This window comes from Marmota flaviventris, chromosome 5 (genome assembly GCF_047511675.1).
Source record: "Marmota flaviventris isolate mMarFla1 chromosome 5, mMarFla1.hap1, whole genome shotgun sequence".
NCBI classification, from domain to species: Eukaryota; Metazoa; Chordata; class Mammalia; order Rodentia; family Sciuridae; genus Marmota; species Marmota flaviventris.
In genome coordinates, this window is record NC_092502.1 from 9,955,469 (window position 1) to 10,025,028 (window position 69,560).

Consider the following 69,560-nt stretch of genomic DNA (forward strand, 5'->3'; position numbering starts at 1 on the left):
ACTTATTTCCTTGCAGCACAAGTGATTTACTTGGCAAAGGGGTTAAAGGCTGCACAGTTTAAGGCTGGTGGTGATCTGGGTCCCCCCCGCAACACCACATGTGAGCACAGTTTTTAGAATTGAGTTCTGAAGACCCTTCTTTTTTTCTTAAGCCAAAGTTGTATTTGTTTTTCAAACAAGAAAATTATGTTAATATAAAACATAAAAACACACAAAAATCAGAACACACAACACACAAAAACACAAAGACCAGTGCAAACCCTTCCCAACCCACTCCCCCAAGTTTTAAAACTTTATTTCAGTTCCCCAAAGTGTAGACCATATGGAGAGGTCACAGTATTGAATCAGAAAGAGACAGAGACACTTATAAAGGTCTGTACACAGGTTGGGGAGTGGGCGGGTGGAGGCGCTCTCCCTCCGATATCAAAGACTACGTAAACGGGTCTCGGTGACCAAACCCAGGTTTCTGGACCCTGTCATGTCTGCTGGGCCCCCGTCCACTGTTAAATGTTGCTTTACAAAAGGATCAAAAGTGCACAGACGCTTTCATAAGGCACAGACAGATTGTTGCACGAGTCATGTTGTCAGGGACTTGGAGGAGACAGGGAGACAACTTCCAAGAAGTGCCGAGAGGTCGCGTGTTCCTGAGCCGGAAACCCCAGGCCAGAGCTGGAACAGGGCTGGGCAGTGCCGCTCCCTCACCACAGCCTCGCACAACCCCATTCTCGTCTGGAATGACCTACTCAGGGTTCTCCAGGGCCCTGGGACACTTTCTGGGGCCAGAAAGCAGCAGTGAGCAGCTCCCAGGTCTCCCTGGCAGGACCTCAAGGTGGCCATTGGTGGGTGGGGCCTTTGGGGCTCTGCCTAAGGCCCTTTTGGCAGCAGCTCAATGAACACAGGTGCCCCATATTTCTAAAGAGGCAGCTCTGGTCCAAGGGGATTGCTGGGGGTTCCCTTAAGTGGACCTGAGGCAGCAGGACGGCCAAGAAAGCCCAGGGGTTCCCTGATGCCTCATCGCCCTGGGCTCTACTCTGGTGTCAGGTGGGCATCTCCCCTGCCTGGTTCCCCCAGCACCCCGCATCCCACATCTGTGAGCACTCGGCAGACGTTTGCTGAGTGACTGTGTGAGCACAAGCTGAGGAACCGTCATCACCAGGCTTCTGCCCGTTCTGCACCCTTCGGTGAGCACCTAGTACGGCCAGCAGAGGACCCAACACCAGAGCCACTGAACACAAGCTGGGCTCTGGCCTGTCCTCCTCCAGAGCTCCTTACAGGCTCTCTCTGGTCCCGTTCTCAGCCCCACGTCCACAACAGCCTGTGCTGGGGAGCAGGGTGGAATGCTGGGAGCTGGGCAGTGGCTGGCACAGGGAGCAGACACCCCTAGTGGCTGAGGCCCAGAAACCCCCTCCAGGATGCACTGGAGAATGGGGGGCTGCTTTGCTCAGGAGCAGCCCCACTGTGCAGGGGCTCCAAGCAGGCAGGGGCAAGGTCACAACAAACAGGCATCTGCTGGCCTCCCCCGCTGCCCCCAGAACCCTGGATGCTACAGTCTGGAAGGGTACACAGGGGGCGGTGAGCCTGGAGAACAGGAGGCTGGGGCGGGGTCACACAGCCCAGGAAGCTGATGGGACAAGGCCCCGCCCTGGGCCTCTCCCAGAGTTGCCCCCTGGGGCACCCAGGTAACCCAAGACCTAGGACTGGAGCCACCACCCGGGTAGCTCAGTCCCCCTGGGAGGGGGGCAGGCGGTGAGCACAGGAGCCTGAGGAGAGGACATGGGTCCCTTCTGAGCATGGGCACAGAGGGGCTGTGGGTGTCCAGCCTCTGCAGACGGTGTCCAGGACACTCCTGGGCCAGAAGCCCAGCCCTGCCCCCTCTGTCATGTGGGCCCCTTTCCCCAGGATGCCAGTTCTCGCCTGCCAGGCAGGGACGCAGGACCATGGCCCCCCGCAGGCTTCCCCCGGCCTGCTGGACGGGCAGGAGCGGTCTGTGCGCTCACAGCACCTCGCGTGAAGATTGGCAGTGTTTTCTTAGTGGCGCGCCCACCAGGGGCTCAGATGTGACACCACAGGGCTCATGTTTCCCAGGGTGACCACGTGCAGGTGCCTCTCTGGCCCAGTGCCAAGGCACATAGTGGGTGTGGATAAAGAAAAGTGGTTCTTCTTCCTCCTGCCCCCTTCCCAAGACACCCCGGCGGGGCCACGTGTGTCCCTTGGAAGCACCAGAGCCAGCCCTCTAGCGCACAGCCAGAAGCGTCTGCCTCCCAGAGCATGAACACTCTCTGCTGCCCTTGGAAACCGAGGCTATTTATAGTGGCTGCAGAGCAGGTTTAGCAGGCCACTCTCACTTCCTCCCAGGTAACAGGTCACCAGGAGCACACCTGGCCCATCCTGGGGCCCAGGCTCCCTGTCACTGGGTTCCTGGTGGCAGGTGTATGTGACCCCTGCTGGGACACCAGGGGGCAGCGGGGAAGGGCAAGGGCTGGTCCCCCAGCTTCTCAGACCACTGGGGTATGTGACTGAGTCTCAAATCTGGTCAGGGGGACGATGCCTGCAGAGCACCGTCCCTGGTGGCGAGACCACAGGGCCTGCACAAGGCTCGGCCCACTCCCAGCACAGGGGAAGCGCAAGGTGCCTGCCACGCCATGGGCCGGGCCCCGGGGCTGCCTGGATCCTCAAACTCTTACCGGGGCTCCCCTGGGCTTCCAGAGCTGTCAAAGATGCTGCTGCAGAATCCAGATGTGGGTGCTTCCCAGACTCACCAGGCAGAGCCAGCGCCCGGCGCCTGGCCGGGGAGGGGGGCGGGATCAGGTCAGAAACCCACGGCCACGCCCACCCGGAGGCAGCAGCTGACCCAGACCTCCAGCACCCAGGCCATGGACTGGTCTTGGGGAACCTGACCTCCAGCGCTGGCCGGCCCGGCTCCCGGGAACCGCGGCTTCGTGAGCTCGCAAGCTCCCTGCACGTTCTCTCTTCCCCTCTCTTGGCAGGTCCAGAACAGATCAGGAGTTGAGAGGAAGACACACACTGCTCCTTGCAAGGGTCTCAGCTTTCTAGAACCTGTGCCAGCTTCCCTAGAGTGTCCGGCGCTGCACTTCCAGTTAGGGACACAGAAACAGGGGCCGAGCGGAGTGGCCCAGGGACAAGAAGACAGGGGTGGCCTGGGCCAGCCCTGAGCCCCAGTGAGGTCTGGGTGTCTGCAGAGCTGGGCCTGGGCGAGGGGTGGGCAGGGCCAGGGCCCCAGGAACCGCCAGTAGGCTGGCCTGAGGGTGGAGGGTCCCAGAGCCTGGGATTCCAGCTGATGTCTCTGTTATTAGTGGACACGGCCCCCGACACCTGGCAACCAGCAGGGGAAGATCAGCTGGGAATCGGGATAAGCACCGGCCACGAAGCCCCGGTTCCTCCTGCTCCTGCCCCCTGGGAATGCCCACGGCCCCGTAAATGTCAGCCCAGGGAATATGGAGGGTGACATTTCCAAGGCCAAGTGAGTGGCCCGCCTCAGAGGCCCTCCTCTCCCCTCCCCTCCCACACAGAGCCGCCCTGTCTCCCTGGAGAAGGGAGGGCCCTCGAAAGGCCGAAACATCTTGCCAGGGAGTCAGGTGCCAGCGTGAGAGGATGCCACAGCCCGAGCACCCTGCCGCAACCCCCCAGATGTGCCTCCAAGAGGAGCCCCGGGAACGCCACCCACCAGCGGAGGAGCTGCTTCGGCTTCTGCTGTAAACAATGAGTTATTTTTGCCTCCCAGGCAAACGGCTCTCTCCTCAGCCCCTCCTTGCAGTTCTCTGTTCAAGCCTCTTACATTCAAAGGTGGCTGCGTCACATCCCCAGAGAGCGGAAGGTGTCAGCCTTGCTAAAATCTGAGCTCCAGATTGCACATCCCTTAGCGTTAAATAAGCTCCCCAGCCGGCCCTGCCCGGGACACCGCCTGCTCCCATCCCCACTGCCGTCTCCCTCCCTCCCTCCCCCTCGCACAGCCGTCCATCCACCCCCAGAAAGAAGCACTGCACAGTCAGAGGGCGCGTGTCCCAGCTGAAAGGTCCAGGGGACTGGGAACCTGCCAGGCAGTTCCTGAGCTTGCTCTTGGACGGCCTTTGGGGGCAAAGACCTTCTGAGCTAGAAGCTGGGCTCGGACCCCAGGACTCCGCATCCTGCCCACCACTGGAGAGTGCAGGTGAGGGAGGGCTGCTGCCCTCAGACTCCCCGGTGGCCCAGGTGGCTGCCCAGCCCAGTGGGGCTGCAGGATGGTGACTGCTCTGGCCAGGGCTCGCTGGCCACTACGGCCTGTAGATCTTGATGACGTCTTTGATGGGCCTCCGGCAGATGGGGCAACAGGCCCGGGGCTGCCTCTTGAGCCGCAGGCCACAGCCATGGCACAGGCACATGTGTCCGCACGTGTAGATGACTGTGTCCACCTCGCCATCGAAGCACACGGTGCACTCGCCGTTCCTGCTGCCTGCCAGCTCGGGCGGGGAGAGCCCTGGGGACACCGGGGGACTCAGTGGGGAGCTGGGGGCGGTCACTGCCAAGGGGAGAAGAGGACTCGTCAGCCATGTGGCTCTCAGGCCGGCTCTGCCAGGCAAGCCGCAGAGCCGCGGGAGCCCCTGGAAACCCACCTTGGTGGGCAGGGGGGTTGGGCACCTTTCCTCCCCTTCCACCCCCCAAGCCTCAAGAGGAGGTGCAGCCGGCAGCACCCGCGGGTGCTGCATCTGTGCAGCCTGACCCTCCCCGGGAAGCGCAGCCAGGGTGAGAGTGGGTGGGGGAGGCCCAGGGAGCCAGGCGGACCCCCGCCCAGCCCTGCTGGGGTCTGCACATCCTTACCCAGGGAGGACTCTGATGAGGATGACTGGTTGACACTGAAGGTCACGTCTGAATCGCTGTCATCCTGGGAGCCGCTGAAGGACCCTGAGGGCGTCGTGGTGGCAGGGCTGGACTGCAGGGTACCTGAGACCCAAAGAGACTGCATGAGGGGCCCCAGGACACACCCGACACTTCTCCTCTGCCCCGTCTCACAGGATGAGGACTACTCCCAGGGCCCTGCTGAGGTCCAGGGGCCACAGGTGTGGGGGAACCTGGCTCCCTGCCTTCTGTTTCAGAAACAGCCCTGGGTGTCCTCTGGGCACTGACACCCTGGCACACATCCAGGTCAGGGCAAAAGGAGCTTCTGCCCTTGATCCGAGTGGTGCTTCAGGGAAGGACTTGGAAATCAAGGCAGGCTCTGGGGCCCACCTGATAGGAAAGAAGAGCTCGTTCCATGGAGAGGTAAGTGGCAAGGACCGGACACTAGGAGGGGATTCTGCTGACATCGCTTCAACACCTAGATCCAGCTGTTCCTGAATCTACTTAACATACTCCCTGACTTCTGAGCTATGTGTGCCCACAAATTTCCCTTTTTGCTTAGGATACTTGTAATGGGGTTTGTCACTTGCAGTTACAAGATCCCTGACTGCTAGTGTGGTCAACATGGAAGAGTTTTCCCCCTATACCTGCTGCTGATTTAGATAATAGGCCATTTCTTAGGATGCAGAGAGCTGCCCCTTCCCTCTCTTGAAGAGGGGAGTTTAGATAATGCAGTGCTAGAGTTGCACTAAGGTAGGGATCAGGGACAAGTCCCTGGCTGCTAGGAGTCCCTTCCCTTCTATTCTCTCTGCCTGACCCTCAGGGCTCCTGCTGATTGCTTGGGAGGTCCTGGAGTGGGTGAAGGTTCAAGGCTCAGCTTTTGCAAGTCTAAGCAGGAACTTGGGCAACACATCTCAGCCTGGGACGATGTCTGATGCTCCTCAAACAATAAACAAAAGACCTAATAATCACCCCAACAAACAGCCTACCCCCACCCTCATCCCGATGCCAGCGTTACTACTGCAAGAGCTAAGGGTCTGTGTGGACCCCTGCTGGCACTGCCTCCCACCGCATGGCAACCCTGCCACAGGCACAGCTCCCCACACAGAAGGAAAGGAGGCTCAGGAGAGTTGGAAATTGGCCCACCATCTTCATGGCTGACCAGCTCTGGGCCTGTCATTTAATTTCCCTGGGCTCCAACTCTCTTGTCTGTAGATGGGGACCGTGATACCAATTTCACAGGGTCACTGGGAGAATCGGGAGCTGTCCACTGCTTCTGCCAAGCTTGGACCTGAGAGTGGAGCTCTGCTCTCTGGGCAGCCTTCCCTGACCACCACCTCACTCTGCCAAGCTGGCAGGTGCCCCCTGCTGCAGCACACTAATGTGGGTGGCTGTCTCCGTGTCTGGGAGCCCCTCCCGGGTGTAGTGTGCCTCCTGTGTTCTGTGGGTGGTGTTCTGCAGCCAGGGGCCTGCCCCGGCGTGATGGTTCTTCGTGTCTATGCACTGCATGAGCAATGCAAGACCCACCTGGAAACAAGGTCGGTCAAGCCTCCACCCACTCTCTGTGGACAGTGTCGTTCTTGTTCCCTTTTCCATGTCATTGAAATGACTTTTCCCCCTACACTTCATATGCTGCATGTAAGTCAGGCACGGAGGCACATTCCTGTCATCCCAGCAACTCAGGAAGCTGAGGCAGGAGGATCTCGAGTTCAAAGCCAGCCTCAGCAAAAGTGAGGTGCTAAGCAACTCAGTGAGACCCTGTCTCTAAATAAAATACAAAATAGGGTTGGGGATGTGGGTCAGTGGTCGAGTTCTCCTGAGTTCAATCCCTGGTTCCAAAAAACCAAAAACAAACAAACAAAAAAAAGAATCCTTCATGTTCTTAAAAAATCCCCCAATAGTAAATCGACAGCCTCAATAAAAACCGTGCTGGCCATTTACTGACTGCATACAGCCTGCCCAGCGCGGGGCCGTCACCTGTCCAGCAGGCTGGTTCAGGACGCGTGGTCCGGGGCAGCAGCGCGCAGGGACGCCGCGGGGACACTCACCGAGCAGGCGCAGCTGGCCGGCAGCGCCTCCACGCACGGCGAAGAAGGCCCAGAGCGGCTGCGTAGTGTCCACGCACAGCAGGCGGCCGCGCGGGCGCCCGTTGATGCCCAGCAGCACGTCGCCGCCGGGCCGCAGCGTGAAGCTGAGCACGTCGCCGCCGCTGGGCACGGGCCCGGCGCGCGCCACCACCCAGTACTCCTTGCGGTCCAGCAGCGCGTCGGGGTCGGCGGGCAGCTCGGCGGGCCGCAGCGCGCTCGGGTCGCACGAGGTGATGCCGAAGGCCAGCGCGCCGGGTGCCGCCAGCCCTGGCCGGCCCACCTCCACCAGCAGGCTCTCGCCCGGCCGCAGCGGGCGCTCCGAGAAGACCAGCGTGCGGCCGCCGTCGGGCCGCGGCGCGCAGGCCACCTTGCGGTCGGCCGAGAGGCTCACGTCGGGCCCGCGCGTCGCGTGGAAGCGCAGGTCCGCCTCCAGCAGCGCCGGCGACGACGAGGGCCGCGGGCGGTCGCGGGGCCCGCAGGGGATGGCGGCCACGGCGTCAGCGGGCGGGCCCGGGGCGCGGCCCAGCGCCAGGTGGCCCAGCTTGGCCACCACCTGGCTGTTCTCCAGCTCGTTGTTGTCGAAGTTGGCCGCGTCGTGGCTGCTGGGCGGCAGGCAGGCGCTGAAGCGGGCCTGGCCCAGGCGCGCCGGAGTCAGCGTGTCCGCGAAGGCGCTCTCTGCGGGGACACAGGAGGGTGGTGAGGACCCCGCGCCCGTCCTGCAGCCCGGGGGAGGGGGGGAACTGCCACCTCTGCAGGGCATCCCGCCCTCTCCTCGCCCTGCCCCTTCCCTCCCTCCCATCTCTCCTTCCTCTTCCCCCTGCCCCCTCCTCTTTCCTCTGTCACCTCTCCTCATGTCCCCTCCTCTCGTCCCCCTTTCCTCTTTCTTTCCCTCCCTCCCTTTCCCGTCCTTCCTTCGCATCTCCCCTCTCCCCCCAGAGCTTTCCATACATCTGGGTGTTCAGAGGACACTCAAAGTCCCCCATTGCCTGCCTCCACCAGAACACAGTCCCAATGAACAGAGCAGCCCCCTTATTTGCAACCCTAGCATGCGACACGCCACAGGTGCTAGTCTGAGCCCCTTTCACTTGTTATCTCCTTGAGTCCTCACAGCCCTTCTGAGGCAGAGGGTTGGGCAGCCCAGGAGGGCGTCGGCCCCTCTCCTGCGCCTGGCTCCAGGGCTAGGCTCTGCCATGGGTGCTACCTGAGTGAAGGTGCTGGGCCAGTCTCCCAAACTGGAATGAGTAAGGTCTTCCCAAGAGATGGACTCCTTCCATAAAAGGTTTTTAAACAAATATTTTTGAATAAATTTTTAATGGTGTGAAAAAATGTTCTGGACACGTTAAGTGAAAAAGCAAAATAAAAATATTACCATCTAGGTAATACAGGTCTCCACAGTTGGCTCAGCTGCGTCTGTATTTTCTGACTCCCTAATAGAATGGGTGTCCCTGGGCTAGGGTCTCTGCCAGTCTGTCCACCAGTTGTCAGGGCTGCTGCTGCCTGGGGAGAAGCTTCTGTAATAATAGTTTACTGGGTGAGGTCTGTAGAAGACACTGCCTGTCCCACAGAATGACATCGACATCCGGGAAAGAAATGGCACTCAATAAATTTTGAAAACCTTTTCATGACATTGCTAACCATGATAAATAAAAAGTGTTTTCTAATACTTTTGACACCCACCCCTCCAGCAGAGATTTTGTTCAATGTTCCCATTCTGCAGTTTGTATCATGGAAAAAGAATTTCTTCCTCTTCAGTTTTCCAACATACAACAAAACCTCAATAATGAACATGGTCTGACAAGCTCCGGACGCCCCAGGCCCTGGGGGGGGGGGTCTGATGGTTGCCCCACACGCCTTCCACTTAACGGGGGTCCACAGTTTCTTTCAGAAAATCAGGAGGTGGCTAACCAGGCCCGGCTGGCATGGTGGCAGTGGGCTGGTGTGATCCCTGCCTGCTGCCCTGGGGCCCCAGGGTGGTCCTTTCCCCACTGTGGGCTCCTGCCTGGGCTCACTGTGCCCCCTGACTTAGAGGGTGCCAGAATCCTGGGGGAGGAAGTCCGTCTAGTTCTCTTGAAGTACGTCTGTGTCTATCGTGTCATTTTAACGAATGTGCATAGGAAGCCAAGTTCAGGGAAGAAGGGTAAGAGGAGGTCAGTGGCAATGGTGAGATTACGGAGGAGCTTTCTTTAGATTTTTTTCTATCTTAATAAACATGTCAGGCAGATTTTTATCAGAAAACACCAATATTTTGTTAAAGTTTTCAATTAACAAAGTAGGAAAACGCCTGTGACGTAACACAAAGTGACCAAAGGGGTCAAGACTGAATGCAAGGTCGGATTCGGATTCTGTGCAAGGGTGCAGAGGGGAAGTCAGTACAGGAAGGAAACCCAACCCGGGTTGCCTCTCTGGGTGGAAATTTCCTTCTTTATGCTTTTCTGGTTTTCTCAGATAGATATTGATTTTTCTAATCAGGAAAAAAAAAGTACTGAAGAATAAAACAAGCACTCTTTTTGAAAAGCCATTTTAGACAGGGGCTGTTTCTGGGAGCCTCTTAGGGCCCTCTCCCGGGAACTCCCGTCCCCTCACATTGTCCCCTGCTCCGCCTGGGCCCTGCTCTTGCCACCTCTCTGCCTCTGCTCCCCCTCCACACCCCTTCTTGCCCCCATGGCCCCGACAGGAGCCCGGGCTCCAGAGCAGCCTCCCTCAGCACGGCCCGTGTCTCCGGCAGACTCAGGTTCAAGTCCTGCCGTGGCCCTTCCTGTCTGTCAGTCCCCCTCAGCTTCCTTAGCTATAATGGAGTAGCTGTGGTCACCTCCCTGACCCCAGTGTGATGGAACCACTCTCCTTAACACAGGGCATTGTGCCAGGTGCTCTGGACACAGGAGTTCTGACCGTCCTTCCTCCACTGGTTCAACAAACACCGAAGCACTGGCCATATGCCAGGTGCTGCTGGCCACTGGGTGGACAGAGGTGAGCCAGCAGATAGGCTCCTGTGTCCATGGAGGGCCCATGCAGCGGGAAAGGCAACCTCCAGTGAGGCCGTCTTGCAGAAAACTGATGAAGTGTCACCAAAAGCTACCATCCCATGTGGCTCTGTAAGTTGGGCACACTTCAAAGGGGAACAACTCTTTGAGAGGTGCAGTGGGTCACTCAAGGCCACAGCCAGGGAGCGACAGGGCTGGGTTCTCTGAGGCTGTGCACGGGGGACTAGCTCAGGGGTGGGGCCTGGGAGGGGGCCTCTCTGACAGCGGGAAGGGCGGCCACCTGGAGCCCACAGGCGGAGGTGGTCAAGAGTGGCCAAGCATACCAGGAACAGCACAGGCAGAGCCTGAGGCCCCGGGAGCCTGGTGTTTGTGAGGCTGGGTCACCACCTATGTGACAGTGCCAAGGCGGGACCTGGTACACTGTGGCCCTTGGAGAAGGCTGCATCCCTCATTTCATGTCCACACACACAGCTCTGTGCCCATGGCCACTGTCCCTGTTGAGGTGGCCCAAGACACACAGTGCTGGCCGAGGGCTGGCACATCAGATCTGCCTTTTGAAGGTTCATTATGGAGAACCCGCCAGCCCCGGGGATCTCCAGCGGCTATCCAGCCTGCAACCTGAGGTCCCCTCCAGGCCCTCTGGAGCAGGTGGACACACACACACATTTTCTCCAGCTCCTAAGACATGCAACCACACACTCGGATGACCCCCTCGCCGTCCTCACCTCCACTTCACAGAGAGGGACACCGAGGCTCTGAAAGGTGGAGAGTTACTCAAGGTCTCACAGCCAAGGGGTGACAGAAATGGGACGCCACCCCAGGCTGCGGGACTCCAAAGCCAGGCCCCACACTACCACGTGGCTGGCTCCCCTCAGCTTAGAGCTGCCCAGAGCCTGGGCTCAGCCTCAGGTCAACCGGCCTCCTTGGGGTGGCCCCTGAGAGGGTCTCACAGGTGGCCCTCCCTCCCATGGGTGCCCATGAGCACCACACAGGGCCGCCGTGCCCAGGCCAGGAGCTGGGAGGCCAGGGGGCTGGGACAGGTCCACAGCGCTCCGCTGGGCATCCTCTGGGGCCTGGCCGAGGGCCTGGGATGAGCCTGCTCCTCTTCCTCCCCTCCCCCGTCTCTTAGTCAACTGTGTCTGGGCTGGAAGGACCGCAGAATTCACGTCCCCAGAGAATCCCCCTCTGTGAAGACGGAGAGGGAGGCCGAGCTGCAGACCAGGGGACCCGGCCGTGCTTCCCAGCCTCTCATTCAGGTCACGCCCTGGTGCAGAAAGGTGAGAATGGCTGGCAGAGTGGGCATGAGGTGCTGGGACTGGCCCATCAAGTGGGCAGTGCCACTGGCTGGTGACAGGGCAGGTGTGGGGTCCAGAGCTCCCTCAGGGCTGCTGGGACAGGCAGGGCAGGTGGAGGGTGGGCTGCGGCTCTGGCTGGGGTGTGCACTTGGAAGTGGCCACAGGCTGCACATGGTTTGTCCCCCAAGGATTCCTGTGTTGGATACTTGGTCTCCAAGTGGCAGTATTATGAGGCGGTGGGACTTCTGAGGGTGGGGATTAGTGGGAGATCACGGAGGGCGCTGCCCTTGATCTTGCAGAGGGATTCAGTTCCTGAGAGAGTGGGTTGTTTTAAAGAGCCAGCCTGACCCCCGAGGACCTCTGGCTTCCTGTCTCATCAGGTGATCTTTTCTGCACAGGCTCCCATCATTGTGGATGTCACCTGCCACAAGTCGCTCATCAGACCAAATCAAGGAGGCCACCCAATCTTGGATTTCAGCCTCCCAAACTATGAGACAAATAAGCCTCTTTTCATTACAAAGCACCCACCCTCAGGTGTTTGGGTGTGGCAATGAGAAACAGACTAATGTAGAACTGACGGCTTCAGTGGCTCTCAAGGCCTGCCGACAGTTCAGGTGGCCTGGAGAGAGGGCAGGCAAGGAGACACACCCCTGCCTCATGCCAGCTGCCTCAAGTCTATGTGCATGTTGTTTCCGTGTGCACGTGTGTTAGACGACTGAAGAAAGGAAAAGCAAGACAGTGGCCCTAGGCTAGAATCCTGGGGCTCTCCATGCACGGAGGACAGGCAGGGCGAGACTGCACACAGGTGGGAGGAAACCAGAGGCCCAGGAGGCTCAGGAGCCCCCAAGAAGTGGGCATAGGTCACCTGTGCCCACGGTGATAGGATGGCTGAAGTGAGGTCCCACCCTTGCTGTTCAGCCAACCCTGTGCCCTTTGGGGGGAGTCTGCGGGGACACAGACTAGCAAACATGAGCAAACATGAGCCTCAGTTTCTTCTCTGCAAGTCGTTCCGAGATGAGCTAATTGATGGGAAGTGCCTGGCGCAGGGGCCACAGAAGCCACAGGATGATGGCCACGTGACTGTGTAATGGGGGAGATAGAAGGAGTCCCACATCTGGGCAATGGGATCGCCAGCTTGCAGGGTGCAATGACCACGCCGTGTCCTGGACGAGGAGTCCGAGGAACTCAGCTAGTGCTGAGGGGAGGGCGCACGGGCAAGGGGCTCCTTGGGGTCACCATCCTGGCCGTACCTCGGGGACCCTGAGGGGCCTCAGGAGATCCAGATGCCAGGGAGCCTCCCCCAGGATTCTGACTTTCTTGGTTGGGTGCAGCCTAGGAAAGGGCACTCAGAGCTTCCCAGGGGTCCCAAGGTGCAGCGCAGGCTGAGATCACTGAACACAGGCACCCCTGGCTCCTACGGTGGCCCTGCCACGGGCAAGCGGGGTGCTTGTAGACTGCTCAGTTTCCTCTTCAGAACCCTGGGGCTTTCACCTCGACAGGGTGCCCAGGGCCGGGCCCAAAATGCAGCACTCTGCCACAGCTGGACCTGGGCAGGGGAGCCCCAAGCAGGGATCATGGGATTTCTGAGATTTGATTTGGTTCAATTCTGGGGCAATTTAAGTGCACCCCCACTCCATGAGAAGGGTTCCCAGAGAAGGGATGCCAGGTGGTGCCCGGAATGCTGGAATTTCAGATAAACACCCCCGCCCCCCGGGGCCTCGAGCATGTTCCAAGAACTGCACGGGACATACTTGTACTAAAAATTTTTCATTGTTTATCTTAAATTCAAATTTAACTGGGTGTTCCGTATTTTTATTTGCTAAATTTGACAACTGTACCCAGATGCCATTTTGGGGTCTTGGTTTTCAGGCTTTATCCAGCAGGGGCTGAGAAGGGGTGGGGAGCATCCAGGGTTTTCTGCTCCCGGTGTCTCAGGGAGACCCTCTAAAGGAACACACCACTCCTGGCTCCTTGTGACGCACAGGAGCCCACGGTACTCTGGACACCTGCCTGCCCTGTGTGGGCCCATCTGATGCCCAGACACCACCCTGGGAAGCCAAGTTCCCCCAGGAAGCGGGCGATTTCTGAGGTTCTCAGGTTGCTCCATCAAGTGCCTGATGGCACCTGCCAGCAGGGGGGACTTGGTGCCCGCCTAGCTTTCTTCTCATTTGTTTATTTTTTTGGTGGGGGAGGGTACCGGGGATTGAACTCAGGGACACTGGACAACTCAGCCACGTCCCCAGCCCTATTTTGTATTATATTTATAGACAGGGTCTCACCGAGTTGCTTAGCTGAGGCTGGCTTTGAACTCGTGATCCTCCTGCCTCAGCCTCCCAAGCCACTGGGATCACAGGTGTGCGCCACTGCACCCGGCACTTCTGATTTTTATTATAACTTCCCCTGATTACAAATCACTGCAATGAGAAGGGTGGGCCTCATGCCTTCACCCAGGTGTGACCAATGGTGACCTGCTTTTCCCCTGGGAAGGAAACAACATTTATGAGCCTCAATCACATGCCAAAAGCTTTCCCTAAATCATCTTTTATAATATTTGGAGAGGAAAATAATTTTATTGCCCTTTCTGATTGTAAAGCATTATGACCCCCCTTTTTTTTAAAGGTATCTGTTAAATGTAAGGAAGTGAAAGTCACCCATGATCCCCTGACCCAGAGACGGAATTCCTTCTGATTTCAACTCCCCTTATTACTTATTTTTGGGATCACTGTCCTGCAGCACCTGTGCCAGGTTTCTCCCATTAATTAGGGCAGCTCAGGGACAACCTGCAGATAAGGAAACCGAGGCCCATGCATGCCACGCTACAGACATGTGGACTCTGCCCCCTCTCCTTCTTCTAAGGGACACAGGACACTGTGGGGTTCTACGAAGGTTTGCTGTGGGGGTGGGGATGCCGGGCTGCACCCGGGCCTTGAGCATGCTCAGCACGCACTTTTCCACTGAGCTACATCCTCAGGCTTTGGGGACAGTCCATGTGCTTCCCAGGTATAGTCAGTCTCATTAAGTCCTCAAAGGCTGCATCCAGTTTGTTTTGGAGATGCTAAGCCATACCAGGGCTGTGAGTTCCGGGTGCTACCTGGAAACTTGGGCTGCGGATAAGGAGGCGGGTACAGCAGGACTGCTTCCCTGCTCTGCAGGAATGAGGAGCTCCGACTCTAGACGTGGGGTCTAGAAGGTTTCAGAGACCTGTGCTTTCTGAGTTGAAATACCAAAAGCTTCCATGGGAAGTGGGCATATGGGGGAAATGCCAGGTAAGGGGAGGGGGCGGCTCTTCGCAATCCGATCTGCAGAGCCTGGAATCTAGACCTGTGTTCTGGGCCACTTGCGACCAGGTAGCGATTCTTACTTAGCTGTTAATTCTTTTCTTTTTGGGATCAGGGATTGAACTCAAGGGCACTTAACCACTGAGCCACATTCCCAGGCCTTTTTGTATTTTTTTCTAGAGACAGGGCCTCGGTAAGTTGCTTAGGGGCTTGCTAAATTGCTAAGGCTGGCTTTGAAATTGCAATCCTCTTGCCTCAGCCTCCCCAGCTGCTGGACTATAGGCATGGCCACTGGGCCCGGCTTTTTTCTTTTTTTTTTTTTTCTCCTTAGCTGTTATTTTTTGAGGGCTTCCCAGGTGCTAGATGTGGGGCTGTACCCCTTCATGTGTCATCTCATGTAATCCTGCCAACAATCCCCAAGGCAGTATCATCATGAACCCATGTTAGAAGAAAAAAACTAAGGTACAGAAAGCTCCAGTCACTTGGCCAAGGTCACAAAGCTCCCAGGGGGGAGCCAGGACTAGAACAGAGGCCTCTGAGACTCCCCAGGCCCTGCCTGCTCTGAACCACTCCGAAGTTCTGTGGCCCTCTTCCTTTTAGGGGAAACAGGGGGTCTGAGGCTGGGTGCATGGGTCTTCTCTCTATGCCCAAGGGTGGGGATGGCGGGCAAGGAGGTTTTCCCTCAAGATACATGCTAGACAACCGGACACAGCCCCAGCGTTCAGATATGCAAGCTGCGTATTCTGCACTATGGGTTCTTCTCAGCCATGAAAAGGAACAAACAAACTGCAGATACACACAGCAACCGCAGGATGGATCTTAAAAACACTAGGCTGAGATAAGCCCCCCCACAGACTGTGGGTTCCACTTACACTGAGTTCAGTAACAGGCCAGACTAATCCATGGTGACAGACAGGAACAGTTGCTGCCACTGGGGAGGAAGGGGCTCACTCAGGGCAGGTGGGGACTTCTGGGCTCAAGGACAATTGTCCAAACCCAGCCACCTTTAGGTGTGTCTCTGCACTGCGTCACAGGGAAGTGAAACAGAGGGCTGAGTCCAGACCCCCCATACCTGCTCTCTGGCACCTCCCCAGAGATCAAGGCTGCCAGGTTTCAGAGCAGCCTGCAGGTTCACGGGCCAAGGGGAGATTGTCAGGGTCTGCCAGAGGGATCAGGGAGTGGCTGCCTCCCGGTTATGGCTGTCTCTTTGGAATAATCAGATGTTTTGGAAGTAAAACAATGCTTGCTAATTGAAGGCCACTCAACTGGACACTTACAAATGGTTACTTTCCTGTTATGTGACCCGCAGGCCGGTAGTGTGACCCGTGGGCCTGGGTGCATCCGAGGACTCATGCCTGCCAGCGTGGATGGACCTAGAGCTCCTGGGGCGGAAGTGCGTCCGCTGGGTGCGTGAGGAATGCGCCAGGGAACAGGAACCAAGGGCTGAACGGATGGGAACCGATGGATGGGTATAGATGACGAGTGCACAGCAGGTCACGGAGAGGAGGCAGGGGAGGGACCTGGCCAGGCGCGGGGCACGGACCCTGAACCCCCACCCCCGCGACTGAGCTCTCCCCACCGCGGCTGGGGAGAATGAATGAGCTGAAAGGAGGCGCCCGTCCCGCCTGGGTGCCGCCGGTGTCCCCTTCCCGGGCGCCACCTACCGAGCAGCTGCACCTCGTCGGTGATGCCGTAGACGTCGATGAGCGCCCAGAGCGGGCCTCCCACTGCCACGCCGCAGTGGAACAGCACGGGCTCGCCGTCGTTGACGCTGTAGAAGACGCGGCCGTGGCGGTCGGCCCAGTAGGCCAGCACGGTGTCGCGCAGCGCCAGGTTCTCGGGCAGCGCCTTGGCCCAGTAGCCGGGCCGCGTGACCAGGTCGGGGCAGGCGTACTTGGGGATGTCCTGCACGCTCATGAGCGACGGGTCGTGCGCCGTGAAGCCGAAGCGCAGCGCGCCGCTCCAGCCTGGGCGCACGGCCACCAGGCGCAGCCGCACCTGCTCGTACAGCCGGATGGGCCGCTGCGTGAAGGTGACGCCGTTGCAGAAGCTGTTGCGCCGCGTAGCCCGTCGCGAGTGACCGTCCAGCCGCACGTTCTTGCCCTTGGCCTGCGCGTGGAAGCGCGGCGCCTCGCCCAGGACCGCGCGCCGCTCGGGGCCGGGGCCACAGCACGGCCGGGTGGCCAGCATGCGCGCCTGAGGGCTGGGGTCTGCAGAGAGACAGGACGGGACGTTAGGCCCTGAGACCCTTCGTCTCCCAGTCAGTTTCCTTTAAAATTGTGTATTAGACGGTCGTTGATGAACTTTAGGGGGTGGCAGACTGGACCCAAGGGCCACCACCCTCCATCTCTGCCTCAGCAGTCACCTTGCGGTTTCACAAGGCGAGCAAACCTTCCTGTATGGTTCATACGCTGCTGAAAGATGATGTGGATGAAGTCCCTAAATATGACTTGGCATGAATTACACACTTTGTGGACTAGGACTAATGACCTGACAGTGTCACAAGTTCCAAAGTAAATTTTTGCCAGGATTCTGGGACTTTCCCTCTCCTTACCCACAGAAAATGGAGGCATAGTGAGCAAGTTGGGTTTCTGGAACGTGTGCCTCTGGGACTCCTTTCTAAGGAACCCTGCTTTGAAGGGAGACCTGGGTGGCCTCCTTTCAAGAGATCTGGCCACTGATCAGGAAACCAGATGACCTGGACTGAGTGGGTGTGGTCATCCCCCTGCTCCTCCTCCCAGGGGCGGTTCCTGGGAGTGGCAGGTGGGCGGTCCATCTCTGCTGCCCTCTCCCTGCAGCAGTCGCAGGGAGCCTGAAGCAGGCAATGGGAGAGTGGCAGCCCCCAAGAAGGAGAAGCCCCTGTGGACCGCTCCTCCCACCCCGAGCCATGGCCAGCACTGTGCTGAGGGAACCTCGGGTTCAGTTAGTCCTGAGGCTGGTGGGAGGGAGGGATGGGGACAATGGGCCCAGGGAGAAGGAAGCCACAGGCTGAGGTGGGAAGCTGGAGACCCTGTCCACACAGAGCCACTGCCCAGAGACAAGGAGGTCAAGGGCCAAAGCCAAGGACCCGCACTAGAAAGAGCTCCAGGGACGTCAGCCATTTAACAGACAGGAGCAAGGGCCAGTGCGTGCTGGACACTGCAGCCCAAGTCTGGTCCCCACTCCAATGGGGCAGAGGGCCCTGCCCGGTGGATGCAGCACAGGGAGAGGCAGCCTGGGAGCGGGCGGGGTGGCGTTCCCCAAGGTCTCAGGAGGCCTCTCTTGGGGGCTTGTGAGCAGAGGCCCCAGGGAGACGAAGCAGCACTGCCAGGCAGGAGGCCCAGAGTCAGCCGCAGGCCACTTCCAGAGCCGCGGGAGAAGCGCAACGGCTGGCGGGAGATGCCGTCCAGGGTACAAAGCCCAGGCAAGCAGACCACATGCACCCGCAGGGGCAGTGCAGACCGCCAGGCCCGCGTCCTCCATGCCCATGGCCTTGCACGAGCCTCAGCTTCTGGGCTTGGCCTCCTCTGGTGCCAGTAGGCCAAGGTCCCCTCCGGCTGCCAAGTGCTCCAGGGACACCTCCATCACAAGCACAGATCAAAGCCCTCATCCCCAGGGCAGCGGTGACCTGTGCCAGGGCCGTCTCCCTCCCTCCTCCGTCAGCTCTCCAGCTCGTCCTCCCCGCAGAGCTCTCTCCCCAGCAGCTGGAGGGGCCCTTGCAGAGTCCTCTCAGCAGACAGGCGACCTCGGCCCCCGCGGGGTGGGATGCACCACCCACCTGGTCCTGGGGGGCCGTTCCCTGCAGCCCCGGCCATCTGTGGGGATGAGCCTTGCAGCATCCAGGGCCCGGCCTCGAGGGACGGGGAAGCACTCCATCCCCCACCTGGGGCTCTACCCCTAAGCCACAGGCCACCCCTGGGGGGCTCACCCACTCCCGCTCTAGGCTGGGTCCAGGGAAAGAGGTTCTTACAAGGAACAGAGAATCGTGGCGGTGGACTCAGGGCCAGTGGACCACCCAGGGACAGGGGTGTCCCCAGGAAGCCTGAACTTCATCACTTAAGTTGCCACAATCATCGGGACACCCCATGATAGGAAGTCAGGGGAGAGGACACCCTGCCGACCCATCTTCCCTCACCCACACACTACCAGGGCTGCACGGTTCGGCCAACTCCGTCCCGACCCCGGGAAAGTCGCGTCTTCTAAGCTTGAATGTCCAGAGCAAGTACACTGGTTTTAGTTTCTCTGGAAAAACTAACGAGAACCTCCAAGTCTCTGCTGCCTTCAAGACATGCTGCCCCTCTTGGCATGTCCATTAGCCCCCATCTGGCCACCCTCGTCCTGCCTTAGAGTAAGAGCCCCTCCTCCCCTCCTCCAGCCAGGAATCAGAAGTGGGGACTGCAAGAACAAGCCAGGGAAGGGTCCCCTGGGGCAGGCCCAGCAGAGACCTCTGCAGCCACACTTTGGGTCAGCAGAGGGGACAGCCCCAGGTCAGCTCTCTGTTGCCTACGCTGCTGCAGCCCCACCCAGGTGGGTGCCTGCACTTAGTCAAAGGGACAGTCCCCTGGCTCCAGATGAGTGGCAGGGGTGGGGTGGTGGGACGTGGCTGTGGACGTCAGGGAGGAGGCTGCTGGGTCAGTCCTGGCAGGTCCTTCTGAAGACTGGCCACCAGAACTGCTGGGGTTCTGGGCTGGGATGCTGAGTTGTCTGAGGGCCCCCGAGAAGCCACCTGCCCTCCCAAAGCTGCTGCTCTGTCGTCTGTGAGTGGAGTGTGACCTCAGATCCATCTCAGGCTGCTGGCAGGGGCAACAGAGCACAGGACCACCCCGGGAGGCCTGGCGCACAGTCAGCATCCGATGGCCAACGTCAAAGCGGTGGCTGAGCCCCTGCCCCCACCTCTCCTGGGTTTGTTGCTGGATTTCAGCTGGAGAGGACTTGAAGTCAGACGGACCAGGCTGCAGTTTGGGTTGTTGTTTACCCACTGTGTGATCTCGAGGTTCATGCTTAAGTTCTCTGGGCCTCAAGTGGACCTAGAAAACTAGTGAAGGTCATCCCTACCCTGCAAGATCACTGGGAGGGTGACATGGGGCAAACCCGTCAGATACAAAGTGTGCCGCACATACTAGATGCTCATTAAATCTTGGGTCCCTTCCTCTAACCACCTCTGACTAGGAAAGGTTTGTTCCTGGGTCACAGACGCCTAGCTGTGGGCGCTGGGGAGACACATTCTGAAAGGTTTCTCTAGTGGGGGCTTTTGACCTCGGCCAGGAGGCCTTGACCTCAGTCAGGAGGCCCCTCCCAACCCTGGGCTGCTCCCCTGCTGTCCAAGGGCAAGGCCTATTTTAGGTCATCCGGGCGGCCTCTGAATGGCACTGTGGGCCGATTGCCACACTCGTTCCTCCAGCCTGCCCTTCCTTTGATCTAAAAAGAGCCCAGGGAGGTGGCATTTGCTGCCAGGATGGCAGAAGCAGCAGCCTTGGCTTCTCTGGCCACAACTGGGATGTGTCCCGTGAGCTGGCGCTGGGCAGCCGTGCTCCTGGCTGAGGCAGGATCCCCCGGAAGATCCCCCGGAAAGGGAACCGGTGCCTGGGAGAGGGTCCCTCTGTCCCTGCCGGGCTCTGCTGAGCTCCTCCTGTGTGTGGGAGGCCTCCCTCTGGGGGACTGTCCTGCAGGGGCTTCTCCCACCTTCGCTCTCCAAGGCCCTGCGGGCAGCACCGTCCCTGCTCCCACAGGGCAGCTGCGTGTGACCTCGGGGTTAAGGTGGCGCGGAGGCTGCTAGACCCATCAGGAGCATGAAAGCCAGAAACGTGCCCACCCCAGGCAGCGACCACACACTTCAGGGGGCTTCCTGGATCCCAGGGACTTCCATCCTTGGGCTGCCGACCTTGGATGACAGTCTCCGGCTCCGGGACACCTGTCCAAGCCCAAGTGCAAAGTGACACTGCACCGCGGGCAGCAGCTTGCGTGTGCGTGGAGTGGGGCGCGTGGCCTCCTGGAGACTGGCCAGGCTTCCCGCCACCCCGGGGCCAGAAGGGGGAGCCTCGGGTAGCAGGAGGAGCTGCTCATTGGTGGGTTTGAAGCCGGCCAGCCCGCCCTCACCTCCGCCAGCGGGCATGGTGACAGGGACAGACAGCTCGCGGGGACTTTGTTCTCTGCCCCAGAGGCTAGATCACCAGCACCCTGGATGGACGAGGGCCAGCCCCACTGGAACCACCACCGTCCCTCCCCGGGCTTGGCAAACAAGGCCTGTCAACGGCTGTCACAGGAGGCCCGAGGAAGGTCAACGGAGGTCACACGTGCCGTGGCCGGCGGGAGGAGAGCCCTGAGGACCAGGCCTGAGAGGCAGCCTGGCAGGGCAGGGGCTGGGGTCGTCGCCCCTCCAAACTGCCCCCCAACGTGGCTCAGCCAGGGCCGGGATTCCCAGGCCAGCTGGGCCCTCTGTGGGGCCCTGGCTGAGGTCTCTTCTCAGTCAAGGAACCCAGGCTGGGCCCTGGTGCTGTGGGCATCGGTGGGAACGTCCCTTGTTCCTGCCTCTGACACTCATGGCGCCCTGTGCCGGGGCGTGCCTGCTGCAGGGGGCAGGTGCCAACGTGTTGCACAGGGTCCTCACCCCTAGAGCTGAGGGAGGGCACTGGGGACAGACACATACATGGACTGCACAGGGGCCAGAGGAGCCGCAGATTGAGGAAGAAGGGCCGGGCGGGGAACAGAGTGCACGTGGGGCAGGGCAAACGGCACCAGGCAGGCTGTGAGGACAGAGCAGAGGGACCAGGGGACGGGGGCCTGAATCAGGGGCGGCATCCCAAAGGGTCTTAGAGACCAGGTTGAGGAGGTTACAGTCCTCAAGAAGGCTCTGGGGACTCAGCTCTGAGGGCTTAGCGCTGGGAAGAAACCCTGTGGATCCAGCTCTCTGAAGGACGAGATTCAAACCCTGGGCGTTCCTCTCTTCCCGCTGTCAAGATGATCCAGCAGGACAGGGTGAGCGGGGCGTTCCAGATTTCAAACGTCACCTCCAACGGCTGGCATGGTCCTGCCCTGGTCCTGCCCTTGGCACCCGCTTCTCCCCCAGGGGACTCTGGCAGCTGCCTGCTGATGAGCTGCTGCACCAGGCCGGCCAGTCCCCTCTGTGCCTGGGGACCCCCCGCCTCGCAATGCCCAGGCCCCGATGCTCTGAGCCTGTGCCCAGGTGAGAGCCTGCAGCCCGGGCAGAGCCGGGGGTGGAACGTGACGCTGGAGGGGGAGGGGGAGGGGGATGCCCTGCAACAGCCACCACGCCTTCTCCTGAGGCCAAGGAAAGTCACCGGAGCCCAGCGGCTGCAGAAGATGCTGGCGGGTCCCTGGGCTCCCTTTCGCGTCCACCCACCCAGCCTGGTGGCCTCGGCCACCTTCTGACCAGCAGGGCGGTGGGAAGGAAGCTGGTGGGGGCGGCGCAGGACGTCATCTATCAGCTTGTCTAGAGCGGCTCAAAGGCCACCGTTGGCGGAACTGGGGATGAACAATAAGCCGAGCGAGCGTCTAAAAAAGGAAAGCGGGTGACTGATTATGGGGGATGGAGTCCCCGGTGCCCCGCGTCCCTGAAGCCTGAACAAGAAGTGGAGGGAGCGCGGGGGAGGCAGACCTCCGGGCGATGGCCGGCCCCCGCCCCTGTCCCCCGGCCTTGAGTTCTTCCAGCAGCTCGAGAACAGCAGTCAGCACTTCTGACTGCCACCCCACATGCTGCCCACGAAGAAGCGAGGATCAGAGAGGCCTTGACAGCTGCCCGAGGCTGCACAGCAGGAAGCAGGGGAGCTGGCACTTGAGTTGTCCCCAGCCTGGCTCCAGGGGCTGGGATGGAGATGGCTACTTAGGGGAGAGCGCGAAAGGCCTCCTAGTGGGGATGGGACAGAATGAGGGCCAGGCACACAGTAGGTCAGCTAATGCGGTCTCCTCTGTGGCACGTGGCTCTGAGTCCCCTGGGAAGTGACTCGGATGACTCTCCTCTCCCCTCCCCCATGCTGGGCTTCCTCCAAATGCCACAAGGCCGTGAGCGGTGGGTGTGGATGGGGGCCGGTGGGCTGCCCACGGGACAACTGCCTGCCACCCAAGAGGTGAGCGACAGGATCTGGAGCCGCAGCCTGTGAGAGCCTGACCTCCCGGCCTGCTCAGGGCGGCCCTGGGGCCTGTGACCCGTTTTGCACAAGGGGACCTCAGGCCCGGAGAGTAGGAGGGCTGGCCCAGGGCCAAGGTGCAGGCAGACATTGGGGACCCCAAAGCCATGTGGCCTGGCAGCACCAGGACTGCCTCCCTGGTCGGCACGCGGCCCTGTGAGTGACCTACCTCAGGGGCTCGAGGGGCGGCCAGCAGGACTACTTGGTCCTAATGCCTGCCGCCTATCCCTGTCCCCATCAATCCTGGAAACACAGATTCCTTGCCTCTAAGGGGGAAGGGTGACAGCCACTCATACAGTCCCCACCTGTGCTGGACTCAGACTGCCCCGTGATGCAGGGAAGTCCACCATCCATCCTCAGGATGAGAGAACGGAGGCTCAGAGAGGGAGGGTGGCTGGCCCAGGGTCACACAGCCCGGAGATGGCGGGGCTGAGGTTTGAGCCCAGCACTGCCTCGCCGGCCACTGCTGTCCTCTGCCCCTCCTGGGACTCCCGCCAAAGGCTGGCCTGTGACTGCTCTGGGATCCCGGGCAAGGCCCTGGTCCCCTGGCCTCAGCGTTCTGACCCACCGGATGGAGGTGGGACAGGGTGAGCACTGTGGTGCTGAGCACAGAAGCCCGGTGCTCTGCCTCTGCGGCTGGACTGGGCACCACATCTGGACGCCTGGAAACTCACTGGGCGGCTCCTGCCCTTGACCGGCCGGAACCCTCAGGGCAGGAAGCTCTTCTGAGGACGGAAGGCCCCTGCTCTGCAGTGGGAAGTTCCCAACAGACCAGCTCTGGGGACAAGGGGCGCGCGGGTGCCCACTGTGGTGTCCACCCAGACCCGGGGCAGAGGGTCGCTGGGTCCAGACAAGTGCACAGCCAAGGGTGAGAGGAGGACCCACTGTGCGCGTCCCGCTGGGTGCTCCCCACCGCTCCACAGTGGCCCCCTAACTGGAGAGTCCCCCACCCCCAGGACCAGGCAGGAGTGGGCCCTGGGTCACCGACTGGGCCACCGAGGTCCAGGAACAGGAATTCGAGGAGGAGTGGGGTGGGCAGCGGTGGGCTGGGCTGCCCTCCCCATGGCCACTCCAAACCCCACTCAGTCACTGCTGCGGAGGCCAGGAGGTCGGGAGAAGCCAGAGCTGGTGGAGGCCAGTGGCCCGCTGTTCTGTGCCCAGTGTCCCCATCCGAGGTGGACGTGACCCCTCACCAGGCGAGAGGCAGGAAGGCCACATAAGCCAGGAACAGAGGAGTCTTCCACAAGACCCCAGGGCGAGGGCTCCCCACACAGCTCACGGGAGGCACTGACCACTCCTGGGCCTCTGCGTGGCTCCTGCAAGCCCAGTCCACTAGCCCGTCGCTCCCACCATTGCACGCCCCGCCTTTCGCCCCAGAAGCCTCTACAGCTAGACGGTTCTTCTTTGGCTGAACTGGAGTCTGCCTCCACGCGAGGCCCACGCTGGTCCTGCCCACAGCCCGCGGCACCTGTCCCCAGTCTGCGAGCAACTCCCGGCCTCCAGCTGTCCCCAGGCTCCCTTCGGGGTGACGTTACAGCCCTCCCTCTACTGACCAGGAAGCCCTCGGGACATCACGTCCCCCTGGCCTGCCCGGGCAGGGGTTGGTGGTCTGGACGGCCACCTGGGGGAACCCCATAGCGAGCCCCTGGGCCACCTGAAGTGTCCCCATCATGCATGCCCACCGGGGTCATGTGAGATACCAAGCACAGAACCAGGGAGCAAACTAAAAATCAACCCCCGAGGATTTGCGATGCCCACAGATTTTTACTCAACACCGCGAAGGCTTCGGGACGCGCCTCCCACAGGGCACACCAGCCCCCGCAGGCTCCCCTCCCTGCGCTGCTTGAGCTGTGTGCCCCTGGTTAAGTTCCTTTCCCTCTCTGTGCCTTGCTCTTTCACCAGTTAGATGGCCTGATGATAAGCAGCCACTTCAGAGAGCCTGTCCTGAGGGTGACATGTGTGTACCTGCCTAGAGCCGTGTCTGGCACGGAGGCCTGTACAAGTGTCTGTGTCCCCCAGGAGTGTCTGGTGCTGGGCTTGGGTGCAGGAGGGCACACTCGTCACAGGTGCCCCGTGAACACATGCTCTCTGCCAGACACTGAGCAGCGGAGAGGGGACCATCACTGTCCCCGTTCTGCAAAGCTGAGGTCAGACTACTAAGGGGCGGGGCTGAGAACAGGCCCAGGAAACCAGGGACCCCAGCCTGGGGGGGTGATGGTGCCCGAGAGGCAGGACACTGCCCACTGCAGGGCAGCCTCGGTGTAGAGGACCTGGCCCAGCCCCTGCCTGGCCGATGACAGGGGGCTGCCTGGAGCTGGGGACAGGACAACAGGTCCACGGTGACCTCTGCCAGGGGCTGGGTGGCCAGTTCCAAGAGGTGAGTCTCAGCCTGGCAGGAGGAAAGGGTAGAGAGCTCAGGTGCCCCCTTGTCCTCCGGGCAAGACTCACAGAGGCCACATCACTCTTCCTTACAGGACCTGCAGCCCCGGGTGGGAAGATGGGCTTCTCCCGGGGCAGCCGCACCTGTGCTGCAGTGGAAGGCAGGGATTCCCCAGCGCAGGGAAGGGGCTCCCACCAGGCTGAGAAGGAGCAAGAGGAGCCCAGGGCCCTGTGGGCAGAGTCCTGGTGACAGCAGGAGGTGGCTGGAGCCAGGAGGCTGGGATCCCATTCAGCTCTGCCCCTTCCTGGCCACCTGGCTACTCTGAGCCTCAGTCTCTTCATCTGTGACAGGGGGATCACCTCTGGAAGGCTCATCCTGATAACTAAATGGGGAACCCGAGGAAGGGCTGGGTGGGGCCCGTGGGCCTGCAGCCCAGGGGAGCAGCGCTCGTCACCTGCGGGCAAGGCCTGGCCCCGGCCTCCGCTCTGCCTTCAGCTCTGGCCACATGCTCCATTCTGGGCTTTGCTTTAAGCCCTCGGAGAGCACAGCCCCTACAGAAAGCCCTGTGGTCCAAAAGAGGGACAGCGCTGCCTCTGCCTGGCCACGGGCAGCAGCCCAGGTGGTGGAGCCGGGAGAAGAATCCTACGCCCACCAGCAAGCAGGTCACGTGGCTGGGCAGGAGCATGGCCCGGGAATCCACTGTGGCTGCAGGCTGGCCTCCCAATTCAGCCCCAGGTTCGAAATTTACAGTGGGGGGGCAAGGCCAGAAGGACCCCTGCAGCCAGCCGTGCCCAGGGCCCCCGGGCAGGACTGAGGCCTCTCTTCCCCAGGGGTCACAAGGTGTGACAGCCCTGCCCTGCCTGTCCCCTGAAGGCTCCAGCTCTGTGCTATTCAAGCTCATGGCCACCGACTGCAGGGACCACCCTCGCTTCCCGCTATATGGGGAGGAGCCGGGCACAGGGGGTCCCGCCGGGGCCGGGGCACAGCTGAGGTCTGAGCCCAGGCACAGCCTGGCCCAGCAGCTGCATTTGGGCCCGACCTGCTGTCCAGCCCCCGGTCCCCCACCTGGGCACCCGCCGGGCACCCAGGAGAGGCGGTCCACGCTGGCGCAGGGGAAAGGCCCCTGAGGCCCCAGCGCTTGTCTTCTGCGTCACGGGGGACACGTTTCTAAAGCTGGTCGCGACCGCAGTGGGAGGCGTGCTGGTGACCCAGCTGTGCCTGGGGCCCTGGGTGCCCTTGGACAGGGAGCAGGGCCTGTGTCCCCAGGGATGTGGCCCACGTGTGTGCCCCGTCCCAAGAGTGTATTGTCTTCTTCCAGGGGGTGGCCAGCAGCTGCCCATGCACTCCTGCCTCAGCCCCAGCGCCTGGCACATGTGCCCAAGGGATCGGTGGCCACAGGAGGACAAACCACAGAGGACCCCAGAGCAGGCAGGAGAAGACCCGGCTGGGGCAGGTGGATACACAGCAGGACTTCCCTCCAGACATGCTCCCCAGGGAGTCTGCCCTGACCCCACACAGGGGTGGACGGGGGGGGGAAGGCTCCTTCCTGCGGCTCCAGGCCCCTCTGCAAGGCCGTCACACTGGACGGACCCCACCCCTTCCTCCTGCTCCCACTGACACCATGTCCCCCCCACACCCCCGGGGCCCAGGGCCACCAGGAGCCTTGATTGCTCAGGCCCCCAGCCAGGTAGGTTTCGGGCTGTTGGAGGGACCAGGTCACTGGGTCCCTCAGAGAGGCTGGCTCAGCTGTAACTGCTGAGGACCGGGGGAGGGAGCCGGTGGGCGTGAGGAGGCCAAGGACCTGCAGATGGGCGCTGGGAGAGAGAAGGGCAAAGAGGGACAGGGAGCCTCAGGCTGGTCGTCTGTGCAGCCCCCGCCTTGGCTATAAGGAGTGATCAAGGCCACTGCAAGAGGAAGGCCAGCCCCAGTGGACCAGTGGCTGCTAGGCCTTGGGAGTGTCACCCCCGCTCAGATAGAAAGCCACATGGTTCCTGGCCCAGAGGAAGGGCTGGCGAGGGGCATTGGGTAGGTGCGTGTGCCCAGATGAGGGGCAGCGCGGCCCCTCTCCATCTGGACTAGAAGCCAGGGCCGCTTTGCTCTGTGAGGACCCCCGTCCCTGCAGAAGGGGGACAAATATAGCCCCTCCAAAGGGTTGCTGTGAGAGTGGCGTGGACAGTGGGCAGGGCCGGGCTGCGCAGGGCCAGTAGAGAGCAGAGCAACACCCTCACCCCGGGGGCGCCAGGGCGCCTGCCACCGAGCTGCCTCTGGGAGGGCCTGGCCTGGCCTCGAGGACACACTTAATGATTAAACCCAACTCGCAGTTTGAATCTAGCTCTTCCCCAATCAGAAGGATCCGTGTACCCCAAGGCGCGGGAAAGGAGTGGGAAGGTGCCGGTGGGAGAGGAAGGGAAAGGCCTCCCCATCCCGCACCCCGCACTGGCTTACACCTCTGTTTCCCCTGGAGACCCCAGGTGGAGGCTACAGGGGCTGGAGGAGAGGCCCCGCATTCTGACCACAGAGCTCCGTCTTCTCAGTTCTAGCGTTGCCACTGCCTGTGTGACCTGGGGCCGTGGTCCTAGCTCCGTGCCTTGGACTCCTCATCCATGGACTGGGGGACAGTGGCACCTCACTTTGAAATAGTGGGAACTCTAAGAGCTCAGCAGATCCGGGGGCCCATGTGGACCCCTGCACACTCCTCAGGAATATGCAGATGCCCTTTGCAAGGGCTGCTACGGGGCTTCCCTGACATCCATCACAAAGGGACTTCCCTTGCTTTGGCGTTTCCTTATTGTGCAGGCAGAGCACTGCGTGCATGGTGGGACACCCAATAAATGTTATCTAAACCATGGGTTGGGAAGAGACTGCGTGCTGGAGAAGAATGCAGGACTTTGGAGCTAAATAAACCTGGGTTTCAATTCTGGCTCTGCCAACTGGAGAGCTGTGTGGGCTTGGACAGGTAACTTTCAGCCTTGATTTCTCACCCATGAAATGGGGATGATAGACCCCACATTGCAGGGCGGTTGGGAGAATGAAAGTCATTTGTTCATTCAACATCTATTGACTGAACACCTACTAAGTCCTGGCCCTGACCTCAGCACACAGCAGTGGACAAAAACAGTCCAAAATCTACCTGGGGAGATGGACAATAAGCAGCCAGCCACCACACAGAGAGCTGTCACGTGGTGACACACACTAAGAAACTCAAAGCTGAGTAAAGGGGGTGGGGAGCGGCAGGCCAGCACGGTGGCAGGATGTGCGTTGGTACAGAGACCTGCAGAGAGCAGTGGGAGCCGCATTCAGGTCTGGGGGGAGAATGTTCCAGAAGAGAGATGGGCGCCTGCAGGAGCCTTAAGGAGACGCGTGCTTGGCGTGCAAATGAATGAAGCCAAATACGCAGGAAGGCTGGCATGGGATCCAGGTGCTCAGCAATGCCAGCTCTCTATTTCAAGTCCCACAGAAGGAACCCCCGCATGTGTCCTTTTCCTGAGAACGAAGCACAGGCTTCTCCAGGGCAAGACTGAGCAAGCGTTCCCACAGCAGGAGACACTGGCAACGGCCGAGCGCCCCCGAGCCTCCAAGCCCCGCCAGGCTCCAGGCTCTGGGATGGGCAAGAGGGCCAGGAGGTGATCCAGGCAGGGGCTCTGTCCCTGGGGATCCAGGAGAGCATGGAGATAGTGCAGTGTGGTCACATGAACTGCAGAGACCTGAGGTGTTCCAGGAGGCAGAGCAACGGGTGGGGCCGCAGAAAGCTGACCACTCCCCCCACCCCAGCTGGATTGAGGACAAAGAAGGTGACAAGAAAGGCTATTCCAGGTGTGAGGGCTCACCGGCTGAGCACAGAGGCACCAAAATAGCATGGTGTGTGCAAGAGTTTAGCTATGGATCCAAAAACAAGAAAGAGCCCTTCATATTCTGGGCACCTGCAACCTTACGTGGCTCAGGAATTCTCGGTCTGTCCCCTTCTCAAACTTGGGTCTGTCCCCAGGAGCACAGAACTCTCCTACACTGGACACTGCTGGAGCACCCAACCCACACCCGCCCCATCTCGCACACCTGGCACAGTGCAGGCAGGAGGGACGGTGCTGACTTCACAGGGGACAGCTGTACGTGCCCTCAGTGTGTCTGTCCACTGCTTGCTCCAGACTGACCCACTAGTGGCAAATGGCTTATTCTCTAGAACAGCATCAACATTTCTTAAGAAACTGCATGAAGGGGTGGAGCATCAGTGCCTCTGCCCAGGGCTGGTGGGTAGAACCTCCAGTGCCCCGCGAGCACCCCTCCTCTCTGCCGATGGGGTGTGGGAGGGGGCTCGCCCCTCCCCGGAGGAGCATGCGCAGAGGAAACAGGCCAGCAGCCAGCCAGCCGCCAGGGTTCCTTCCTGGGCCACTGACAAGCTGGTGCCTCCACTTCTCCAAGAACTGGAACGTTCCAGTGCAGTTGCCCAAAATTTGCCCAAAGGCTTGCTCTGTTGGAGGAGTCAGCCCCTCCTGCATAAGTTGGCCTGGGACTGGGGGCTTAACTCCACTTCAGTCCCCTCCAAGGGACATACGATTATTTTTTGATAACGACACCTAACGCTAAATGAAGGACTACAGGGGGTGTCAGAGCAGAGTGAGCAAAGTCACACTAAATCTGACCTAGGGCTGACTTCTTCACTCAGCCAGCCTAGGCAATCCGCCCAACTGCGCCCTCCAGCGCCCACACAGGCCTCGCCTTTTACCCAAAGGATGCTATAAATGCCCAGCTTTCAGCCAAGACTTCTGAAGACAGAGGGGTGGGGGAGGGCCGACGGATAAACCGGACTCCATCCAGATTCTCCCACTCCTGTGTGACCGTGGTGGAGTCATTTCCCCTCCTCTGAGCTTCATTTTTTTTCCCATTTGTGAAATTAGAATACATCTCTCTTTAGTGAAGTTTATTTGCATACCGTGCTCAGGTAAGGTATGCAAAGTGCTGACACAGAGCCTCCGTGGGGCCGCGGATCTGTTCCCCAGGATCTCACCAGGCTTTCTCCATTAAGGCCTCCTCTGATTCCACGCTCCCACCCCATTGCCCCCTCCCAATCCCCTTACTCTGGTCTGGGAAATTCTAGGGCTCTACAGCAGCGACTCCCATAGGGCTAAGGAGCCCCCAGTTGAGCCGACACCAGAGGGGGGCGCAGCCCGGTGCGCGTGGGAGCGCGGCCGAGGCGAGGCAGCATGTGCGCGGGGGCGCTGGCAGCCTGCAAACTGAGAGACCCTAGCGCACACCTCCCCCACTCCCGGCAGCTGCGGTCTCTGCACCACCGGCGGCTTCTGACCGTCGGAAGCCGGGGCGAGCCCGGCTCCAGATTCACCCCCCCACCCCCGGTCGCCCCAGGCTCCTACATCCGCGCCTCCGGGCTGGAACAAAGGCGAGGGGGTGCGCGACATAGCCACGGCGGCCCTTTCGCGCATCTGGCCAAAGCCGGAGAGAACGAGGACGGGGGTCCCCAAGGTAACCAGGACGCTGTACCCGCTCTCCTGGAGCGCGAAGCCCAGCCTCTGGGCGCGCGCGCAGAGCCGGGCTCGGGGAGGCGCTGGAGACCGCAGCCCGGTGCGCGCCGAGGGCTCCGAGGGGCGTGGGGTGGCTCCCCGAGAGTCACCCAGTGGGTGTCCAGGGGAGAGGAGAAGCCCGGCGCCCGCCTCCCGGGCCGGGTTCCCGGCATACCTGGCAAGGTCCTGTGCACCGTGTTGCCCATCGCGGCTCCGGGGCGAGGTCGGCTGCTGCGCGCTCGCGCGAGGGCTACTCCCGCGGCGGGTCGGGGGCCGGGGCCGGGGCCGAGCTCCGGGGCATCGCGCTGCACCCGCGAGCCGGTGGCGGCAGCTGGGCGGGCGCCGGAGGGCGGCGGCGGCGGGAGGAGGAGGCGGAGCCACCGGCCCGGGCCCGCGGCCCCGCCCCCGCCACCCCCGCCGCCCTCGCGCAAGGCGGGGCCGCAGCCGCCGCGTTTTTTGAAAGTTTGCACCGGCGGCGGGAGAGGCGCGCGGAGCCGCCCGCCCTCGCTGCGCCCGCCCAGGCCGGGAAGGCGCGCGGGGCAGCTGGGCGCCTCGGGCGCCAGGCTCTAGGGCCTGCGGGCCCTTCCCCATGTTTTCCAGCGCCTGGAGGAGCCTACTGTGTGCCAAGGCCTTCTCTGCCCAGGCTCGGCTCCCGGGAGTAGGGTGCTGGAATTGGGTGGGTGGGGAGGGCGTGGACGTGCACGCAGGGAAGGTCGCCTGGGCTAGTGCAAAGGGCTTGAAGGCTGGCCAAGTGGGGTTGGGGACTTTCCTACTCGCTAGGCGGTGACCAACGATCGGGAGGAGGGAACCCCTGTTCATTAACTGACTAAGCCATTCGTTCATTAAAATATTTACTGAGCACGTCCTATGTGCCAGGCGCTAAGAGGGGCCCGTAGATACAGACAGTGGACAGGGCTCCCCGTGGTGAAGACGGGAATGACAAGAAATTAAGATGGCTTAATACAGTGGCCAAAGCGCGGAGGAATAGAAACCAAGAGGCAGCATGGGGCTGCGTTGTTTGGGGGGTTGGGGGGGGGGACCTGGGGACATGTAAGCTCCATCTAGTGAATACGAGGCGGGGATGCTCCTGCAGAGGGGGCGACAGGATTCCTCTTTCTCATCCACTCACCCCGCAGGCCTTGCGAGGCCCTCGGTGCTGCGCACGGGAGGGAAGGAGGCCTGGAAGCCCTGCCGCTGGGCTCCGCTTCCCAGAGGGAAACCCTGCGGCCTCGGAGGCCCCTGTCCAGGGTGACCCAATTACGGAACAATTTCCCCCCTCACTCTAGTTTGCACGCGCTCGTCCCTGAAGACCTTGGGAAGTGTTATTACCTCCACTACACGGAGTGCGAGACCGAGAGACTGTCCGGCAGGTAGGAGGTGCGGCCAGCCAGGGGCTGTGTGGATAAAGGGGCGGGGCAGGAGAGAGTCCCCTGCTTTGGCTTCTCTGGTGCCCTCTGCCTGTAGCACAGGACAGGTCGCAGAGCGCTCCCTTTTCCAGGTCGGCTGAGAGCTTCCACGTCCGGAAGCGACGCCCAGACGCATCGCAGGTCTGAACCGAAGGGCGCCTCATGTTTGAGTTACTCATTTCTTGCATGACAAGTGCTCTCTCTCCGTTACTTAATTTTTAACCCCAAATTTCTGGATGGGGAAGGGACACTAGCGGCCTGCACCTACAGAGGTGGCCGCTGTCAGACAGCAATTCAGGAGAATTTCCCTGAACTTGGTGATGGGAGGCGTGGGTGGCTGCTGTCATGGACCCTTTAAAGGTCACTTTCAGAGCACCCCAATAAGTGGCCATGCTGCGCAGGCCTCTGTTCTCACCCACAGCACAGGCCCCTGACCGTCCTCACGGGTGCAGACCCGGTGGCCAGAGGGTACCTGGTACTTGGATTGGAAAGGACAGTGTTTAGACTCTGGATCCCTCTGAGTAAGTTGAGCCCTAGAGAAAGCTGTCTCCATGATGGTGACACAGGCGTCAAAGCCACATAGAGAAGAACTTGAACCAAACTATTTCTCAAAGCTGGACAAAAGCCATGTTTCCAAGGTAGCATTTTATATCAAAGCCATTGAGTGTGGCTGTCTGGCTCAGGTCGTGAATTCCGCATGACAGGTCTGCTCTGGCCAGGCCTCCCCGGCTTCCAGTGGACATTATTCAGTTTGTTGTCTGCTTTCTCTGGGCCACTGGGACTGTCCTCCGCCTTTGGCTTGCCTCCTCTTGGGCATAGGCCTGGTGGTGGCTCATGTCACTTTGTCGCTCTCTAATCCCAGGTGCCACAGCTGTTTCCCTGCTCTGCTCCCCTTGCCAGAAAGGCAGTGCTGGGCACAGCTCACCCACCTGTGAGGTCCTGGGCCCACCCAGGCTGAACCCCCAGCATTCATTTGAACAGATGGTGGAGAGGTGCGTTGCTCTGAGCTGGGAGGAGACGAGAGAGAAGGGAGGAGAGAGAAGGAAGGAACGGAGAGAGAAGCAGGAAGGACGAGGACGAGGGTGACAGCGAGGGAGTGAGTGTGAGCGGATGGCGGCCTGCCCGAGCCCTGCCTGCTCCCTGCACCCTGCCTGCGTCCGGCCTGTGCCCTGGGGTGATCAAGAGCGATGCCCCAGTACAGTGACACATGAGCAAACCATAGTCTTTAGGACAGAGGAGGGCCTGGTGTCCCAGGGCAGGCCAACTGGACCATTCTAGAACTCACTCTGGCTCTGAGTTACGCACCTGAGAAGGAAGACAGCTGCTTACAAAGGTGGGGCAGGTGGCGTGGGAGACAGGGTTGTCCCCGTCACAGGAGGCAAGCAAACAGAAGCTGTGGGCTTCCAGGTGGCTGCCGTGGGGCCTTTCTGCATGTGCCTCCTGGAAACCCTCCTCCCAGTCCAATGATCCCCGGTGTCCTGGGTGCAGGAACGATGGAGTGGATTGTGGTTTAAGTTCAGAGTCCTGTGCGCCTCCTGGCCTGAAGGGCTGCAGAGGATCCCGCCCCCATGTCTTTGCACGCCAAACTGCTCTCCTAGGACATGGACCCTCCCTTACTGTGGCCCCCAGCCACCCAGCTCCTGAGCAAGTGGCCCAGTGGCTCAATGCTGTCTACACATGCCATGGGCCTGCCACCCAGGCCACGCCACCCCAGGTAGAAAGGGGAGCTTTGGAGGAAGCCCCTGTGTGCCTCCTCGCCCGGTGCACCTGCTCACCAAGCATTGGGTATGTCACCTGAATCTCTCTCCCCGGGTATTTCAGTCATGTCACACCAAAGGACACAGCTTTCCCCTTTCCCATCTTCCATCAGGACCCAGCCCGGGGTGGTGGGGTCCCTCACCTCAGGCAGGATTTGAACTCCGGGCCTGGTTTTCTGGGCAGCGTTTCTGGTGGGAGAATACAGGCTTTCCAGGGGTCAGTGCACTGGGGTTGGGCAGGAATGGGCCGTCGGATGGGGTCGCAGACCCGCAGCAGTGAAGGGTTCCTGGGCCTGGGGGTTAGGGCAGGGTGTTAGAGTCTGTAAACAAGTCAAAATAACACCTGGCATTTAGTCAGGGGAATGTTAGAGTTCGTAAACAAGTCTGGATGGTGCCTGGCAAAATGCCAGAGGGAGTGGTTTGAGAAGTAACAAAAGCAAGCCATTAAGTGTGGAGATTCCTGATTGGTTGACTGATGTATCTAGTTTATGTTAATTAGATAAGCTGTGTGGAATGTATAAATACTGCTCCTGTCCTGCAATAAACGGCTTCCACTCCTGCTGTATCAACGTACACAAGTTATTCGTCACCCCCCGGTTATTTTGCTGCAGCCGGACTGCGGCAGCAGGGCACCAGCATCCTCAGGCCTGGGCAGCAGCCTGCAGTCCCACTGTGCCTGGGCTTGACTTCCACATGGTGCTCCCTATCCCCAATCTAGCCCCGCATAGACTAGGCCCCTCCATTGGCACCTGTGCCAGAGGGGGGTCACCTGGGCGCCCGGGAGGGGCTGCTGCTTTGGATTGTGTGGGGAGCCTCCCGGGCAGTGGGCAAAGGAGGGTCTGCTGGGTTCCCTGGTACGGTGCCTCAGGGCGGGTCCCACAGGTCCTGCAGCTGCAGGAGCATCCAGCAGGTGCACCCCATAAAATGCGTGCTCGCTGAGCTGGGGGCGCTGCAGATACCTGGGTGAAATGGTCCCTACCCCCAGGCTCCTCCAGGACTCTGGCCCTGACCTCCAGCTGGGGACAGCCTGGGAGGGTGCTGCTTTCCACACAACCTGCCTGTAAACCTTGGTTTCCAAACCCACTGGGTCTTCTCCGGGCAAAGGCGTTCTTTTTCATGAGCTGGTCACAAGGGGCCAGACTCATTCAGAGCTCCTCAGCTGCAGAAGGAAGAGCCCCTCTGGCTCAGAGGAAGGAGCCCACAGAGCAGGCTGAGCCTCCCAGGAGCTAGCATTGTCCCCAGAATGCAAGAGCAGAGCCCCCAGAATGCCTGCTGGGCCCTGCTGGGAAGCTCGCTGAGCGTCCTGGCCAGGCCATGAAGCCATTCTGTGCTCGGGGTCTGTATCTGTAGGGACCAGCGGAGAGGCTGAGAGTCCCTAAGGGAACTAGCTGCCTGTCCACACTGGCACCTGGTGCTCGTGCTGGACAGCCGCATGGTCACCCTCAGGCCTCGCGATCCCAGGAATGCAGGGTCACAGGAGGAAGTCCTGCGTGGTAGCATCAGGTGAGAAAAGTTGAACGCAGAGCTCGACACTCAAATGATGTCAAGCTTGAAAACCAGAATAAGCCGGTACCAGACGCCCAGAAGAGAGATGGCGCTCAGCAAAACATGGCGGGGTTGATGGGGTGACAGGGTCACAGTGACCTTCCTCATCTCTCCCCACCTGTTGGCAGTTGATAAAGGTCATGGATGAGCGTAGGTGTGGCTTTTCGGGTGGGGACATCTCGACACACTACTCCTGAAGATGCAATCTCCCACGGCCAGGTGCGCCTGCAGGGTTGGGTGGTTTCTGAGCTGGGCACCGAGGGGTGAGCCTGAACTGCAGTGCCCGCTGCGTTACCACGTCCCAGGCCTGCACCCTGGGCCAACCTGAGTGGGCAGGGGAGTGGGCACCCGGGGAGGGACCCGACGGAGGGGTAGCTTGAGCTCCTTAGAGGCCAGGACAGCAGGGCCACCAAGGAAGACACCCGGAGAGCACTCTGGGAGGCCACCTGTATGAGCTTGCTGCATCCAAATGTCACCCCAAATCTCACTCAATAGTTTTTAAAAAGTTGGCTCACCCGAAAAATACTCAGAAAACTATAAAGCATTCTAGAAAAGGAACCCAAGAAGGATGGAACCCAAGAAGGATAGAACCCTAATAAAAATCCTCACAGGGGTGTGTGTGTGTGTGTAACTTGGAAAACAGCGTTAAGTTTTTCAAAAACTGGGTGTGGTAACACAAGGAGGCAGAAGGGCCAGTGTTTGAAGAAGAAGAATGAAGTGGAGAACTTGCTGTCCTCGTGTCACACCTGTTACAATGCCAAGGGGACGAGTGTGGCATTGGCGTAAGGGTAGACTCCAGTAGACCAGTGGGGTCATAAGGGGACAGCAGGGCTCGTGTCTTTTGACAAGTGTGTCACTGCTGAGCAGTGGGAAAGGCAGCTTCTCAGTGATACACACCGGCAGGGGTGAAGCCCGACCCTCCCTCACCCCACTGGGAGCCCGTCCCTCCCTCACCCCTCGGGCAACACTGATTTCAGAGGGATTCTCCATCCAAATGTTAAGGGGAAATGGGAAACTTCTAGAAAGTAACACAGGGGGACATCTCTAGGCCCTTGAACACCACATAGAAAGTGCTGCCCATAAAAAGAAATCAATCACATCAACTATAAAGTTTAAAATTCTTTTTGTCAAAAGACATCAATCAGAGAGTAAAACAGATTACCAAGTCGGGGAGGGCTGGCTGGGGCTCAGGGGGAGCACTTGCCTGGCACATGTGAGGCACTGGGTTCAATTCTCAGCACCGCATATAAATAAAAAAAAATAAAGATGCAAGAGTGAGCAATAAAAAGTGTTTTAAAAAAAGCAGGGGCGGGGGGGGGGGGCATTTCACACGTACAACCTTTATTCCAGAATAGGCACAACTACAAATCAATACAAAAAAGATCAACAGCTCAATATAAAAAATAGGCAAAAATCAGGCACTCCACACAAAGAATATTTCAGCAACCAATAAATAGGTGAAAAGGTGCTGAATCTCACCAATAATCACAGAAATGAAAATTAGTCCCAGTGAGACAACCAGGGCAGATTGGCTAAAATATAAAATCTTGACAATGCCGAGGGTTGACAGGACACAGAGCCACAGGGCCTCTACTGAACAGCCGTGGGGGTAAAGTGGTAGAGCTGCTTTGGGAAACGGTTTGGTAGCATCTTGGTGAGGTTATTAGGACTTCTGTGTCCTGCATCCCGAGATTGCCCCAGGTCAAGGCCCCACAGAACCATGTTCTTACGCGAACTCCGGCAGCTGTGGGTGAGTGCCCAGAGCAGTCAGTGACCCCAAATGGAGACAACCCAAGTGTCCACCAGCAGTAAAGTAGACCAAAAATTTGGGGGATCCTCACAGTGGGAAGCTATGTGAAGAAGAGCAAGAACCGAGTTTGGCTGCTCACAGCCACCTGGACGGAGGAGCCAGGCTGAGAGGGCCCAGGCTGCAGGGCGCCATTTACAGGATGCTCAAAGACAGGCCTGGGTGGTGACACCCAGGAAGAGAAGCATGAGGGGCATGGGGAGGGTGCCTCGGGGCGGTGCCTGGCTTTGCCCGGGAGGGCGTGCTGCTCTCCAACGAGTTACAAGCCACACATTTTGGTTTTCACGTGAGCTTCGGCCTCACACGGTGGCCTGTGTGCGGCCATCAGGTGGCTCCTGTGGATGGCTGCGGAGGGCCAGCTTTGCCCAGCCCCGTGCTGGACTTTTCATGAAGACACAGAGCCAAAGCCACAGCGTCGGGTTCCACGAGGTTCACTTCAAGCACAAGTTCAGTGCCCGCGGGACCCGCACCCTGGCTGCCCTTCTCGTCTGTGCTGCAGCATTTAGGTGCCGACTAAAAAAGTTTCGCGCGTCGTGGGAAGTTTTCAAGATTCTCCTCGGGGCTGTGGGACCCCAAAGACCCTGACCAGTGAAGACAGCAAGAAGGACCCCAGGGAAGGATAGCGCCAGCCAAGGCCCACAAGCCAAGCTGTGTGGGGGAGGTCGTGGGGTGGGGGCAGTCGAGAAGGGCCTGCTCCCGGGCCACCACCCACCCCACCACTGCTGGGGTGTCCCCAGCACCACCGTCCTGTCTTCTCACAGGAACAGCGGACGGAGGTCAAAGGCTGCCTGCCACCTACCAGGGAACAGAGACCCATGGTGAGACCTCACGCAGCAGGCCCCAGACCACCCTACCCTTTATGTCTAGATTCAGAAACTGTCAATACAAACAGTGCTAACTGTATATCAGGGCAGGGTCCAGGACCCCACGCTCCTTCTGGCCAGCCCTGGCCAGCCCGGCCACTGCGTCAGAGGATGGTCCAGCTGAGGGACAAACCCCCTGGCCTGGTCTCCCTGGCCCAGTTAGGGACTTGAACCAAGATCGTTGGCTGCACATTAGTGGAGAATGGACCCAGTGTGTGAAGGGTGCCCGGCAGCCGGGCAGCGGGGACAGGGCTGGCTGGCAGGAGGCAGGGAGGCCAGAAGGAGCACTCTGACCCTCATCCCCAAGCCTCTGAGCCATCTGCAAAATGGCCCACAGGGCCTCTGCCAGCAGGAGGCTCCTGTCCTCCTCCTGGCTCAACTGTGGCCACTGGCCAAAGGCAGCAGGCCGTGAGGGCCCTGGGCCACCTGAGCCAGTACAAGCAGGTCTGCTCAGGGTGCACGTCCCAGCCCGGGGCACCTGCATCTGCAGCCTCTCAAGGCCCCCAAGGTGGGCCTTCTGTCCTTGTCCTCAGAGCTCCAGCCCAAGGTCGCACAGGGGGCCAAGCTCCACCCGGGAGTTGGGCTCCTAAGCCCCAGGTCTGGCTGGCAGAGGGAGCTGGCCACAGGGTGCACTGGGCCTGGGCGGAGGAGTGGCTGCCGCGCCCCAGGCAGGACCCCGTGTCCGATGCTCTGGCCAAGCTTCTCGGCAGCCAGGTCCACCTCTACGCTGGCCCAAGGCAGGGTGGGAAGGTGGGGGCTGGAAGGGTGGGACGTGGTGCTTCGGCCCACCTCATGGAAACAGACCGAGGTTCCCCTTATTTTTAGCCACCGAGCTGCGCCTCCCGAGTCTCCCCCACCAGGAGCTGGAGGCTGATAAGCCTCCCTCACGCCAGCTCGGTAATTCTTTAAATAAAGCGCTTGCATTTGGCGTCCCCGGTGCTGGAAATACTCGCTCCCTGGATTTTTGACTTCACACCCGTGTGCGCGGTGCGAACCCAAGCGCATCAGCTGCCGGCTGGCTCATTAGGTGAGTCACTGTCTGGGGTGCCAGGATCAGGGGGAGAGATTGGCAGGCTTCCCAAGTGCGGGGCGGCCGGTGCTCAACCCTGGTGGTCCTGGTGAGAGACGGGGGTTCTCCTGACCACACCCTCCACCCAGGGAAGGGACCGGGATCCCAGTGAGGACTTCCAGCCACTGAGCTGGTTTCCTGCGTCCATTCCACTCACAGTGGCTGGGGTCCCCTCATGGCACGCCCTGGTCCATTCTCTCCATCTGCTTACACACAGGACAAAAGCCCACTCTGACCTGAGCCAGTGGCCTGGCTCCTGCAGACCCTTTCATACTGGCCTGTGCTCACTGTTGTCCAGCCACAGCAACCTCCTGCCCTTCATCATGCTGGGCTTCACCCAACCTCAGGGCCTTTGCACCTGCTGTCCCCCTGTCTGGAGTGCCCTGCCCCCGGACCTCCCAAGGGACTTCATCTTATTGTTGGGGTCTCGGCTCAAGTGTCCTCCTCTGAGAGGACTCAACCCTGACCACCCTGATTGAATAGCCTCTGCCTCTCTGCCCCCTCTCCCTCAGGCACGGCGGTCTCAGGGTCTCTTGTTCATTGTCCCCCTTTTCCCTTGAAGGCCTCAGGGAGGCACATACCCCTCACCCACCAGCGTCAACCTCCAGAGCCCGCGTGGCAGAGTCGACTCTCAACAGCCTCCGGCGGAGTGAACCCAGGAGCGGTTCCCCCTGGGCAGATGACTACGTGCTCCAGCCAGGGGCTCCCTGACAGCTGCCCGCTGAATTTGTCCAAAGCCAGCTGTCATAGGGCATCATGTCACCGTGAGAGGCCTGGGGGTGGAGGTGAGTGGGGAGTGGCCCACCTAGAGGGTTTCCGGCCTCCGTGGGAAGGCAGCCCCGGGGCCTGGGCTCCTCTGCCACCCGAGGGCTTCTACCTCCTGGCAGGGAATCTATGTCACTGTCCGTTGTGAACATGCTCTGACCTGGGCACACTAGAGGCCAGGCAGGGGGCCTGGGAGGGTCCCTGAGACCTGGTGTCATCCTCGTCTTACAGAGATGCTCAGCCTCGGAGGCCTAGAGATGACCCCCGGCGGCCGTCCTCTGCCTGCTGGGCTCCGCTTCCAGCCTCTGCACACACAGGCTGTTCCTTCTGCCCTTCCAGGTCACCCACCCCACCTTGTACCTGGAGAACTGAGCCCCCTCCCTCCCGGGGGGGCCTCCCACTTTGGCTGGAGTCTCCTACTCCGCCTGCCACGTGTCTGGGAAGGGAACTCATGAGATCATTGAGGGAGCGACTGAGCCTCGATCCTGGGTCTGTCAGCCGCACAGAGAGGCAGGCCCCCAAGGGGCTTCTTCTGTCCCTGACAGGGACTCTCAGACCTCAGCGTGTCAGACTCCGGCTGCCCTGGGAATCCCTGCTTCTGTCGTCTAGGGAAGACCCGGGGCGTCCATGCTGCGCCCGCCCTGTGGGCTGTGAGCCTGGGAACCTCAGGTCACCCTGGGCCGTGGAGTGGCCACAGGAGTCTCTGGCCTGGACATACCTGGGCAGGCAGCACCTCCCCCAGGGCCATCCACTCTGTGTCCCCGAGTCAGGCCCTGTCACTTCATAGACATCAGCTTTTAGTGGTGGGGACACTTACAATCTCCCCTGGGCCGTTTCCAAGCCACAGCAACAGTGGCCACGCTCCCCCACTCCTGCTGACGGGGACCCGAAGTCCTCTGCCCACAGCGCACACCCGCCCTGGCCTGGCGACCCTGTCTCCTCTCTGCCTCTAGACGTCTTCCTAAGGCACCAAGGGAGAGGCCAGGCCAGCACAGGGCCCAGTCCCCGTTACCCACTGAACATGGTGGCCTCCAGGCTCACCCACGCTGTCACAAGTGACCGGCTTCCTTCCTGAACACTGTGCGGGGCTCCACGGCGTGCACACCACTGTCTGTCCCCTCCTGAGCACGGGACGCCCGGGTCGACTTCGTGGTGGTCGTGAGCAGAGCTGCGGCGAGCTTGGGCATCTCCTCGGACCCGAGCTCCTGCCCTGTGGTCGCACCCAGAGGTGGCCGCCATGTGGAGATTGGTTGTTGGTCCCGTCTTGTGCTGGAGCCGCAAGGGACATTCTAATGAAGGCAATTTTTAAAGGTTTCTGGAAAACGTGCCGCTCCAGAACCAGTCCTATGGGCAGGTTGGGCATCGGCCCGTCTCAGCCCTCCTGGAGGTGACCCGGCCACTCTTGCAGGCTTCTCGGAGAGACCTCCAGAGGGTCACGCTTACCTAGTGTGTGTGCCCATGCATGTGAGGGCACCTACATGTGTGGGCTCAGAACGGACTGCCCTGTGCATGCGTCTCCCGCCCTCTGCCCACCCACACACTCCTCTCCGGGCTCAGTTCAGTGGCCACACGATGTCCTGTTGGATGGATGCCCTTTTGCTCATTGAGCTAACTTCCAACTGCTGGTCACTACGGTGGCCATGCGGTGGCCGTCCCTTGTTGAACTGGCAACTGTTCAGGACTGTGGTGCTGGGGAGCAGGGGGCGGGGCCTGATTTGCAGCCTTCCCCAATTTCCACAGCGTCAACATACCCACCCTGGCCTGTCCCAAGCTACTGGCATGACCACAGTGTCCAATCCTTCGCAGAAGCCCCTGCCAATCTGCAACTGCGCCTCTAATTCTGTCCCCTGCATAAACGCCCCAAGGGGAATTGGCTGTGTCACAGCAGATACAAATTCCCATGAACAATTCCAAATTGCTCTAGGGAAGATGTTATCTGGGGCTCCCCGCCCAGTGTGGGAGGCCTGCTTACCTCACGCCCTCTGACAGTGGCCATTAGCATGCCTTTGAATCCTCCCTCTGATACAGGGAAGAACAGTTGCTGCTGCTGTTGCCATTTGCATTGCTCTGGGTGTCTAACTTTTTAAATCAGGGCTATTTGGGCGACTGCAGGGTGTTTCACGAAGCCCCAGGGATTATGGGGTCCAGAAAGCGATTTGGAAATCCTGGCTTCGTGCCTTGCTTTGCCTGTTGGCAAGATCAAACTGCAGATGCGGTCACCAAACAGCATCAAAGCCTTCCCAGAGGACACTGGCGGAGTCACTAGTCCTGTCGTGAGCACCTGCCCGCTCTACCCACCAGCACCCTCACCCTGCCTCCAACCCAGGCACAGACTGGAGGAGACACCGTGTTCACTGAGCACCCAAGACCTGCGCTTGGGAAAGGCCAACCCTGGTGGCTTGAACTCTCCGAGGTGCATTTTCAGTAAAGGAGAGATCTGGGAGAGCGGAAGACCCATCTGGCTGGTGTGACCTGGGGCAGGCTGTTGACCTCTCTGAGCTGCCTCCTGGACACTCGTGCCCTCCCCTGCATGATGGGGGGGGGTGCTAGGGCCTGGCGCATAGTAGGTGTGTGAGACAGGCTTCCTCCTCCTCCTCCCAGCGTCAGTGTGCACTGTGAACCATGGGTAAATGACGCAGAGGAGTGGCGCACGGTCCCTGGGCTCCCTCTGTCCCTACTCAGACCACTGTGATCGCCACACACCTCCCACGTCTAGCTCAGTCCAGTCTTCTCTGGGATGGGCTGGACCCCTGCTGGACTCTCGGACCCAGTGCCTTAATTTGGCCAAACACGACTTTTGTTAGAGCAGAGCTAAAAGCTTCTTCAAGGAGCTTCCTCCAACTGGTCCATTCTGATTTTGCATGATTAGGATCAAGCATTCTAATGGGGGGTCTTGCCTCCTGTGCCCCCCAGTCAGCTTTCCTTCCCAAGGTGGCTTCCCAAGTCTTTCAGCATATAGCCCTCCATCCCTCCATCATTCATCCCTCCATCATCCATCCCTCCATCATCCCTCCATCATCCATCCATCTATCATCCATCATCCATCCATCATCCATCATCCCTCCATCATCCCTCCATCATCCCTCCATCATCCATCCATCATCCATACATCATCCCTCTATCATCCCTCCATCATCCCTCCATCATCCACCCATTATCCCTCCACATCCCTCTATCATCCCTCCACCAATCATCCACCCATCATCCATCCATCTATCATCCATCATCCATCCATCATCCATCATCCATCCATCCATCATCCATCCATCATCCATCCACCCACCCATCCTTCCACCCACCCATCTAGTCTGACTGTCCATCCATCCATCCATCCACCTATTCACCCACCCATCTAGTCTGACTGTCCATCCTTCCATCATCCATCCATCCTTCCTTCCCTCCTTTAACAAATGGTGCCTTAGATCTGTTCTCAGCTCTACTCTACAGAATCCCCGACATGTGCACTTGTCAGGAAAAGTCTAACGTCAAGCAAATTCTAAAACAAACAAGACCAGCCTCTGTGCCTTCCTCCTCCGGGCTCTGGCCCCTGGTATCTTTTGGATGGGATTGGCCTTCATTTGTCTTCCCTTCGTCTGGCTTTCCCAGCCACTGGAGCAGCCTTGAGACCCTTGTCCCCTCTCAGCTGTCCCCCCTCCCAGAGCCTTTCCCATGTCAGCCCGGGGCTTTGGTTCCCCTCTTTGCCTGATGCGGCCCATTTCCTCACTTGGTTTCTGGGTGAGGTGTTTCTCCCCCAGAGGGAACTGAAATCCTGGCTTCTGCGTTCCGTTCCCTGGAGGATTCCACGGTGTTTGGTGTCTTTGTTTGATGCCTGTCTCTCCTGCACGATCATGAACGTCCTGAGGATGGGTCCCGTCCGCTGTGTTCATGGGGTGGGACCAGAGCTTGGGGCTGCCTGGCAGTGTGCATCTTCCAGATGAGTTTGTTGGGTGATGGAGGTGACATGCATCCAAAGCTCAGTGAGAGACAGTCAGGAGCCAGCAGCTGATGACGCGACTCCCCCACCCTCCAGCCTATCCGGGGCCACCAGAAGGGAGCCGGCCGCGAAGGTGGAAGGAGTCGCCACTGGGATGTTGGCTGAGGATCTGAAATGTGCATTGGCGGGGACACAAGGTGTGGCGATTTGGGATGGAGCCTGCACCCTGCCAGGGCCTTTGGCAAGGCTGTTGGTGACCACCATGTCCACACTTGGGGCAGCTACGGGGGGAGCTTTATCTTGGGTCTAGGAGGCGGGTTAGAGGCGGGGTCTGTATTCTAACTCCTGTCCCACCAGCCGTGTGACTGTGGGCAGGCTGGGCTTCTCCTTCCCAGGGGCTGGTAATGGCGTCTCCCTCGGGTAGCTGTATGGGGTAGTTAGTGCCCGGAGGTGCTGGTTCCCGTTGCCATCCTCGTGGCCACAGATTGCTCAGGGCCACGTTTCCCTCTCCACCTGGCTGCGAAGCCCTGTGTCGGTCCCAGGGCCTGACCACAGCCAACGTTCAGGACGTCAATTGTGGCCAATGGACTTGATTTGCGGCTCACTGACGGCCACCTTGTCTGGCCTCTTCTCTCATCCCAGTGTCTGCACACGTGGCTTGCTCTGGGCGCGTGGATTGCTCTGGGCATGTGGCTTGCTCTAATCCATGTTCTTGGAAACCACCCTTGATCTTCTCCATCAGTGGTCTTGTGTCTTGCCTGAGTTGTTTGCGTGTGGCTGATTTTGCCTCTTTAATGGAACTGAAGGACCCTAAGGGTAGGGGCACCTCTGAGCCCCCCAGGTAGGTAGCACATGCTGAGCTGAGCAGACGGGCGGATGGGGTGGCCAAGGGGATAGAGCAAGGCTCCCTGCTCAACCACGGCAAGGATGTAGCTGGCCCGGGAATGCTGTGCTTTCTCAAGTGTCCATGACATTAAAAACAACAGCATGCGGGAAAGGTCAGTGACCAACGGTCAAATTCTCTCTGCTTCCAGACCACAGACAACACAGGATGTGTGAGGAGCAGATGGCCGGGGGACACGCCGCGGGTCCCCGAGCTGCCTCGCTGCAGCCAACGGGAAGAACCAAGTTCCACTTGATTGCTGGTGTGGCAGAGGCTCCAGAGCTCACAGGCTCTCTCAAAAAGTGTGGCTTCCTTTTTTCCCCGACACGTGGGGCACAGACAATGTTTGCCCACCTCCGTTTCTGTGAAATGGATTATGGGTGAAAATTATGCAGGCCACTTCCAAGCCCGGCCCACTGACACTTCTCGCACGTCTTCCTCCATCCCCAGGACTGGAGAGGACTTGGAAGTCCCTGGGAATGGCAGAACCACAGTGGAAGGAGCCTGGGTCCCTGAGTGGCCGTGTGGAACAGAGCCTGCCTCTGTGCCCACCCTGCCCTCTGCACCCTGCCGAGCTGACGAGGGTGCTGGGAGCCACATGAAAAGGTGTCGTTCTGTTAAAGCAAGTAGGAAAAACTCATCTGACCCCCCACCACCACTTTTCTTCAAAAAATGGCTTTTTCCAAGGTTGCTGATGAATGCGACGAGACCCACTGTGTTCCAGAAACCATGACAGGCAGTCGATACTCCTCACTCCATTTGAGTTTCTGTCAACCCTCAAAGGCAGGCCTGGTGTTTGGTCTGTTTTGCAGCTGAGAAGACTGCAGTTCAGAGGCACAGAGTGACATCCACAGGTCAGTGGGGACTGCATGCTCGAATCCCATTCCCATGGGGCTTTGATGGATCTATTTTTGGTATCGTGTCATCAGCCCACATAGAAGGACATTAAAGAAACAGATGTAGGAAATAAAAACTTTCTCACCAGCACCTCGGGTTGTTGTTTACTACATCATTAAAAGAATCCTCCAGGGAAGACCATGAGGAATTTCATCTCAGCCCACGACCGGAAACGGCTGCTCTGGTCAACTGGTGCCTTTTTACTCTCTAAGGTCAGCAAAAGGCAGCACAAGCATGTCTGCTTTGCTTCTTTGCTTTGGCTGCTAGGAAGCCAGGTGACATTGGGGTCCTGCTCCAACGACGGTACAGAGTCACTGGAACCTGCGTTTGTGGTTTAAGACGAACCTTACTTCTCAGTCCAATTACCAGCTGTCCTGGTTTTCCATGGGGCCTGAACTCCTGTTTGATTTGATTTATTTACACAGTGTTTTGCCTTTCTGCATGCATTCATGGAAGGACCTCAAATACTCTTTGGAATCAGGCAAAGGACAAAGGAATATGTGACCAGCTCCGTGTTCCCCAGCTCTTGGGCAGCAGGGTTAGGATTCAAGCCCACGGCAGGCTGCAGCAGGCCAGGCCTCTCTGCTCTGCCAGGCACTGCAGCCTGCTCTGTGGCCCTCTGGGCGACAGGCCCTGTGCCAGGCCTCAGGATTAGACTCGCTTCTCCTAGACCCCGGTTTTGGGGGGGTCCCATGTGGCCTGGTATTCTGGGATAAGCTGGAGATGAGTGACCAATAGCCACGGCCCCCCGTGGCCCCACAGTGTGCTTCCTTTGGCCCACCAACTTCTTAAAAAAACGACTTTTTCAAATTGCCACCACCATTTGAAATTAAGATTGTATAGTTTTGAATTGTCCTTGTTTCCTATTTTCTCAAGAAAAATTGGACAATCAAGCAACTCTGGGCCTCCAGTCCAACATGGCAACCATTGCTAGCCCTCTGGTGGACACAAATCCTGGTGTGTCGTGCTGTCCCCTGCCTGGCCTGGTCTCTTACCAATGACCTCTGGCTTCCCCTGGTGGCTCAGCCCTGGGTGGTGGTGACTTCTTGGGCACCCTCACTTTCCCAGGAGCCAGCTGTAGTCCTGGGTGGGAGCTCAGCTCCCCTGGCCGCCCCAGCCCCACTCATTCCCTAGAGTGTTTCCTGCTCCTCTTCAGACCTGAGCCATCTCCTGCCCCCGAGGGTCAGCTGGGACCTGCGTCCTCTGATCCCCTCCCCGGGGTCCTGCTGCACACTCAGGCCTGGCCCCGGTCCCTTGTGCTTGTTGAGTGAATGAGGGACGGAGGCAGGGAAGGAGTCAGCAGGCGGCCGAGCTCTCAGGGGGTCCTGGCTCAGGTGGACGTGAGGGCAGAACAGCAACTTGGAGGCAGGAGGCAGAATTCTGTGCTGGCCCACCGCCCGGGTCCCCAGGCCTCCTGTGTCCCTTCGAGGGCCTCTCCCATGCCAGGCTATGCCAACGGAGCCCCTGCAGACTTGGCGGAGTTTCCCACGCTGACGACCAGGGAAGAAAGATGTCACAGCCCCGGACAGTCACCCAAACCTCCTGGTTGCCCCTGGTTCCCTCTCCTGGGAAGAACAGCCTGGGGAGGCTCGGTCTCTCTCCTTCTCCCAGAGCCTCCGCCTCCCCCAGGCCCGTCTTTAATTGCGCTGAGCAGCGGGAAGAACCTCGTGGCTCTTACATCTGTTTTCTGGAAGATTGTGAAGGCACATTAAAGTGTGTGCTCGTGGGCGTCTGGTAGCGGGGCCTCTCTCGCTGCGTGAAATAATGGGGAAGGATCTGGGGAAGGAGGAGAGCGAGGGAGAGCAGACAGACAGACAGACAGACAGGGAGACAGAGACAGCGTAAGAAATGGGGTGGGGGGCCGCTGTGGCCTCGGTGGCCATTGCCACGTTCTGATTTGGGGCATGTTTTCTTGCAGGCCCTGGACGGAGATTTGGGGGAGTCACCCTGAAGCCTGCAGTGTGAGCCCTGCAGACACAGGCAGCAGTGTCCTGCCATGGGAGCTGTTTGGAGCTGTGGGACTGCCTGTGTCCCTCGCTGTCCCCTCTTGAGCCAGGTCCCATGTCTCCTCCCAAGAGCAGGCAGGAGGCAGAGCTGGCTCCTTCCAAAGCCCACCAGTGGCCTGGGATGGAAGAGGCCCGCCCCAGCCCAGGAGGACGCTGGGCACACCCAGGGTGGCCAGGATGCTGGACGTCCTGGGAGCCTAGAGGGAGAGGGTGGAGGGAGTAGGCGGAAGGTGGCTGCTGAGCCGGCGGCTCTGGCACTGCCCGGGCAGGGAGAGGAGGGTTTGGCGAGCACAGCCCTCGCCCTCCAGCCCCCAGGAGGGAGTCGGCAGCCCCTCTTCCACAGCTGGGCATGGAGGCTCAGCAAGAGAGGGGCTGCCCCAGGGGACACACCAGGGGCCTGGGGCCCTCCTGACCTCTCCTGGTCCCTCTCTCAGCAGCTTCTGTTTCTGAGCAGGGCTCTGAGGGAGTGGGGGGTGGGCTCCGCTCAGGACCCAAGATGTGCCCTGGCAGGGACCAGGCAGGGCACCTGTTCCTCCCTGCGGTGGCAGGCACGGGGCCCAGGGTGGGGATGGCTGGCCCAAGGGCCTGGACTTGGCACCACGGAAGGACCTTTCCTGGAAGCCACAGAGGCTCAGGGACACAGAGGCAGTTCTGGAAGCCAGGGCAGCTCCAAACAGCCATGGCGCCAGCTACCCCTGATGGGTGGAGAGGAGGTGATATGTAGGGATCCTCCAGGGCCCGGCCTCCTCTGGCCCATTATGTCGGGGAGCCAGGAGGTGATCTCATCCAGAGCCGTGGGCTCGGAGTTGTGTTGATTCCAAAGAAGATCATAGTGGGACTTTTTCCGGTGCTGCTGGGGGTGGAACCCAGGGCCTCCTGCGTGCCAGGCCAGTGTGGTGCCACTGAGCTGTGCCACGCCCTGCTGGGCATCCTGGTGACATCTGCCTGCCGTTCCCATAGCTCTTCCCACCTGGTTCTCATTCAACAACCTGCTCAGTGTTTCGAGTTCCCCACACCCACAGAGGGCCAGCGTCCACCAGCTCTGGACTGGACACCGCCTTAAGGCCTGTGCCCCAACTGGCCGAAACCCACCCAGTCTCAGCAGCTCTTGGGCGTCTTGCTCAGAATGCTGGGCAGTCAGGCTTGCTGTCTCTGGGCGTGTGTAGGACCCACAAGGATCCCCCCGACAGATGTTGGAACCATCTGGCCGTCATGGGAGAGTGGGCAGAAGGACGAAGCTCATAGCAACGCTGGGCGGAGCCGGGAGGACTGCTGGAAACGCAGCTGGAGCCTGATCCAGCCTCACCTGCTGCCCGCATCCTTGACGTTGCCAGGGAATCAACCTCGCTGTTCTGTTGACGGCCAGCTTGAGTCAGGGTGTGCGGCGCTTGGCTTTGAAGGACACTAGTGGTTGGCGTAGACATGAGTCTGAGAGCCAGCTCCAGGTCTGGAATCCACCCCCATCTCTGAACCTCGTTTCCCATCTGGAGACAACGACCAACCTCCGTGCTCCACAGGGCTGTCCAGAGACTGGTGACATGAGTGGCACCACTAACACAGAGCTTGGCACCTAGTGCTGTCCCAAGAACTGCATGCTCCATGACTCTCGCCCCTGGGGTTCAGGCCATCCTGCTTCTGGGCTTCCAAGGGGAGCCCCCGAAACCTTGCCCTGGGCCGGTTATCATGGCCACTGGGACTGGGGGAGGGAGGCTCTCTGATTATGGTCATTAGGGCCACCACCCTGGGAGTCTGGTCACGGCACCTGGGCCAACCTTTGGACCTGCCTTGGGTCGGCCAAGCAGCCCCAAATAGTTGCTTTGCCAAGTTTTTGACAAGAAGTCTATTTCAGGCCCAGGGAGGAGGACGGTGTGACCTGCCCTGTGGACAGACACGCCCACGAGCTCTGGCCCCACAGCCGTGGCTGCTGCTCAAGGAGGCCCGGCCAGTCCCCATGGGGCTACTACTCTGAACCTTCTCTCTCCGTCATAAAACCAGCACCGTCCTCGGCAAAGCCCGACCCACTGCACCTTATGGTGAGGAGAGGGCTCCCCTCACCTTCCAGGGCCCCTCAGCCGACCCTGCAGGTGCCCTCTTCCAGGGGCATTTGATGTCCCCCCGTGCACACACTTCCTTACCAGGTGGCCCCTCCCACGTGGACCCTCCTGCAGTCTGACTTTTAAACGGCTTTACTAGCCTGTATTTTGTACCAGGAGACTCACCCTTCATAGGGTGGGGTCCACGAGCTCTCAGTGTGATGGAGTTTTGTGGCCATCGCTGCCAGGGTCTGGCTGGGGGCGCCCCCAGGGGCCTGGGGTGTCCAGGCAGGAGTGCTTGGAGATGATGAGGGCCTCCTGAGAGCCACGGCCACCTCGCCGTCCCGGGGTGAAGGCACCAGGTGCTACCGTGGGTTAGTGGAGGTGGCCACAGGGCCCTGCCCGCAGCCCCTTCCCCTCTCCCTCTGCTCCCTGGCTGTGCCCTGGGAAGGGCTTCCTTCACCATCCTCCATGATTCAGGGCCTCACCTTGGCCAGAGCGTGAGACTGGTTGACCCGGGAGGGACAGAACCTCTGAAACCAGGAGCCCAGACAGTTCTTCGAGATGCTCCCGACAGGCGGCGTGGTCCCCGTGGTGAGAAGCCAAAGGGCACCCCGGCCTCACGTGTTACACGTGCGTGCCCAGCCCCTCCACCCACCCCAGGCAGCCGCTCACTTGCTTCCTGTCCCCACAGACCTCCCTTGGGACCTTGCATGTAGGTGGCTCACAGGTACGTGACCCCTGGTGACTGGCTTCCTTGACTCAGCATGACGGGTTCCAGGCCCCACCTGCTGCCACGCATGTCGATGCTTTCTCTTCATGACCAAGTAATGTTCCCGTGTGTGGAGACCACGTTTTGTTATCATCCTCAGCCGGTGGACACTTGGGTCTTGCTCTGTGGCTGTGATGAATAAAGCTGCTCTGAGCCCTTGTGTCCCTGTCCTCCTGTAGGTGCTCGTTTTTACTTCTCTCGGGTGTAGACCTACGAGGGAGCTTGCGGGGCCCCATGGCGTCTCTTTGTCTCACTCTGAGGGGCTGCCGTGCTGTGTTCCACGGCAGAACTCCATCGGACTTCCCCACCAGCAGTGTCCAGGGCTCAGCTTCCGCCTCCAACGCTTGCTGCTCTTGGTGACTGTCACTAAGAGGAGGCCTGAAGCAGAGTCTCACGGTGGTCGTGACCACAGCCTGGCTCTCCCACCTGCCCTAGGACCTCCCTGTGGTGGCCCCACCTTGACCTGCCCATGCTGCTCTGCGGTGGCCCCACAGAGACCTGCCCACGCCTCCCTTTGGTGGCCCCATGGGGACCTGCCCACACCTCTCTGTGGTGACCCCACTGTGACCTGGCCACAGGCACCCTGTGTTCCACTCTCAGCCTGGGTCCTGCTGATCTCCCTGTTGATGGACACGTGGACTTTCCCTGAATTGGGATATGATGAACACTCCAGGGCGGGGAGGGATCTTGAGTGGCTCTGCCTGTGGCTCCGGGGGGACACTGGAGGGGACCACCAGGCCTGGCTGGGGCCTCTCAGGAGCACAGAGGGGTTTCCTCCCAGGCTCTGCCCCTGACGGCTATGTGACCTCGGGGAAGGTCACAGAAGTCTGGGCCTGTGAAAAGCAAGACCAGACCAGGTCCCCAGCCCCTGCCTTCCCATCCACTCCCTGGTCATTCTGGTCACTTCCTTGCCACCATCACAGCTCCTCTGCTGTGGCTTCTGGACCTCACTGGCCTCTCCCAGGTACCCTGAAGAGAGGCGCGGCTGGAGTTCTGGCTACCCACCTGTTCAGAGAAGGCAAGCGTCAGCTCACAGACTCTCAGCAAATAGACAGACACCATCAGCCTGGGCCAGGCTTCAACCCGGGTTCTGTGGCCTCTCCACAGGTGACCGGGGCTCAGCATCATGGCTCAACCTCAGGGACCCCTCCAGAGACACAGGCTGCTCCCTTTGGGGAAGCTGCTGGCCCTCCCGGGCCCTCTCTCTGCCCCTCCCCACCATTCTGAGCACCTGGGACATGTGGCAATAGGAGGTGCCCGTGGTGCTTGGGAAGGAGGGAGAGACAAGGGCTGCCCCTTCAGTGGAGGAGGCCACATCCTGCTGGATTCTGGCACCACCGCTGCACCCCACCTAGCCAGTCCCAGGGAGGGACCAGCTGGCTTCCCGACCTCCCCTGGTGTCCTCTGGGGTCCCTGACTGGTGTGGGGAGCTTCCCCACAGTGGTGAAGGGGATTGCCTTAGTCCGTTGTCTGAGACTGTAACAGAATGACTGAAGCTGGGTAAATCGTAAAGAAGTTTGTTTCTTGCCATTCTGGAGGCTGGGAAACCCAGGGCGGAGGGGCTGTGTGTGGTGAGGGCCTCCAACGCATCGTAACCTGGCGGAGGCAGCAGACGGCGAGAGTGGAGGAGGGGGCCAGAGGCCGAGGGGCACCAGAACTCACCCTCTTACCCAGCACCCACCCCAGGTGACGGCACTGATCCTCTCCTGAGGCTGAGCTCTCGGGACCTGATTGCCTCCCGCAAGGCCACCTCCCCACCCCAGCACTGCTGCACGGGCGGTGAAGCCCCTGTGTGAGGACCGAGGGAGCACGGAATGAGAAGGGCAGTGAGGTGGCCCAGCCTCCCCGGCCAGGGAGCCCAGCCACTCCGCCCCTCTCCCGGGCAGCGAGGGTAGCCCTGGGTCTCGGCCTCTTCCTTTGCCCTGAAGGACCTGGCTGCAGAGAGCCCCGGATCCGGAGGTCATGGCAGCCTCGAGGTGGCATCTCAGCCAACGGAAAACAGGTCCGAGGGGCAGCGGCTCCATCCCCGGGTGAGAAGCTGCTCCAGGCCTGGGCAGGCTCAGTGTCCCCCACAGGCCACATGCAGCTGGGAGCCACCAGTGTGCACTCAGCGCATGGCGAAGGACACAAACCGAGCACAGCACACCCACACATGAGAAAGCACACCCACACATGAGAAAGCACCCCGCACAGGCCCCCGGCAGGGCACGCCCTTCACCACACGCCACCTGGCCGGCTCCCACCCCCGCGGGCACACTTCCAGCAAGGGCTGAGCATGGGCTGGGAAGTCGGGTCTGGAGAGCCAGGCAGAGGGAGCCCCGGCCACAGGGCTGGGGTGTGCGTGCAAAACTGTGGGGGCCGTGGCTAGCGTGCGTTTCTAGGGCGTGCCCACCAGCTGTATGTGAGTCTGTCACAGAGCCCGGGTTAGGGTGGTCAGACACAGGCTGAGGCTGCCCAGGGCTAGGGACCGAGCAGCCTGACCTTCACGTCGGAAGCCGCCTGCACCCAGCCGCCTCTCCATTCAAGTCAGATGCCAGGAAGGGAGGTGGCAGGACCAGCCAGCTGCCTGCCAGGCCCCTGCCAGCCCCTGGACGCCGCCCGCCACTCTCTGAGGACCTGCAGAAAGGTATGTCACTCCCGTTTTACAGACAAGGACGGTGGAGCCTCAGAGACGGCTGGACGCTCCCTGGCAGCCAAGCTCATGTTGTCGGGCGGAGATTGTGACCCGGTGGCCCAACCACGGGCTTCTGATGCTCCGGCACCTGCAGCCTGGCTGACCCTGGAGGAGAGGCGCTTTGGTCTGGGTGTGGCTCATCCCCAAAACTCATGTTGGGGTTTTATTAGAGGATGGAGGTTCAATCGGCCATCGTGGGGCCTTCGGGAGGGAAGGGGGTTAGATGACATCGTCAGGCTGGGGCCCCTTGATTGAGTCCTGTGGCTTTGTGAGAAGAGACCAGAGGACACACGCATGTGCACACACACTCCTGTCTGTGGCCATGTGACGTCCTGCTCCATCTCGGGACTGCACCCACGAGCAGGCCTACGCCAGACCCAGCCTCTCCCTCTAGGGCCAGAACTGAGCCCAGACTCACCTCTTCAGGTCCAGTCTGTGGTCTCCTGCTCTCACCAACAAGTGAACTGACCCACTGACCCCCCGAGGGCTGGCTGGGTCCGCAGACCGTGAACTTTGAGATCAGAACTCTCACCAATCCAGAGTCTCCAGCCGTACCTCCTCCCAGGCTGCCACGCTCAGAGCCACTGGCCCCTGCCACATCCCACAGGGCCAGGGTCCATACAACGAGGGATACCTTGTGCCCTGGAATCCACAGATGATTCAAACCAGTCAACCTAAACCTGCTTCCCCTGCGGCCTCTCCCTTCCTGTGGGAGCTAGAATACCAGCTCCGGCCAGGCTCCCTGCCTCTCCTGCCCCTGACCATACCCGGCCTCACCTGGATGGCTGGGCAGGATGTGGCGTGGCCCTCTTTGGGAACTGTGGGTGGGCACCTGTCTTTTCAGTGGCAATCCTGATCTGCTGGCCTGGCCGTACCTGAGCAATGATGAAACCTACATGGTAGGACGCTGATGACCGTGGATTCCCTAAAAAATGGCCCTGCGGTACTGGGTTCCTTTCACAGGGCAGGGGCAGGGTGGCTTCTCCTTTCCTGGCTTGTCTCCCTGCTCACCATGGCCTGGACATCTGTGTCCCTGAGCCTGCCCACCATGTCCAACCCAGTGGGCTTCTCTGACTACTGTGGGTCTCCTCCAAGAACCAGGCTTCCAGCGGACAGGCCTGGGCTGCCCTCCACCCCAGCCAGGGGCAGGCCCTCAGCAGGCCGAGCCCCAGGGCCACCTCCAGCTATCTCTGAAGCAGATGGGGACTCTTGTACCCACTTCACACAAAGGGACCAGCCAAGGTGGGTGGCGACTGTGAAATGGGACAGGGCAGGACAACAGACCGGGCTGGGGCGCTGGGTTGTCATGCACGCAAACCTCCAAAATAAAGTCCAAAAGAAGATGATTTATAAAAAGAAAATGGTGGCCCAGAGCCAGCCAGTAGTGAAGGGGTGTGGCCAGGTTTGGGGTTCCCCACTGGAGCAACCCTGGCCCTGCTTTTCCTTAGATTTGCCCCAGAGGACAACTGCCCACCGTGGGTCTCAGGTCGCTCAGCTGTGGCCTCCTCCATTTCTTCACCCTGGTGTCCCCCGGACGGCACCGACACATAGATGAGTGTGTGCGCAGAGGACCCGGGGACGGCGTGTGCTCCCAGACCTCCTTCTCCGTGAGATCTTTCCTGGTCACTGTGTAAAATTGCTGCCCTCCACGTCCCGGCCCCACCCAACCTGTGCCCGCTCTGCTCCAGGGCGTTCTCCAGGCCCCAAACCTGGGAGGACCTAATCCTTCATCACCTTCCCCAGAATGCTCATAGGGCCCCGAGGGCAGGGATCTGGGTCTACGTCACCCACCAGCTGGGCCCAGCACAGCGCCTGCCCAAGGAGCACCACCAGGGACAAGCGAGTGGCTGCCTGACCACGAGTTCAAGGTCGGGCAGAGCAGGGGGCTTCCTATTCTAGAATGCCAGAGATGATGTAGCTCCGGCACTGTGGCATCTCAGCCTCTGATTTATAATGGGGAAAGGGAGGACCAGGTGCTGGAAGTGTCTAGGTGAGATTAGATGCAGAACTTGTTTCTCCAGTCCCAGGTGTGCACTCGCTCTCTCTCTCTCTCTCTCTTTCTCTCCTAGGGATATAGCAAAGGCTTCATGCTAAGCAAGTGCTCTGTGACCTCCAGCCCCCTCTTTCGTTTTCTGAGAACATGGTGCAAAGACCTGCTGCCTTGAGAAGACACTGCGGCAGCGTGTGGTAGAGTGTGTCTGATGGGGTGGAAGATCAGAGAGGCTCATTGATTTACCCGACATCGCACAGTGAGGAGGCACAGAGCTGGGATTGAAGCCTAGGGCTGTTTGATTCCCAGTCCAGTGTGCTGCCTGCAGAACCCTCTGCAAGCTCTAAACTGGTGCTCCTGTCAAAGGATATGAGCTGGACCTAAAATAGCATTCTCCCAAGATTCTGCCTCCAGCCTGCACTTCCTTTCTGGCCCAAGTCTCGTCCAGATCTGGCTGATGGGATGCCAGGCGGCTCACCTGTCAGCTCCTGCCCCTGAAATCTGGGCCCGTGCACCTTCAGAAGCCTCCCGGGTGTGCACAAGGCAGTTGATACCTGTCACTGTCCAGGCCAGGCTCAGTTCAGGGAGCACAGAGCGCTATGGACAACCCACCCGAAAATTGGAGCAAAGAACTTGAGCAGGCAGTCCATAAGACAAGACACCTCGATGGCTGACTCCTTTAGTAAATGTAGTCGAGAACGTCATCCAGGTGTCATTTGAGACCAGCACACCAGCACACTCCTGGCTTCACACAGTCACGGTGTTCAACCAGTCTAAAACTGTGGTCTGCAAACTCACCATCTAAAAATGTTAGGCAGGTCTTAAAAATGGGTGGGGGAAGGCTAAATGAGGCTCCCAAGGAATCAGCTTCTAGAGGGACACCCCAGGCAGCTGTCACTGTGTTAGAATGGACCTGGGCAGCAAGATTCCTACCTGTCAATCACAGTCAAAACTGTCATGAGAATTTTTTTTTTTTAATTGTTAGCGACTGCTTCAACACTCAATCCAGTAAGTTCCACCCTTATAAATATCTGGATGAATACACACAAAAAAAAATGCATTCAGAAGAACATTCAGAGCAGCACAAACTTTTAACAGTAAAGAGTTGAAACAACCAGACGTTCAGCACCAGAGCCCTGGCCCCTCCCCACAGTGGGACACTGAGAAGCTCTTGACGGCTGACACATTTGGTCAGCACTGCTACCTTGGGACATCCTGGTAGAAAGAAAGAAACTTGGTAATTTCAGTAGCTAAATGCATGAAATTTACCCAAATCAAGCCAGGCCCCCTTAAAAAAAAAAAGCAAAGTAGCAGGTTATAAAATCAACATACAAAAAATCAATAGCTTTCCTATAAACCAAAACTCAATCTGCTGAGAAAGAAATCAGGAAAACAGTCCCATTCACAATAGCCATATATATTGAAGAAAGAAATTGAAGAAGACCTCAGAAGATACAAGACCTCCCACGTTCATGGATAGACAGAATTAATATGGTCAAAATGGCCCCAGTAATAAAAACAATACACCGATTTAATGCAATCCCCATCAAAATATCAATGACATTCTTCAAAGAACTAGAAAAAAAAAAAGTCCTACAATTCATCTGGAAGAATAAAAGACCCAGAGTAGCCAAAGCAATTCTAATCCAAAAAAACCTTGTTGGAGGCCTCACAGTACCTGACCTCGAGTTATACTATGGGATAATAGTAACAAAACTTCCCGGTACTGCGAATAGACAGATGCATAGACCAGTGTACGTAAAGAAGACACAGAGACAAACCCTCACAGACACGGTCCTCGGAGCCCGTCAAAGTGGCCAAAAGCATACACTGGAGAGAAGACAGCCTTTTTAACCAATGGTGCTCGGACAGCTGGTTATCCATAGGTAGAAGAATGGAAATTGACCCTTATTTCTCCCCCTGCACAAAAATCAACTCAAGATGCATGAAAGACCTCAGAATTAGACAGAAACTAGGAAACTCCTAGAAGAAAGCAAAGAGTCAACACTCCAGCTCTTAGGCACAGATAATGAGTTACTCCAGCTCTTAGTCTCAATAGGACCCCTAAAGCTCAGGAAATATTGCCAAGAATTAATAAACGGGACAGCATCAAATTGAAAAATTTCTGCACAGCAAAGAAAACAATTAGGGGGGCTGGGGTCGTGGCTCAGTGGTCAAGTGCTTGCCTAGCATGTGTGAGGCACTGGGTTCGATTCTCAGCACCGCATATAAAGAAATAAAATAAAGGTCCATTGACATTTTAAAAATATTTTTTTTAAAAAAAGAAAACAATTAGGAATGTGAAGAGAAAACCCACCGAATGGGAGAAAAATCTTTTGCTAGTTACTCTTCTACCAGAGGATTAATATCTGAATATATTAAGAGCTCAAAAAGCTTTACACCAAAAAATCAAATAGCCCAGTTAATAAATGGGTAAGTGAACTAAACAGATACTTCTCAAAAGGAGAACTACAAATGGCCCAACAAACACATGAAAAAACAGTCAACATCATTAGCCATCAGGGAAATGCAAATCAAACCTCACGAGATTTCATCTCACCCCAGTCAGAATGGCAGGCATCAAGAGTGCAAATAATAACATATGGTGGAGGTGGGGAGAAGAGGAGCACCTTGCCCTGTCGTGGAAATGTGACTTAGTACAACCACCCTTGCTTGTACAGCTGTGCTCATCTGTGGTTTGTTATATAATTGTGCACTTTTTAAGGTGTCTAGAGGATCTGGGATAATTTGATAGAATCGATGTGTAAGGAGTTGATATGGTTAAGTTTGCAATAAGGTGTACATGTTTGGGGACAACTAATTTATTAAACTCATAAATATTAAAACTCAGCAGCTTAATCATTAGTATGTCAAATATTTTGAGGAATATTAATTGTTGGAAATAAAAACTTACATGTGGAGTCATGTCTAAACCGTAATGATGGTGCAATTTCATGTACATTCTCTTGGAACTAAATAAACTCTCAATACATGGAAAAGATGAAAAAATATCAGTAGCTCAGAGGGGTGCAAGAAATGCACCCCACTCCACACTGAGCAGCAAGAGAAGGGAAGCCACCCAGTACGTCCTGGCTGGGTGTGGCTGATATGGTGTGTCCTTGTGTTGTCTGGCTGCTGGGTATCACTTTGATGGACAAGCGCCTAAACTCGGAAGGACCATGCCCTCTGAGCCTGACACCAAGCTTCTTGGTACACATGTCACACAGGCAGGCATCTGTCAGGTCTTATTTGCAAAGTGACGCTGTGCAGACAGCAAAGTCCCTGCGAACCCCGAACGGACATGTCCCGAGCCCTTCTCCTAAGGGAACACCCCGTAGGCGTCCGGTGGCAACACTGACCAGCCAGTCCGAGCCTGACCCTGGACCCAGCAGCAGCACAGTGACTTGAGCCCAGATCCGCTCCCCATGAGCCGCATCCGCAGGCTTCTTGCCCCGAGGAACGCCGGACAGAGCCAGCGCTCGGGCTGGGGCAGCTGTAAACAGCAAAACCAACCCCAAAGCACAAAAATGTGAAACACACGGCGCCAGATTGTTATTAACAATAAAAGTCCCTTGTTTACAGTCCGGGCGCTGATGCGGAGCGGCGGGCGCTGCCTTTTTTGAGGGCAGCTGGGCAGTCGGCTCGGGTGACTCAGACTGGCCCTGCTCTGTGTGTCCCGAGGGTGACGGCAGCCACCCCAGGGCTGCTTTGGGGTGGCAGATGACTCTTAGCAAGCAAGCGCATTCATAAATACAGAATGTCAAAAAGATGCTGAAGGTGACATTGTGATGGCAAAGTGGCCAGCCACTGGACATGGCTAAATGCCACTCAGCAGGAGGCCAGCTAGACGGTGGCCCTCAGCCTCATACCACTGGCACGGGTGCTGTCTGTAAGGTCCAGGGTGTCTCTCGGCACTCCAGGCTCTACCCACTAGACCCCAGCAGCCCACCCCCACGTGTCTCTGGATCCTGCCAGATGAGCCCCTCTGGGTTTAGATACTAGGGAGCCACACAATGGGATGCCGGGATCCGTTGATATGGGATGTGGGACAATGACAGGAGGATTGCATGACATTTTATACATATTTTAAAAGGACAGGTGGTAAAGCTGTGTAGGTGGCCATTAGTCACCTGGGCGTGCTTGCACACACACGTGCAGGGGGTGGGGAAGGCCGAGCGTCCAGCTGGGTGGGTACTGCCCGGGGACTTGGCACCAGCAGTCTTGGTCTTCCAGAAGCCCCTGGACACGCAGCTGGAGGCCTGAGCTTCCTGCCAGGACTCGACCTGGCTCAGAATGGCTAGGGATCCAGAGTCAGGTGCTGCTTCCTGCTGGGGCTCCCAGCAGCCATCACCCCACCCTCGGCTGGCACCTAGGGCCCCTCTGACCCTGCCCTCCTCGGCACATGTTTGACCAGGGAGTCTTCCTGGATCCTACTTGGCTGGGACCCTGACCCTCTGCAAGCCAAAGCACACCTTCTCCTTTATGAAGTTGGTGGCCTTGGGCACTGGGTCATGAGGCAGAAGGCGACTAACACCCTCGAGTCTGGACGCCCTCCAGGGCCCTTGTCACATGTGGAGGGCTCTGGCCTTAGCAAGCCTGCATGCAAATCCTGCCGTGGGCATTTATGACCTGCTGGGCTTGGGCACATTCCTGAGCCTCTCTCTCCTCACCTGTAACATAGACTCCTCCCAAAGATAGGAAAAGTGTCACCTGAGCTGTTTTTGCAGGAAAGCCTCTGTATCGCACATGCTAGTCCCTCCTCCACGGTGGCTCATGGGGTTTCCAACCAGGGTGATGAACAGTTTGGGAGTTAAACACTGCACCCCTCAACGTGCTCATAAGAGCAGTGTTTATGTTTTGTGTATTTCGCCACAATCAGCCCATCCACCGCCCATCCTGCCTTCCTCTCCCTGTCCCAGGACTCTATCCTGGGGCCTCGCCAGGTCGAAAACTCAGACGACCGGCCTCCTCTTCCACCTCCAGATTCTGCTCTAGGAACTGCCTGACCTTGAAGCTAAGACATCTTGTTTTTCCCTCTTCTTGGAAGGCATGGCCCCCCAGAGACCTTCCACAGGGCAGGGAAGGCCAGGGAGGGACCAGGGAAGACAGGGCTGACCGTCCCCGAGTCCCCCACTGCTTGAAGCCGTGTCATATGCCCAGCAGCCTGTGAGGGCCATGCCCAGCCCAGGAGTCTGGAAGGAACTCCTTGTCTCTGGAGTGGCGGGTGTCCGTGGCCAAGGTCCCTTCTGGGTCTGTGGCTAAGCCTGGGCTGGTGAACTCCCGCCCCCACGAGATGTCCTCTGTCCATAGCCCCCAATGCAACCAGCTGACGGGGACTGACCCCTGCATCCCTCCCCACCCCGAAGGCCTCTCCCTTTTCTCAGAGGCCCAAACCCAGGAGGAGTGGTCTGCCGACTTTGCTGCCCGGACCAGAGACCCAGAGCCCACAGCCCGCTGTGACCTCCCTCAGATACTCAGGACCTCAGAATTCTCTGCCCAAACCTTAGGACCCGCCCAGAGGACCCAAGTCTCTCCTGAGGGTGGCAAGGGTGGTGGGTCCCACGGAGGTGGGTGCACCTTGTGCCTGGGTGGCGGACCAGGGCCACTGTGTGCCATGGGGTGGGACATTGTAAGGAAGGGGGAGCACAGGCAGGTCTCACATGTAGAGGCAGACGTGGGTGCAAAGAGAAGAAGGCCCATCCCCAGGTGCAGCCTCTGCCTCCCCACCCATGGGCGCGCTTCCTGCCCAGCTGCCCTCCCTTCCTGAACCGGAGCCAGGTCTGGTCACTTCTCCTGCCCTCCCAAGAGCAGCCTGTTCACCCTGCGTCTCCAAGGACCTCCTTGGTCCCTCTCCTTGCAGTGTCTTCCCAGGGCAAGGAGCAGGCTTCCAGCTGGTGGGGCCCAGGGCTCAGCACACTGCCACCCGGAGGTCCCCTGCCAAGAAGGGGCAGGGACAGCAGCAGTAGCCCCCAGGCAGCCATCAAGGCAAGGCTAGCTGAGGTGGCCTTTGGCCCCCCGGCCTCCTTTGCCCTCCCCACAGTCTCCTGCTCCCTTCTTCCCAGCTGCCCCAGGAAGCCCCTCCCCCCCCTCTGTCCCTGCTGACTTTTGGGGGGTTCCCTTGCCCTCCTGGGGGAGCTGGCTTGGGCTCCGCCTTTTTGCCTGGCAGATTCTCCCTGGCGCATCCACCAGGACCTGCCAAAGGGGATCTTGATCACACCCCTGCGCCACAATGCCCAGGAGGCAGCTCCAGGGAAGGAGAAGCAGCCCCTGCATCCTGGCCCAGGCCTGAGGGAGCCGTGACCAGCTGCGTGGGGTGGATGGGGTTTACACCAGCAGACGGTACAGGGACTCCCCCGTGACAGCCGGGAACCCGGGGCTAGGGCCACACCGTGATTCCTATCCGCGTCCAGAAGGCACGCAGGTGGGGACCCCAGACAAACAGTGACCGTCTAGCACAGAAAGGGGGTGAATCAGGGCCCTGCGCTGCGCAAGAGAATCACGGAATATTTGCAAAAACATGTTTTGCGTGGACGGAAGGACTCTGGGAGGCGGCTCCCCAGAATGCTGGAGCTCTGGTCTCTGGGGGACACTAGTCTTTAATGACTTCATTATTTTGATTAAATTAATTTTTGCTGATTTATATTTTCTATATTTTTTTTCCTATAATGAGTGTTGTGGGCCAAATTGAGTCCCCAAAAAGACATGTTGAAGTCCCAACTCCTGGGAGCTGTGCATGTGACCTTATGTGGATGTGATTATTGTTCAGACAGAGTCTCCTTGAGGTGGTCCTTATTTGGTGGCCTCTCCAGCGAGACTGTTGTCCTAGAAGAGATACACGGGACGCAGGTAACAACCACAGAGGCAGAGATCGGGGCACGGTGATCAGCCAAGGCCAAGGGCCACCAGCAATGCCAGAGCTAAGGGAGACACAGGGGGGACTCTCCAGAGGCTGCCGGGGCGCCTGCCGACACTGACTGGTGCCTGGCCAGCCTCAGCAGGAGAACAGAGAGGGCACAGCTCTCGCTGTTCGCAGCCTCCCTGAGGGGCCATCTGTCACAGCAGCCACAGGAAACTGACACAACGGTGAGTCTTCCGTGTCCTTGTGACAGGACCAAAAGTTGAAGAGCCAGAGAGGGAGTGAGGACAAGAGGGAGGGAGGAGGGCGCGGGCGAGGGTCAAGTCAATGGGGATCTAGAGATGCCTCCAGCCTGGGTAGGCGGACAGGGGTGGCCAGGCTCCCTGGAGGGCAGGAGTGTCTGCCCAGATATGCGGGGAGTGTTTGTTGAATGAATAAACGTCCCCTGCAAAGGGAGCTGTCCCTTCTGTCCTGTCTTCCCACCTGTCTCTGCCCATTCATGAAGGAGCTCTGCCCAGGGCAGTGTAGCTCTGTGGCTGGTGCCACATGACCACATGAGTGGACAGGGACCCCCTGACGGCATGGGTGGACAGGGACCTCCTGATGGCATGGGTGGAAAGAAAACCCCTGACGGCATAAGTGGACAGGGCGCTGCCGCAGCTCAAGACCAACAGCTCCGTCTCCGCCCACCTCACTGGGGCTCTGAGTGATCACATGCCCTTGATTCTATAGCCAGCTTCTTGTCCTTTGTGACCAAGACACACCTTGTCACTAGTCGGATCTTCATACCACTTCCAGCACAATCCCGAAGGCAGGTCGGATCCCACCAAGCTCCTCTGAAGACCACCTGGCTCCCCGGCCCCTTGACAGGGCGTTGAAGACCACGGCCCACTCCACGTCCACGCCATCCAGGGTCCCCCAGGCCCAACATCCAGCACCTCTTGCGACCCTGCAGCACCAGGCCTGCCCTCGTGCCCCACGTCCTCCCAGGCCTCAAGCTCGGCACTGCTCAGCGCCAGGCCTCTCCACAGTGCAGGGGCCATTTCGGGGGGCGGGGGCACAAGCTGCTCAGCTCTCCTTCCAGGAAGGGCAGCAGGGCCTCTGGAAGGTCTCCAGGCCTGTGTCCCCAGCAGCACACGGACTCTACCTCGCAGGGGAAGAGGCAGCATATGCCTTCTGCTCCCCTGAGTGACCTCTTCAGCCTGAAGAATCGCAGGAAGTGGCCCTGGGGACCTGCTCATGAGCTTTGGACGTCTTCCCTGGCCTGGCAGAGGGCTGGGCAGGAGAATGTCTGGAGCCTCATGGTCAGTGGACACCTTGGCCTTTCTTTTGCTTCCCAAATGCCTCCTCCTCTTCCTTCTCCAAGAGCCAGGAGGTGTGGCTGGTGGGGAGCCAGGCCGAGGGGGCCACTTGTCCCCCTCTGGCCTGGCTGCTGTAAACAACTCTCTCCTTCCTGACGAGGTCACAGTGTCAGCGAGGTTTCCAGGACACCTTGGCGTGGCCAGGGCTCACTTGTTTCTAGGGAGCAGAGCCCAGTCAAGGTGACTGAAGTGAGTGGGGGCTGGCGCACGTCGTGGAACCCAAGGGAGCCCCCAGGCCCCAGGGCCACCTGCGGCTCGCCTGTCCATCTCAGCCGTCCATCTCTGCCCCTTGGGCTGCCCCACTGCCCTGTGTCCCTGATGTGCTTTGGAGATCAGTTCCCTCTTGGCTATCAGGGTCCCCAAATTGCTGCCACCAAAATAGCAGCTTTTGTTCCCAAACCTTACAGGTCTCCAGGCCCAGCCAGTAATCTGGTGTCTCCATATTCAGGACAAGATCTACTGTCACGACCCCGGAGCACAGTGATGGACCCCTCTGTGTCTGGCCACTGCTCTGAGGTCTTTCTGGGAGTTTCCTCATTTCGTTCTCAAAACGACTCTACAAGGCAAGTTTTCTTACTGTCTTTGCTTGTGAGGAAATGTGGAGGCTCAGACTGGGAAACTCGGCTAGGATCACACGGCTCCTTAGCAGGGAAGCTGGGATTCGAACCCAGGGTCTGAGCCCTGAAATGTTTTGGCCTGGCTCAGCTTCTGGCTTGGATCCCTTGGAACCAAAGTGTCCCTTTCCAGCCCAATCTGCAGTGGCCATGAGGACGGCAGGTGAGGTGTCACATACCGCTCCAGGGCTGTGGAAGGAGGAGGGAACAGGCTCTTCCCTAGCGCTGGGGCAGGGACGCCGGCCTGATGTATCTGGTTCCTGGCACACAGTAGGTGCTCAGCAAATGTTTGTTAAGTAAATGAACTTCAAGCAGCTTGGACTTGTCTGTGCCACACGAGAGGAGGGGGAGGTGGATGTGGCCTCATTTGGGCCACATGTGACCACCCATCTCACCTTTCCAAAAAAGGATACCTCTTATTGTTGGCCTTAGAGGGAAAAACACCCCGTCCTGGTCATCTAGGCAGCGGGCCTGTCGCCGGGTTAACCCAAGCACCATGTGGAGTTCTGCTGGAGGTCACCCCACGGGTAGTGGCCAGCCATCAAAGGGCAGGCTCTGCGCTCTGCGGAGGACACTGGAGTCTGGTCCATCAGCCACGCCTATGTTTTCATGCAGGTCTGCAGGGGCCTGAGGAGCCCACCCGTGGCCTGAGCACAAGTCCTCCTTCCCCAAGGCCTCTCCAGGGACGGGGGAAGCACAGCACGGGGTGGGGGGGGAGTTCAATCAGGTTTTGCCAATGAGACTGCAGTCCCCCGTGTGTGTGCCATCCCCAGTGCCGGCCTCCAGCTCCCCGGGCTCCTTCTGAAGGGCTTAGCAGGGCTTCCTGGGGGAGACGGCGAGACCCTCCCTGGGCTCGCTCCCCGCCCGCCCAGGTGAGGCCCTGGCACCTCCAGGTCTCTTCTGAGCCCCTGGGTGGTCTCTGGGTGCAGCTGCTCTTCCTTTCACATCGTGGTTTAGAATGCAGCGACACTCCCCTGCCCAGGCTCTAGGCAGAATGTCCAGCTTGGAAAGGGCGGTGGCAGATGGTGGCAGACCATGGCAGGCCACGGAGACCACATCAGCTATTCTCATCTCGTCTGGAGAAGCCGGAGGTCACACCCCTCGATTAGGACAGAAGTGAATGGAAACCCCTTTGGTGGCATGGGGTGGTTTGTGCTTGCTCAGGACCTAATGTTCTCGAAAGCCCCTGACATGTGGTATGATCTTCTAGAACTTTCTGGGCCAGGTTTCTGGGCTTGTCCTTTGTTTTTAATGCAGGTCGTTTATTACTATAAAGAATTAAACCAATGATTGTCTTTGGATTAGTGTGTCCTTGACCATTGGCACCAAGCAGAAACGAGAGCGGTCTGAGGCTCCCGTCCCTGCCCTCCCCTCGGCCACCCGCTGTCTGCCTGGAGTCTGGCCTGGGTTTATCCGGACCCCTCCCCCCCCCCCCCCCCCCCCCCCCCCCGTGCCACCACTCATGACCTTTAGCTTCCCATGGGCGACCACTGGGCAGCAGGGACAGGAGGAGGCAGGATCAGGGCACGGCTTCCCTGACTCCCAGAAAACTCGGGCCCAGGGGGTCCTCCCTGCCCTCCCCCCACAGGCCGCGGAGCCCTCTCTGCAAACAGGGCTGCAGGACCCGCCCTCGGGCACCCTGAGGTCCTGCACCAGCCCCTCTGAGTCCTGCGCCCCAGGGCCACTTCCCCTCCCCACCCAGGAAGTCTCCACCAGCCGATGGCTCCCTGGGGTGTTTGTGGTGGGACTTGGGGTGCAGAGGACTCTGGGATGTGGAGGAGACGGACTGGGGGAAGGGTGACACCCACTAGGTGTTCCCTTGGGGGCCTGGGAAACAGGAGGCACCGAGTCCCTCCTCCAAGGAACTCACCTCCAGGGGAGGCTGTGGGCTGCCCCTTTTCAGAGGGTTCAAATATCTTGGGGTCTGACTGTGCCTGGCACCCTAATATGGGGCTGGGGAGTCAGATGATGTCCCTGCTTCCACAAGCAGCTGGTGGGTGCTGGGCAAGCAGCACTGTGCAGGGTGAGGGGAGGCACTCAGAGGGCTTCCTGGAGGAGGAAGGCTTCACCTGGACCCACCCGCAATTACTCACCTCCACCGGGTTCTTCTCACAATGGGCAACTCGGTGCCCAGTGAGGGTTTCTGGACCCTCTGACTCTTCCCAGTCCCACAGTGACATCAACAAATGTCACCTGCCACCCACCTCATACTAACTTCCTGCAGGAGCTCTGAGGCAAACAGTGCTGCTCTTTGTCCGACCGCCCTCCCCCAGCCTCACACGTCCCCACCTGTCAGGTAGGTGTAAGGGAAGCGGGTGGCGCTCGCTAAGTGCTGGGGGGTGCTGCCTCCCTTTTCTGTGGCTCCCTATTCCGTTCTTTCTTATATAACACAGATACAGGGTATAGGAGAAGGAGCATGGGTCAGGAGCTTCCTGGCAAGCTGTGTGACGTAGGAAAGTCACACGACTTCTCTGAGCCTCAGATCTATGAAATGGGGATGACAAAACCATCCATAGCACTTTCATGTGGACAAAATGGGACATGAAAATGGTCCCTCTTTATCTGCAGGAGCATCTTCCAAGATCAGTGAATCCTTGAAACTGAAGACAGCACCAAACCTACAAATACTACTTATTTCCTATACAAGTATATCAATGATAAAGCTTCATTTACAAGTCAGGCACAACAAGATATTAAAAACAATAATTAATAACACAACAATCATAGCAGTATACTGTGCTAAAAGTTATCTAAAACTTGTGTGACTATTTCTAGAATTTTCCTTTCATATTTCCTGTTTGCAGTTGGCTGGGGAAGGGAAGCGGCAGCCTGCAGACCCAGGTGGGCGCTGCACAGCCCTCCCAGGCTCTGCCCATTCCCGCGTCTGAACCCGCAGGCTCTGGCCCGCACCCCTGCTCTCCCCTGGGGAGAGGGCAGCTGTGCCCTCACCATTCGGAGCCCTGTCCCCCCACCTGCCGTCCCTGGTCCCAGCCGTCCTCTGGCTGCAGGCTGGCCAGCCAAGGCTGTCTCCCCCACTGGCCTGCAGCCGCCACCTGCAGCCCACCCTCGGTGGCCCTTGGACCTCAGCCAGGCCCCTGCCCTTCCAGGCCCTCCAGCCCCTGTGCCAGGCGTCACCTCAGACAGCAGTCCTTTGGTCGAGGTGCCCGTCCCCATGATGGGGCCCTGCCCTGCCCTGGCCACAGACCACAGACCACAGGGCAGAGTCCTGCAGCTGCAGGGACAGGACCCGCACACCCTGACGCCCTGCTTCCTCCAGCCTCAGGCGGAGCCCGCTGGCCCTGGTGTCTGGCCCCATCTGGAGTCTTGGTGCTGTTTTGTTTGTCTGTCCCTGGATACAGAGCAGAACAGTGGCTGCGCTTTCCTGAGTCCTGGCCCTGGGTCTGCCACCTGGGACCCCAGCAGGAAGCCTCTGTGGAAGGGAAGGCTGCAGACAATGGCCCCTGCATGACGGTGACCTCCTTTCGTGGCAGGCTGATGCTGGCTCTCTCCCTTGGGCACCAAGGTCTGGTGGGTTTGAGGAACACCTGTGGGGCCGTGACCTGACGCAGAGAGTGCTGCGTCTGGATAGCTCCTTCTGTCTCCTGCGCCCTGCAGCACCCAGGGCTGCCGGAGGCGCCAGGCACATCCCACCATGCCCTGGAGGTAGCTGGGGTTGACAACCAGAGTCCTCAGGGGTGCCCGCATCGTAGGAGTGAGGCTGGACAGTCTCCTTGGGGAGATGGGTAGGAAGGGCCAGTGTGGCCCACAATTCACTGGACGCACAGAGCCCAGCCACAGAAAGGGCAGAGGGGAGGAAGGGAGGGAGAAAAGACCACGTGGCCCAGGCTCAGAATAGGCCAGAAAGCCCGTGCTCTGGAGCCCAGCTGGGTCTCCTCGCTGTGTGCCCCTGAGCTTGTTCCCACACACTCTGTGCTTTTCCTCAAGTCTGCGAGGCAGGGAGGCCACAGAGCGGAGCAGCACAGTGTGGGGATGTGCCCGATGGGGTCCTGCCGCCCTCCTCCCTCCCTTGGCCTCTCTTCCCTCCCGCACCCCCTCCACTCCTTTCTGAGAAGCTTCAAGAGTCTCTGTCCCCCAGGGTGGATCTCAGGCTCCCAGCTGAGAACCAATCCCCAGTCCAACCTGGAGGTTTGGGGGGAGTGGGGACAACCCTGGAGGCTGCAGCAGGTGCTGTGTGCAGCTCCAGAGGCCACCTTCCAGCAGGGCCAGAAAAAAAAAAAAAAAAAAAAAAGCAGGGCTCCCAATCCCCCACACTAAACCTAGCGACAGTCGGGTTCCTATGGCAACCTGCGATTTATTTTTAGTCGTACTTTAACATTAACATGATGTGAGGGTCTGAGCGCACATTACTCTCTTTTTACAGAACCAAAAAAAAAAAAGAAAGAAAGAAAGAAAGAAGGTCTCTTTGGGAGGCGGTGTCATTCCCTGGGGCAGGGAGAGGTGACAGGACGCTAAGGAGCGTGCAGCGACCTGATCTTGAGGAAGGTCAGCATCCCTGCTCCCGCAGCACGCGGAAGGGACCCAGCCAGGGTCTCAGCGTGCTCGTCCCACAGGCTGCAGGAGCCAGAGGGGCCGGGCAGGCGGCTGCAGCCCGACCCTCCCCAGCCGCAGGGCCGCCCTGGGGGAGGTGGCCTTAAAACGGCCCCGCCCCACGGCCTCCGCCTCCACCTCGGAGGGTAACACCCGAGGAAGGGAGAGCCCAGGCCCTGACAGGCAGCCTCTGGCGTTGCGGCCAGACCTCCAGGGTCTCCGAGGAAGGGCAGGCGGGGCTCTGCCTAGCACCCAGGGGACACCGCAATCGGATGTCCCCAGCAGCAGGCAGGGCAGGACAGGGCAGGGCAGGCAGAGAGCCGCTGTGGGCGCAGCAGGGCGGGCAGCGAGCGGTTGCGCAACCCCAGCCCGGGCGGGAAGGCGCTGTTTGGGACGAGGGTGCGCCGGGGACAGAGCGCCGAGCCGGTTCTGGAGGGCGCCTGGAGGGCGCGTTGGCCTCCAGGTTTCTGGCTGCGGGTCCATCAAGGGTCCTCAACCCTGTGGTCATAGACGGTGGTCTCCCAGCCAGAGGGCTGGCCGCTTTAAATACCCCAGCCTCAGGCCAGCAGGATTGGGCCAACCAATGGGCACATGACCGAATAACAACCAATCAGAGCCCTTCCCTGAAACTGAGCCACAGTTACCAGGAGAAAGCTGCTCCCCCCACCGGGGTGCTGGCCCGGGGCCTCTGAGCCCAGTTATGGCCTCCTGGAGTTGGAGAAGGAGACTAGGCCAGTGGGCAGAGAAGCAGAGACAATGCTGGGCCCTGGGGCAGAACCTCTTTGATTTTCCCTGACACCAATTGGACTTGCTTCTGTCCCTGACGGTTCAGCCAACCTGATGAATTCAGCTGGCCTCTGCGATTTGGCTAACATAAGGGACCAAAGCACCTTCTAAGGGAGGAAGAAGGAATGATACTTCTTGTTCCTGCCATGGGTCACCACTGTGCCAGGGGACTGAGCTCCTCTGCGCCTCCTCAGGGCGACCTCACTCCCAGCCTCAGGGCAGGGGGCAGCTTTGCATGGGGTCAAAGCACAGGAAAGCCAAGCCTCTGCCTGATACAGGCTCCATGGCCTCGGGGCAAACGACCCTGGGCCTCAGTTCCCCCATCCAGAAAATGGGGGGAGAACCAGGTGGCTGTGTGGGGGTGAGGATGGAGGGCACTGGGCCACCTGTCAAACGCAGCACCCTCAGTGTCCTAGGGGCTGGCTCCAGGACCCTCAGGCACCAAAATCTGAGGCTGTGCCAGTCCCTTATATAAAATGGCATAAATTTGCATAGAACCTACAT

The 69,560-nt window shown here is 59.2% G+C and overlaps 1 protein-coding gene across 1 annotated transcript; it reads right to left on the bottom strand.

Moving 5' to 3' along the window:
* Nucleotides 1-3,975: 3,975 nt before the first annotated feature.
* Neurl1b (neuralized E3 ubiquitin protein ligase 1B) lies at nt 3,976-30,816 on the bottom strand. The gene is made up of 5 exons (XM_027938766.2): nt 30,666-30,816; nt 16,139-16,684; nt 6,882-7,595; nt 4,816-4,938; nt 3,976-4,516 (listed from the first exon to the last, which is right to left on the bottom strand). The coding sequence occupies exons 1-5, from the start codon at nt 30,694-30,696 to the stop codon at nt 4,272-4,274; spliced, it is 1,659 nt and encodes a 552-aa protein (XP_027794567.2). The 5' UTR covers nt 30,697-30,816; the 3' UTR covers nt 3,976-4,271.
* Nucleotides 30,817-69,560: the final 38,744 nt, after the last annotated feature.

Coding starts and splice junctions, on each gene's coding strand:
- Neurl1b (XM_027938766.2), bottom strand. CDS start 30,696: ATGGGCAACACGGTGCACAGGACCTTGCCAG. Junction 4,939..6,881: donor CGGCCAGCTGCGCCTGCTCG/GTGAGTGTCCCC, acceptor TTTGGGTCTCAG/GTACCCTGCAGTCCAGCCCT. Junction 4,517..4,815: donor CTCATCAGAGTCCTCCCTGG/GTAAGGATGTGC, acceptor TCCCCTTGGCAG/TGACCGCCCCCAGCTCCCCA.